At 46.8% G+C, this 72089-nt stretch overlaps 1 non-coding gene across 1 annotated transcript; it reads right to left on the bottom strand.

Annotated features, from left to right (window-relative positions):
* Positions 1–53495: 53495 nt before the first annotated feature.
* On the bottom strand, positions 53496–53599 carry LOC126947061 (small nucleolar RNA U13). Its single transcript, XR_007722908.1, has one exon. It is a non-coding gene; the product is annotated as a small nucleolar RNA U13 (small nucleolar RNA).
* Positions 53600–72089: the final 18490 nt, after the last annotated feature.

Below are 72089 nucleotides of genomic sequence, written 5' to 3'. Positions count from 1 at the left end.
ATGGACTCACGGTAATTCAGCAGGACTGGCTGTAAAAATTGAATAGTGTGTGACATTTTGAGCAGCCAGAAACCTGGCATGTCTTGTGGCTCATCTTTCCAATAATCTTCAAAGCATCCTTGGCACACTGTTCCAGCCTTTTCATCTGCCCATTTATCTGGGGCAATGGGGGAGGATGGCAACATTGGGATAAGGATCCTGTCAATAAATCCTCTACACTCAACTGAGGCACAGGCAGACACATTAGCAGAGATAAGTGAGTTGCCCTACCCACTCTAGAAATCACCCATTGAAGACCTAAGCACATGAGAACAGAGGTCTGAGATGGAACAATGAGCATCGAAAGCAATGCTCTGATTGGTCCTGCAAAATTCCCAGTCAGGATTTCACAGCCCTTCCTAAAGAGAAGAAGATACATTTGCTGAATAGACTGTGAGTGCTGGCGTGTCAACCACATTGCTATCATTCCAATATTTGCATCTATTCTCATGATTTCCTGTGAACAGTTCCCTTATCTATGTACTGTGGCCAAGGTAACAAGCTGGCCACTTCTCTGGAATAATTACAGCTTTGGTGAGACTACATTGTGACAGATACAGTTACCAATTATTGATACATTGAAAGTAGAGTTGACCTCTAGCTTGCATGCTCAGCTGTTATTGAAAACAACTGCAAATGCTTGGCTCAACCCTGGCACAGCTCTATGAAACAGAGAACAGCAACAAAAACTATGGGAATTATTTTAAAAGTCAAAAACTGGTTCTATGAAAATATGTTTTTAAAGACAGACCTCTGGCAAGAGTGATCAAGAATAAAAAAGAGAAGATGTGGGCCGGGTGCGGTGGCTCACGCCTGTAATCCCAGCACTTTGGGAGGCCAAGGCAGGTGGATGACGAGGTCAGGAGATCGAGACCATCCTGGCTAACACGGTGAAAGCCCGTCTCTACTAAAAACCCAAAAAATTAACCGGGCATGGTGGCGGACGCCTGTAGTCCCAGATACTTGGGAGACTGAGGCAGGAGAATGGCGTGAACCTGGGAGGCGGAGCTTGCAGTGAGTCGAGATGGCACCACTGCACTCCAGCCTGGGCGACAGAGCAAGACTCGGTCTCAAAAAAAAATGAGAGGATGTGAATAAATAAAATACAAAAAGAAAAGGAAGAAATAACCACAGGCACAAAAGTGATAATTTAAAAAAGAAAAAAGCATTATGAATAACTCTGCACTACTAAAATTGAAAAAAAAAAGAAATAAAGTTCTAGAAATATATAAAATGCAACAGTTTGATCAAGAAGATGACTAATTCCAGGCCAAGCACGAAAAGATTGAAATGGTAGTCAAAGACATCCTCTCCCCAAAAACTTTAGGCCTTTTAGTTTGTTTTTTAAAAAATATTATTTTACTTTAAGTTCCAGGATACATGTGCAGAGCGTGCAGGTTTGTTACATAGGTATACGTGTGCCATGGTGGTTTGCTGCACCTATCAACCCGTCATCCAGGGGTTAAGCCCCGCACGCATTAGGTATTTGTCCTGATGCTCTCCCTCCCTTTACCCTCCACCCCTCGACAGGCCCCAGTGTGTGTTGTTCTCCTCCCTGTGTCCATGTGTTCTCATGGTTCAACTCCCACTTATGAGTGAGAACATTCAGTGTTCGGTTTTCTGTTCCTGTGTTAATGTGCTGAGGATGATGACTTCCAACTTCATCCATGTCCCTGCAAAGGACATGATCTCATTCTTTTTTATGGCTGCATATATTCCATGGTGCATATGTGCCACATTTTCTTTATCCAGTCTATCATTGATGGCCCTTTTAGTTTTATAGGTGAGTTCTATGAAATTTTTAAGAAATGCTTAATTCCGACCAGGTGTGGTGGCTCACGCCTATAATCCCAGCACTTTGGGAGGCCAAGGCAGGCGGATCACTTGAGATCAGGAGTTCGAGACCAGCCTGGCCAACATAGTGAAACCCTGTCTCTACAAAAACTAGAAAATTAGCCGGGAGGCTGTAATTCCAGGAGGCTGAGGCAGGAGGATAGCTTGAGCCTGGGAGGCAGAGGTTGCAGTGAGCCGAGATCATGCCACTGCACTCCAGCAGGTGCAACAGGGTGAGACTCTATCTTAAAAAATATATAATTTTTTTAAAAAGAAAGAAATGTTTAATTCCTATTTTACACAGATTGTTTCAGAGTTTAGAAAAAGAGTGAAAACCATCCAGCTCATTTTGAAGCCAAGGCAATCTTAATTCCAAAACCAGTTAGTGACAATTTTAAAAAGTACTTATGGCCAGGCACAGTGAGTGGCGCACGCCTGTAATCCCAGCACTTTGGGAGGTCAAGGCGGGTGGATCATGAGATCAGGAGATCGAGGCCATCCTGGCTAACATGGTGAAACCCCATCTCTACTAACAATACAAAAAAATAGCTGGGCATGGTGGTGGGCACCTGTAGTCCCAGCTACTCGGGAGGCTGAGACAGGAGAATGGCGTGAACCTGGGAGGCGGAGCTTGCAGTCAGCCAAGATCGCACCACTGCACTCCAGCCTGGGCGACAGAGCGAGACTCCATCTCAAAAAAAGAAAAGTATATATATATATATATATATATATATATATGAAGGTTTTATCCCAGAAATTCAACAATGGTTCAACATCAGTAAACTTAGCAAACAAGGAACATAAAGAAATTTTCTTTACTTGATAAAGGTTATGTATCAAATCCTACAGAAGGCTGGGCATGGTGGCTCACACTGGTAATCCCAACACATTGAGAGTCCAAGGCAGGCAGATCACTTGAGATCAGGAGTTGGAGACCAGCCTGGCCAACATGGCAAAACTCTGTCTCTACTAAAAATACAAAAATTAGCTGGGTTTGATGGTGGGCACCTATAATCCCAGTTACTCAGGAGGCTGAGGCACAAGAATTACTCGAACCCAGGAGGCAGTGGTTGCAGTGAGCTGAGATTACGGCACTGCACTCCAGCCTGGGTGATGGAGTGAGGCTGTGCCTCAGAAACAACAACAAAAAACCCACAGCAAATATACTTAATGGAGAAACTTTAGATACATTCCCTTTAAGATTGTAAGTAAGACAAATGTGTTCTCAACCACTACTGTTTAACATGGCATGAAAGTCCTGGCCATTGTTAGAAAATGAAAATAATTAAGAGGTTGTATTAGTCAGGCTTCTCCAGAGAAAGAGAAGCAATAGGATGTATACGGACAGTGAAAAAGAGTGTAAGGGGAGGAGAGAGGGGAAGAGAGATGGAGGGAGGGAGATTTACTTTAAGGAATTAGCTCATGTGATTGTGTGGACTGACAAGTCAGAGATCTGCAGAGCAGACCAGCAGGCTGGAGACCCAAGGAAGAACTGATGTTGCAGCTTAAGTCCAAAGGCAGTCTAGAGGCAGAATTCTCTCCCTCCGAGAATGTTCATCTTTTTTCTTTTTCCTTTTCTTTTCTTTTCTTTTTTTTTTTTTTTTTTTGAGACAGAGTTTTGCTCTTCTTGCCCAGGCTAGAGTGCAATGGCACAATCTCAGCTCACTGCAACCTCCACCTCCCAGGTTCAAGCGATTCTCCTGCCTCAGCTTCCCGAGTAGCTGGGATTACAGGCATGCACCACCACGCCCAGCTAATTTTGTATTTTTGGTAGAGATGGGGTTTCTCCATGTTGGTCAGGCTGGTCTCGAACTCCTGTCCTCAAGTGATCCACCTGCCTCAGCCTCCCAAAGTGCTAGGATTACAGGCGTGAGCCACCGCACCCGGCCTGTTCATCTTTTTTCTTAAGGCCTTCAACTGATTGGACAAGGCCTACCCACATTATGGAGGGTAATCTGCTTTACTCAAAGTCTATTGAGTTAAATGTTAATCTCATCTAAAAAATACCTCCATGGCAACACCTAGACTATAGACTGTTGTGTGACAAAATAACTGGGCACAAGAGACTAGCCAAATTGACATATAAAATTAATCATCACAGAGATATACTTTTGGGAAGGAAAAAGATAAAATTGCTATTTGCAAGTGGTATGATCATCTATCTAGAAATAAAAATGTAATCCACAAACTCAACTCTAAACGGGGATGTACATAAAGTTTCTAACTAGAAAATCAACCTACAGAAATCAGTAGCTGCTTTTTACTATAGAAATAACTAGAAACTACAAAATGTAATAAAAAGAAAATCATTTACAATCGCCACAAAATTATAAAGTGTCTAAAATTAGTGTAAGACTACACAAGCCCTCTCTGAGGAATACAGTGAGGTACTACACAAGGATAGATAAACTGACCAATGGAAAAGAATCAAGAATCCAAAGCAGACACACATTCAGTTTACCTGGTTTATTACAGTATGACACTGATGTATAGTGGAAAAAAGATAATCTTTTAAATAAATGGCACTGGGTTAATTTTGTATCTAAATGGGGAGAAATAAATCTGGATCCCTATCTTACACCATACATGTAAATCAATTTCAGAAGAACTGTAGATCTAAATAGGAAAGATAAAATAATAAAGCTTTTAGAGGAAAACATTTTCATGAATTGGTGTGGGCAAGATTTTTTTTTTTTTTTTTTTTTTTTGAGACAGAGTCTCACTCTGTTGCCCAGGCTGGAGTGCAGTGTCATGATCTTGGCTCACTGCAACCTCCACCTCCTGGGTTCAAGCGATTCTCCTGCCTCAGCCTCCTGAGTAGCTGGGATTACAGGTGTATGCCACCACATCTGGCTAATTTTTGTATTTTTAGTAGAGATGAGATTTCACCATGTTGGTCAGGCTAGTCTCGAACTCCTGATCTTGTGATCTGCCCACCTCAGCCTCCCAAAGTGCTGGGATTACAGGCATGAGCCACCGTGCCCGGCCAGAGCCAAGATTTTAAAGATCCCCTGCATGGAGTTAAAACAAAACTGGTGCACCAAATGGAAAAAATTAAAACTGTATCCCAAGCTAACACCACCAATAAATCGGAGAGTCTCTAGACTGAAGAACTAAAAGTGAAAGTGAAAACTATAAAGTTAATAAAAGAAACTGTAGAAGAATATCTTTGTGGTCTCTATTGGCAGAAAAAGACTACTTAAATAAAACTTCAAAGGTACAAACAATTAGGTGAAAAGGGAAATGTATTTACTTCAAAATTAAGGATTTCTGTTTATTGAAGCACACCACAGACAAAGGGAATAGATGTATGCACAAAATGGAAGAAAATGTTTTCAATCTCTAAAACAAGAAATGAGCATGTCAAATATGTGAGAAACACCTGCAAATCAACATGAAGCAAAACAGCATCCCCAATAGAAAACTGGGCAAAGAATATGAACAGGCAGTTTAGAGAGAGACACCCACCTGCAAAGCTGCTCAAACTTATTTGCAGTCAGGGAGATGCAAATTAAAACAAAAATGAGATATCACTTTTTTATATTAGACTGCAAAAGTTAGCTGTATAATGCCAAGTGCTGGGGACCTATGGGGCTATAAAGAGCCCTCTGGCATTGCAGGTAAGAGTGTAGACTACTGCAGCCATTCTGGAGAAGAAGCTGGCATCTCTGACATTAATTAAGTAAACACGTAGTGAATGACCCAGCAATTTGCCTCCTGGGTATATATCCCATGAAAATTCAGAGGTCCATGAGGTATATGTAAAAAGATGCTCAGTGCAGTATTTTTTTGTGGTGGGTAGCAAACTGGGCATCCATCACTGAGGGGGTGATTAGATAAAACCTGGGGACTATGGAGTAATCTGAAGCATTTAGTAGCAATGAGTTAGACATACAAATAGCTACATGAGTGAATCTTAAAGCTATGCTTAGTGAAAAATCTAAAGCCCAGAATGAGATATATAACAGAATATACATAAACTTAAAATATGCCAATGAGAATGGATAAACAAATTGTGGTATATTCATACAACAGAATACTACACAGCAATTTTTTTAAATCCCCAAATATTGACACATGCAATAACATGGATGATCTCAGAAGCATTCTATTGAACAAAAGCCAAACACAATAAAGTGTGCTTTATATGACTCTATGTCTATAAAATTCCAGAACAGGCAAAACTAATCTACAGTGGGAAAAGCAGATTAGTGTTGCTTAGAGCTACGGTGGAGAGAAGGGATTGACTGCAAAAGAATACAAGGGATATCTTGTATTCTTGGTGATGGATCCAAGATCCATCATGGATGAAAATGACCTATATCTTGACTGGGGTGTGGTTAAATGGCTATGTATATTTCTCCAAACTCATCAAACTGTACACTTAAAATGGGTACATGTTATTGTATGTAAATTATACATCAATAATGTTGATTTTAAAAATAAAAAAATATGTACACAAAACAGTACACATTTTCTAATAGATTTTACATGGGAAGACTACTAATAAGAGACATTGTGTAGTCACTCTATGTATTAGTCAGCTTGGGCTGCTATAACAAAATACCACAGGCTGGGGGCTTAAGGAACTTACGTTTATTTCCCATAGTTCTGGAGACTGGGAAATCCAAGGTCAAAGTGCCAGCCAATTCAGTTCCCTGGGGAGGGCTCTATTCCTGGTTTGCAGACAGCCATCTTCTTGCTGTGTACTCACATGGCAGAGAGAGTGTGCTCTGGTCTTCCTCTTCCCATAAGAACATTAATCCCATCATGGGGAGCTCCCATCCTCAAGATGTCATCTACATTTAATCACCTCCCAAAGGTCCCACCTCATAATACCATCTCAGTGGAGATTGGGGCTTCAATATGTGAATTTTGAAGGGACAGAAACATTTAGTACATAATATTCCAGAACACAGCTAGTAAAGAAAAACTTTAACTTCACACCTGGCTAGCCATGAAGCCTGTGTTTATTTAACTCCTGCCCTCCCCTACTCCCCCACCCTGCCATCAGTTTCTGGCCCCAGCCTGGTGGATTTGAGGATTGTGATGCCTCAGGAGGATCAGAAACCTGCCCACCATCCCCTTGAAGCTTCCACATGAGTGTAGGCATTGCCTGGAGACAAGGGTAGAATAATAGGACTGGTTTTGCAGAGGTTGAGTGGGACCCACACCTTCCCTGAGTTCCCACCAGCAGGATCTCTTGCCTTTGACCCAAAAAGCTGCTCCTTTAATTGTTGTGCCACCTGGGGCTGTGACATCACTAATGGGACCTAGCCTTGGCTCACCCTGCATGCCGAGTTCAAGTTTATCAAGAGGTTCTGTAAGGTCAACCTGCATGCATAGCTCCTAAGCACCAAAGCCCTCTCCAGACTGCTAACCCCATCTGGGATGTTTCCGTTTCTGAACAAAGCCAAAGTCTTCTGACTCCAAGCCCAGCATCCTTTACTTTACCCAACAGATACCTCCCTGTATCGAGGAAGACAATTTCCAGGATACAGACTGACACTGAACAGCAGAACAGCTTCAAGCACAAGCCTTGAAGCTAGAGGTGAGATGAAATCTCAGCCGGCTAGCCTTGGGCAAGTTTCTTAATCTCTCTGAGTGTTAAGAGAAAAAATGAGATCATCCATTAATGGAGAAAAAAATGATGACTATGAGCAAACGAATCCCATTCAGGGAACCTGTTTAGAAGAAAGAAGCAAAACTGCATTGTCATTATGGAACCTTAAACCTAATCAGCTATTTGGGGGTCTGTATTAGGGTTCTCCAGAGAAACAGAACCAAAAAGATGTACATGCACACACACGGGCACATGTATATATGTATAAATACATGGATATATCTATACACATACACATATATATACACACACATATATATACACATATACATATATACACGCATATATATATACACACATATATATATACACACACACATAGAGCAAGAGAGAGAGAGAGATTATAAGGGACTGGCTTACATGATTATGGAGGCCAGCAAGTCCAAAATCTGCAGTGTGTGCTGATAGGCGGAGACCCAGGAGAGGTGAAGCTGCAGATGAAGTCCGAAGGCAGTGTATTCTGGAGAATTCCTCTTGCTCAGGGAGGCTGGTCTTTTTGCTCCTTTCTGGCCTTCAACTGATTGAACGAGGCCCACCCACATTATGGATCTGTTCATCAATTTCAATGTTAATCTGTTCATCAATTTCAATGTTAATTTTATCCCAAAACACCCTCCAAGTCGACACATAAAATTAGCCATCACAGCATCTGCATAAGAAAGAATGTGCTGGCAGAGGGGTCTGTTTAAGAAGAATGTGCATGGCATTTATAAAAGGGGACATCAGAGAGACCACCCGTGTCTTGGCCAGCACTGCTCAGGGAAGCCGCCCCCCTGACCTCTAAAACACTTGGGCTTGTCTGGGGAGGCAGATGGAAATAGATAACTCAGGCAGTGAACCTAAAGCTATTTCATTCTCCTGCCTTGACTAATCTCACACTCACTGAGCTGACTTCTGCCCTGTTTGGCTTTCCTTCTAGCTTTGCCTAGAAATAGAATTGCCAGATTTAGCAAATAAAATACAGCACTTATGCTAAAAAAGAAAAGTATTCATTGTTTATCTGAAATGCAAATTGAACTGGACAGCCTGTATTTTATCTGGCAACTCAACCCACAGGGAAGGTTTGCTGACAACTGAGTGGCAGAATTTGGTCCTCCTGATGTTTTCAGAGAAGTACCCAGTACCAACCGGCTGACCCCTATAGGTACACTCTGCACATATTGCAGTCACCTGTTTATTGTTCATCTCCCAGGCTGTGAGCCACTTGAGAGCAAAGACTGTGTCTTGTTCACCACTGAATCACAGTGGTGCCTGGTATCAACAGTACTTGTTACAATCGCTGCAGTTTTTTGTTTTTTGTTTTTGTTTGTTTTTTGTTTGTTTTATTGTTGTTGTTGTTGTTTGGTTGGTTGGGTTTTTTTTGAGGAGGAATCTCGCTCTGTCACCCAGGCTGGAGGGCAGTCATGATCTCGGCTCACCACAACCTCTGCCTCTCAGGTTCAAGCAATTCTCTTGCCTCACCCTTCCAAGTAGCTGGGATTACTGGCATGCACCACCACGCCCAGCTAATTTTTGTATTTTTAGTAGAAACAGGGTTTTGCCATGTTGACCAGGCTGGTCTTGAACTCCTGACCTCAGGTGATCCACCCACCTCGGCCTCCCAAAGTGCTGGGATTACAGGCATGAGCCACCGTGCCCAACCTCTGCATTTGATTTTTGAAGTAATTCCATCTGAACAACGTGATATTATGTCTGTGTCAGTTAAAACTCCAATTCCAGGGGCAGTCAGTCATTTGCCTTCACCAAAAATCCCCTCTCCAGCTACTCAGTTGGCTTTGTATCAGAAATACCACATCCAAATGCAAGATCACAAAGGCTCCATCAATACCTGAGGCTTTGCTAATTAGCAAAGTGAAAGTCAAAAATGGGTTTTCATTGATGAAATTGGTGACTTGTTAATTAGCATGACGAATGTTAGAAATAGACTCTTGCTGGTGAAATTAGAGGTATTCCGGATCTATGGGTTTACTGGAATACATTGGAGATACCACTCTCCACTCTGATAAAGAGGTTATCAGAATCTAGCAAGGTCTGTGCCCTGTACCTTAGAGATGGCACCTGAGGCTTGATTCCACCTTTAGTTTTAGAGGATTTCTGGTTCCCTGATGCTTCTGGAATGTTGCATCCACCTTCAGTGACCTTTCATGCAAGGGTAGGCTGAGAGCTGGGACTTCCTCAAGCCTAGAGAAAAGGTTGCATCAATTGTGTTTGTGCCGGATTGCTAAACGAGTGCTTGCTTAATAAATGTGGTAGAGTTTGGTCAGATATTTGCTTTTGTGTGAGCTGGTGGTAAGGTTTCTGGGGGCGGTTAGCTAATCCTCACTCACCTCAAGACTCTTTGGAGATGTATCAGTTATTAAGAGTTTTGTTTTGTTTTGTTTTGTTTTTTGTTTTTTGAGACATAGTTTCACTGTCTCTCAGGCTGGAGTGCTGTGGCATGATCTCGCTCACTGCAACCTCTGCCTCCTGGGTTCAGGTGATTCTCATGCCTCAGCCTCGCAAGTAGCTGGGATTTCGGGCCCGCACCACCACGCCTGGCTAATTTTTGTATTATTAATAGAGACAGGGTTTCACCATGTTAGCCAGGCTGGTCTCGAACTCCTAACCTCAAGTGATCTGCCGGCCTTAGCCTCCCAAAGTGCTGGGATTACAGGTGTGAGCCACCGCGCCCGGCCAGTTATTAAGAGATCATCTCTCAGCTCCAAACCCACCCTTCTTTATGATACTGGGGCTGGGACTTAAACCACCTTTCTGCTTTGCCAGCTGCTCCCTCTTGGGCTTTGCCTGTAGGAGGCACTAGAGAGAGACTCAAGGCTAGAGGAGAAGGGAGGTTTTTTTTTAGTTTTTCCTTTGGGCTTCTGCTGGCTTCCCAGTGGCTTCTTCCCTTAGCTTCCTGATCCTGTGAGTGGCATCCCTCACACCATGCTTCTTCACTGTGGCAGCAGCAGTCCCTTCCTGTAACAGCGGCTAAATCCGGTTTGCAATGCCCACAGAACCAGCCTCATCATCTCCTACCCCAGAGATGCCAGCCGGCCAGCTCATCCTCCTTAGAGGTCTGGATTCCACTCCGTGGGGCCCCTCCTCTGAGCTCAGAGACACCAGCACTAGCCAGCAGGTGCCCCTTCCTCAGGCTGCTGAGTTTCAGCCCCATGTGATCACTCCTCCAAGCTTCTAGGTTTTAATAATTCCAACTTTTCCCCCTTTGTTCCCCAGAGGTGGTAGTTGCTTCCAGAAATTGCTACCTTCGTGATACCATAGAGTTCTCTTTTTTACTTTTTGAGTTCTTCAATAACTAGTTAATAATTCCTTATACTTAGCTAACCATTCTCTATATTAAATTCTCTCTGTTAAAACAACCGCTGTGGTTTTTGTTTCCTGCCTCATACAGGAGGCTATATTACCTTCTAGAAAGAACTTTAGGGTTATGCATGACCAATTTGGCTTAGGTCAGCACTCAATAAATATTTATGGGATAAATAAATGAGTAAACGACTGACTTTCTTGCTGTAAATTAATAATGACTTCCTGAGTTTTTAATACCAATCTCGTGATTTTAATTAACATGAGTCAGTCCCCAGAGCGTTCTTGTTTCCTTTTTTTTTTTCCCCTTTTTGTGGAGGTGGTCCCGCTATGTTGCCCAGGCTGGGTTCAAGCCATCCTCCAGCCTCTGCCTCCCTAAGTGTTGGGATTACAGGTGTGAGCTACCACCCCTGCCCTCTTGTTTCTGAAAGAGAGTAACAATCAGGCCTAAAGAAAAAAAAGATATAAAAAGTTGAAAGGAATAATAAGTACCCAAACCCGGCCACAGCAAGAGTAAACGCACCCACTAAAGTCCTCCTCCAGCTGTTTTCAGAGTTAAATCAGCTCTGCCCTGGAGACTTCTCGCCTAACCTAAAAGTCCACTTCCACTTCCCTCTGACCCAGACATCTCACTCTTCAAACCACCTGGGCTTTCCTGGGGGACGTGAGGCACCTTTGTTTCTTCCCTCCACTCTATCCATGCACAGATAGTTAACAGCTACAGATATTTAACATCCCCAGAAGGCATCACTCATTCCAAGGGAGAGGCTAGCAGATAACAAAGAAACTGCAGAACAGCCCCAGGTTCAAAACCATGACTCCAGAGCCAGCTAAGGCCCCAGTCCAGCCTCTACACCTCTGCCTTGTTCCCAGAGAGCCGTTTCAGTCTTGGCTCTGTGCATTCTTTTACACTCTTGGACAAAACATTCCATCTTCCACCCCTGTGGCAACAGTTATTTGGGCATGGACACCAGGCCTTCTGCTGACTGCTGGGACTACAAAGTTACACTGTCTCTGCTCCCATGGAGCTCACAGCAAAAGTAAAGAGAGAAGAGGTGCATTGATCACACACTGAAAAAGCCAGAGGTCCCCATAATTTCTTGTTGTCTGTGTTACACCTGCATTCCCCTGGCTACTTCTGTACTGTTTTTGACCACCCCTGGCTTCAGTGTGCCTTTGTTTCCAAAACCTGTAACTTATTTGGAGGCCTGCCCATAGCTACTGGAGCAACTTTATTGAGGAGAGCTGAAAATGTCTGGAAATTGAGCTGAAAATGTCTGGAAATTTATGCTTCCCCAGGACAGAGCAGTCCTTAGCCAATGGCTGGTGGATGGAGGAGTATGAAAGCCCAGCTCCCTTGCCTACGCATGGGACCCCTCTGACCTATAACTCACACTCCAGGGCTCCCCCACTCCCAAGTCAGGTTGAGGCTACCCGCCGCGAGACTATCTGAGACGGAATGCTTGCACGGGTGCTTCCCCAACCTAGGCCACCCATTCATCTGTCTCAGGTCTGGAGCACCTGGGTGGAGGGTTACAAGCTGACTTCCACACGGACCCTCCTCTGTCAACTGAGGGAGGAACTGTCAAATTCCAGATGCGAATCCCCCCACTCCCTCTGGCTGGTGGATTTATACACCAACTCCCAGGCAGCTCCGAGAGCAGAAGGAGAGATTGCTGGTGTGCCCACGGCTCAAGGTCATGACAGATTCCCCTCCTCCTATTCAGTGCCCATGATCATCCACAAGCACGGGGGGCCTCCACCAGCAACTCCCCCAAGCCCTCAGTCCTGGACCTCTCTGCCTTCCCCTACAACTGTTTCACCCCCAGAGATGACTCCAGAACAAATCACATATTAGTTCAGCTTAAGGGACTAGGGGCCATTACAGTTCCCAGGAAAATTCAACAGGGAGCTTTCAGTGTGTGAATCCAAAGGAATCAGATAGGTGATTTACCTCCCACCTGCGAAGCAAATACCGCAGATAGTTCCTGTAACAGACAGTACTGTTGTTGGGACCATATCTCCAAGGCCCACCCAGAGGGAGGAAAGTTATCTGCGGACATTCCTGTACTTGCCAATTCTGAGTTCCAGTTTCCGCTTAGAAACTGGGGACCTTGGGAAAATCCCTATATTTATCTAAATTTCAGTCTCCATAGCTGAAAAATGGGAATAAGAACACCCACCTTGCAGGGCTGTTGTTGAAGAGTAAATCTGATGTCATATGGAGAAATACTTACACTATGAAGCATTGTCCAGATATTATTACACGGCAGAGAGGAGTGGACAGTGGGACAAACAATGGAGTGGAGTCAGAAAGGCACAAAGTCTGTTGAGGTGACAGTGAATCAGGGAATCAGGATGACTAAAGCATGGAATCTATGCGTGATGATTAATTTTACGTGTCAGCTTGACTGGACTAGGGGATGTTCAGATAGCTAATAAGATATTATTTATGGGTGTGTCTGTGAGAGTTTCTGGAAGAGATTACCATTTGAATCAGCAGGCTGAATAAAAATCACCCTTGCCAATGTGGGTGGGTGATAGAGTTTGGATGAGTGCACCTGCTCAAATCTCATATTGAAATGTAATCCAGAATGTTGGAGGTGGGACCTGGTGGGAGGTAACTGGATCATGAGGAAGGGTTTCTCATGAATGGTTTAGCACCATCCCCCTTGGTACTGTCCTCCTGACAGAAGATCTGGTCATTTAAAAGTGAGTGGTACCTCCTCTCCCCTCTCTTGCTCCTGCTCTAGCTATGTGACATGCCTGCTCCCCTTTTGCCTTCCACCATGATTGGAACTTTCCTGAGGCCTCCCTGGAAGCCAAGCAGATAGCAGCATCATGCTTCCTGTACAGCCTGCAGAACCGTGAGCCAATTAAACCTCTTTTCTTTATCAATTACCCAGTCACAGGTATTTCTTTATAGCAATACAAGAACACTCTAATACAGTGGGTATCATCCAATCCATTGAGAGCCCGAATAGAACAAAAAGGAGGAGGAAGAGAGGAGAAGCGAAATAACTCTCTCTGTCCTTGAGCTGGGACATCCCTCTCCTCCTGCCCTTGAACATCAGCACTTCTGGCTCCTGGGCCATTGGACTCAGACCAGGACTTATAGCATCAGCTTCTCTGGGTCTCCAGCTTGCGGATAGCAGATCGTGGATCTTCTCAGCCTCCACAGTTGTGTGGGCCAATTCCCACAGTAAATAAAACTCCATAAATGTATCTCCTATTGGTTCTGCTTTTCTGGAAAATCCTGATTAATACACCATGGAAGATGCTGCAAGTTAGACTCTCCAGAAGCAGATGATGGGATGGCTTTTGAGATGCAAGATGTTTATTAGAGATCAAATTCTGTGAGGAAAAAAAGAAATGGGAGAAGGCAAGATAGGGCTGACTGAGAAGCTGAACTGTAATGCAAACCCGCATAGCTTTGGCCAACCCAGTGGAGAGCTCTGGAGCAGGGATGGGCCACCAGAGGTTTCCTGCAATTGGCTGAAATGGCCAGACTCTTACACACTTTTATGCTTTCTGCTAAAGCACTCACCAGGTGTGGGCTGCCCTGAGGAGGCTGTGGCCTGGAGTGAGGTGGCTCTCTGCAGCTGAGACAGACTGGAAGAGCTGACAGCTGGGAGCTATGTGCTCTCTGCACACTCCATGAATGGACAACAAAACTTTCTTGGAATCTCGCTCTGTTGTCCAGGCTAGAGTGCAGTGGTGCGATCTCGGCTCACTGCAACCTCCACCTCCCGGGTTCAAGCAATTCTCCTGCCTCAGCCTCCTGAGTAACTAGGATTACAGGCATGAACCACCACGCCTGGCTAAGTTTTGTATTTTTTTTTTTTAGTAGAGACAGGGTTTCACCATGTTGGCCAGGCTGGTCTCTAACTCCTGACCTCAAGTGATCCGCCCGCCTCAGCCTCCCAAAGTGAACAAGAACTTTATTGAAGGCAGATTTGGTGACACATCTCTGTGTCTATCACAAGACAGATAAGGGATAAAACCAGAAAATTTGTCATTATAACCATTAATTAATTCAGTTATTCACTCAAAAAGACAGACACAGTCAGCCAGACAACAAACTATCATCAAAGACTTACTTTGTGCCAGGGATTAAACTCAGTGCTGTGGAAAGATGCAAAGACAATAAGACAGATACCTCCATGGTTTGGATTTCCCCAGAGCAGATCCTGCGATAAGAGGATGAGTGCTGGCTTGTGGTTTATTTGGGAGGTATAAGAAACACCAGAAGAGAAGTAGGGAAGTGAGACAAGGGAAGGAAATCAGGCACTAAATGGTGGGCTTTACTGGCTACCACTGTGGGCAGCTGGAGCTCATTTCCACAGGTGAACTGTGTGTAATGGCCAAGAGCACATGCCTCAGTGTTACCCACTCAAGGGCAAGGGAGCTGGGGTAGTTATACGCCAACTCCCATCAGTCATTGGTTGGGAGCTGCTCTCAGAAGGCATTAAGCCCCTGGCACTTTCATCCTGCCCCACGCTGCAGGGCACAGAAATGGTGAGTGCTGGAAGGCTCTGGGGCACTAGCAGTGGGTGCTGCACTCACATTAAGCACTTGACAGCCTTGAGGGGAGACTGATCATCAGAAAAATAGTCTGACAAATGTAATGAGGAGAGGCATGCTTGAAACACAAAGAAGGTCCCTAATCTGAGGGACCTTCTCAAAGGGGTGGCTGAACACCTGAGCTGAGTCTTTTTTTTTTTTGAGACGGAGTCTTGCTCCGTTGCCCAAGCTGGAGTGCAGTGGCGCCATCTTGGCTCACTGCAACCTCCACCTCCCCAGCTTCTCCTGCCTCAGCCTCCTGAGTAGCTGGGATTACAGGCACCTGCCACCACGTCTGGCTAATTTTTGTATTTTTAGTAGAGACAGGGTTTCACCATGTTGGCCAGGCTGGTCTCGAACTCCTGATCTCAGGTGATCCGCCCACCTCGGCCTCCCAAAGTGCTGGGTTTACAGACTTGAGCCACCGTGCCTGGCCATGATCTGAGTCTTAAAAGGTAAGAAAGAATTGTCTTAGAAGAAGGGACCAGGAAAGAGGCTCTAAGGATTTGATAGCTGGGGTGCTTCAGGAGTTTTCAAGTCATCCAGGGTGGCTGGACATATCATCCAGCATATGAAAGAGGAGGAATGGAAGGATAAGGGAAGGAAAGAAGGTGGTGCTAGATCACACAGAGCCCGAGCGTGGCTTTCTTCTTCCTATGGAAGGATTGGGGAGATTTGCTGGGATTGTAAAAACAGGTATGTCATGAACCTGATATACTCTCTAGAGAAATTACTTTAGGTGCAGAGTGGGGAATGGATTCGAGGTGACAACATGAGGACAGGGAGCCCCAGAGAGAAATTGCAAAGGCTGAACACAGGGAAGTGCCCATGGAGAGAGAGAGGGAGAAGGTGACAGAATCAAGAGAGATAAAGAATACACAAAGCCTAATGCTAACAAGAAGAGGAGCCCTAGGAAGGCATCCATGCTAGTCTTGGCTTCCCATGCAGTGTTTTAACCAAACCTCTCAACTTTCTACCACACCTGGAAGGACTATTTACCTGGGTCCAGGATATGGCAAGGAGATTCCCATAAGTTCTACTACAGCAAGAACACAGCCATAAACTGTCTGTGGGTAATTAAGGTGCAAGTACCAGACCTGTGTTATTACCCCGAGAACATTCCATGCCCAAAGTCAAAAGGCCTAATGTCTTGATTTAAATTCATTTTCAATGTGAAGATTCACCACCACTTATTTTTCAAGGTACTCAAAATGTTAGAAACTTCTAGTGGGTTAAGGATAGTCTTTTCAGTTGGTGCTCACTGTATCATTTTTAGCTCCTTTTTTTCCTCCATCGACCTTTTGATCCTCATGGCCTGTCTACACTACAGTGTTTGGGTTGCTGTTGCTCTTGTTTTTTTCCTAACAGACTCCAAAGCAACCCATATCTCATTTGGGTAGGGTAGGAAGCAAAGATGATCATGGTATTCTTATCTTTCCAGTGCTAGACTCTGATATATTGGTAAGATAAAGGCCTCCAAAATAAATACTACACTGGAAGTTGCATATACCCATTCTTACTTGGATGTCATTGACCGGAACTTAGTCATATGGCTATATCTACTGGCAAGGAAAGTTGAGAAATGTAATTTTTATTTTAGGTGGCCATTTAACGAGCTAGAAAACTCAGCCTTTCTTTTAAAGAGGAAAAGGGAGTGAAGGGGTATTGTGGAGCAACTACAAGTCTCTGCTGTTAGCTATTGCTTCCTAACAAACCACCCCAAAACTTAGTAGCATAAAACAACTACCTTTTTGCATCTCACAGTTCTGTGGTTCAGGAATTTGGGGCTGCAACACCTTGACTGGAGCTGGAAAACCCCAACTGGCCACACTTACATGTCTGATGGCTCAGATGGGGAGGTTCGCATGGCTGGCGCTAACTGGGATGGCTGGGCCTCTCTCTTTTCATGGGGTTAGCGGGTTCACTAATATATTTGGGAGCTTGGCTCTCCTCCTAAGGGGCTTCCGTCTCCAGCAGGTTAATCTGAGCTTCTTCACATGGTGGCTGGAAATCCCCCACGCAAAAGTGGAAGCTACCAGAACTCCCAAGCCCTGGACTTAAATGCCACCCATCTTCACCCAGACACAAATACATATGTCACTTTAGCCATATTCTGTTGATCAAAACAGCAGATTCAAAGGCTGGAGAAGTAACTCCACTTCATGACGGAAAGAGCTGCAAAGAAACATTGCAAAGGATGTGAACACTGGGAGACATGATTCATTGGGGGCTGTTTTTAAGAACCTACCACACCTGCAACTAGGGGTAACATATTACATTTGATCTGTCATTTTATACCACTTACCACTGTTTATGAGCCATTCCCACAGAGACTGAGCTTTTCCTCTTGAATTCCACAGTAAATACTGGTGCCTTGATTTGGTTATATGTGCATAGCATGAGGATCTGAAAGAAACCAGGAATTAGACACAAAATTAAGTCTTGTACTTTTTCCACAGAAACATCTCTCTCTGAATAGCAGCAGTCTGCTTCTAATGTAGAAGGCTGGTAAAAGCATTCTTCCCACCCTTACAGCAACAACAAAAAAGGAAAGACAATCTGCAAATCACAACTTACCTTGAACTTATCAGACAGCTGAAGTCACAGGGCAACCAACTAATCCAAACTCTAAGAAAAGACAGGTGCCTCCAAGGAGAGTTGGACAACATGGAAGATCAGATGGGTAATTTTAGCAGAGAGAATAAACCTATAAGAAAGAATCAAATGGAAATGCAAGAAATGAAAGACACTACTGTCCCTTGGATGGGCTCATCAAGAGACTGATACAGCTGAGGAAAGAATCAGCAAATTTGAAGATAAGTCAGTGGAAATTATTCAAACTGAAACACAAAGAGAAATGAATGGAGGGAAAAAACAGAACAGAGCATCAAAGATCTGTGGGAAATTATCAAACAGTCTGAAGTACATGTAACTGAAATCCCAAAAGGAGAAGAGCAAACAAGGCAGGAGAAATATTTGAGGGAATAATGGCTAAGAATTTTCCAAAAATAAATGGCAGACACCAAACCACAGATCCATGAAGCACAGAGAAGACCAAGCAGGGTAAAACAAAAACCGAAAGCAAAACCAAACAAACAAAAATCTAGGTATATCATATTTAAACTGCTGAAAACCAACAAACAAAGAGAACAATTATAAAGGCAGCCAGAGAAAAAAGGCATATTACATAAAGTAGAACAAAGATAAGAATCATGGCATACTTCTCATCAGAAACCATACAAGTCAAAAGACAATAAAGTAACACCTTCAAAATGTTAAGCAACAACAAAAGAACACGTCAACCCCAAATTCTATACCCAGCAAAAAATATATTTCAAAAGTAAAAGAGAAATACTCTCTCAAACAAAAACAGAGGATTAATTGCTGGCAGAACTGCTCTGTAAGAAATGTTATAAGTAGGAGGAATATGACTTGGATCTACACAAATAAATGAAAAGGGTTGGAAATTGAACAAATAAAGCTAAATAAAAATTCCTTTTAAAATGTTTAAATTGCTCTAAAAGATGACTGTCTAAAGTCATCACAGCAGCAATGCATTGTGTGTTTATAGGATATGTAAATGTACCGTGGGATGGGAGGGAGGAATTAGAATTACACTCATAATGTTTTTAAACTACATATGAAATAGTATACTATTATTTGAAGGTAGATATTGATCTTGGCTTCCTGTAACCTCCACCTCCCAGGTTCAAGCAATTCTTGTGCATCAGTCTCCCAAGTAGCTGGGACTACAGGTGCCCGCCACCACGCCTGGCTAATGTTTGTATTTCTAGTAGAGATGGCGTTCTCTACTAGAGAACCTCAAGTGATCCGCCCACCTCGGCCTCCCAAAATGCTGGGATTACAGGCACGAGCCACTACGCCTGACCAGAACAAAGCTTTTATAACACATGTTTTCTCCATAAGGCACATCATTGCCTTCTCCTGTTTAGGAATGCTAGACAGCACTGTAGCACTACACTTGGGGGTCATTTTAAACAGTGAAATCACCAACAAAAAGCACAAAATGTGAAAAACATGGCACTAGCCAGACGGCCAAAATAACACTTGTTTATAGTACGAGAGCTCAAACTACCAGGCAGAGAGGTCCCTTATTCAGCTCAGCCTGGAACATGGGCTTTAGGTAACTCAAGTTTTTTGCAGCTCTTTCCAAGAGTGACTGTGAATGGACTGCAAGTATTGATTTTGGGGTTACAAATCAATGTTAGTGAGCAGGTGAATTTGCAAATATGGAACCCACAAATAATGAGGATTGACTGTACTGGCACAAGACCTGGAAGGCCGGAGAGATAGAAGCCATGATTATTATTGCTTCTCTTGCAACAGCAGACAGACACAAGGCACAGGAAGTAAAGCTTTTGCAGCCACCTCCAGGCACTTCCCCGAGAATCGGCTACCTTGGTCCCACAGGCTGGCGTGCTCTTTCTTCACTGTACTTTCTGATGCTCTGGAAGTTTGGAGGAAATCTGAGAGACTTTTGCTCTTCCAGCTCTCCTAACTGGTTTGTAAGTACCTAACCCTCAGTGTTAAATCCCTCTCTATTTGAAATTCCAAGTGCCATCTGTTTTCCTAACCAAATCCTGACTAATACACATTCCCTTAGAAAACGCACAGCTTGGAGAAGATTGAAATAAATATTAAATGTCCAACTAAGTACAAGTTGTCACAGCACAGGATTCGCCCCATAAGGCTGGGTGTGACCTGATTCAAACTCAAGGGCTTTGCCAGTCACTTCAGCCTCTTCATCACAGAGGGGTATGCAGCAACAGAAGAGCTTTGTCTTCAAAAGTGCTGGCCCACTTCTTATTTATATTTTCTAGGGTAAACCCTTATCTGAGGCTGCTAAGACACTGAGACCAGGATTTGTGTGCACATGATTTATAAAGGAAGTGCTTCCTGCACAGACCAGTAAAGAAGTCAAGAAAACAAGACAGAGAAGAGAAGAAGCCAAGCCAGGGCACACAATCAGGGGAGTCCCAGCCTCAGCGTGATCCTGCAGATGGGCTCTGAGGTGTATATTACACTTATATGTTTGTCCTGACCCCAGCCAAGGGAGCTGGGCTTTCGTGCTCCCGCAGAGTAAGTCACTTGCTAAGGGCCATCCAAATTCCTAGGTGTAGGCAACATGACTCCGTGAGCCCGAAGGCAGGGCTCTGAAGCATTTCACATGGGCAGGCTGTTAGCAGCAAGCTCGTGGAGGAATCAGGGAAGAGGCACACAGAAATTGTCAAAAGGAACCAAAGAGGTCTGTGTGAAATACACACGTGTCTTCTCTACCCTTTCCTTCATGAAATAGAGAAAAGGCAGAACAGCAGGGTGATTAAGCCCCAAGACTCGAAAGCTGTGACAGAAACTAAGTTGACCCCTGGTATCCATTTTTCTTAATATAGAAGCCCTGATTGTTGGCTGAGTTCATGGCTGCCCAGAATAGAAATCATATTTCCCAGCCTCCCTAAAAGCCATGTGTTGCCAATGTGAGTTGAGAAATTCATTTGGGTATGACTCCCATGAGGTGTGTTCAAAGGAAGGGAGGCCCTTCTTTAATCCCGTTTCCTCCTGCTGCCTGAAGTATGGTCTTGAAGGCTGGAGCATAAGCAGCCATCTTGAACCATGAGGCAGAGATAGGGTTGCCAGGTTTAGCAAATAAAAATATTTAATTTTTTAATATTTTACTATTTAATACTTCATTTAATTTTAAGATTTCATGTTCGGGACCAGCCTGGACAACATGGTGAAACCCTGTCTCTACTAAAAATACATAAAATAAGCCAGGCATGGTAGTGTGCACCTGCAATCCCAGCTACTTAGGAGGCTGAGGCGGGAGGATCACCTAAGCCCAGGGGGTCAAGGCTGTGGTGAGGTGCAATTATGCCACTACACTCCAGCTCGAGTGATAGAGTGAGACCCTGTCTCAAACAAGAACAAAACAATTTCATTTGATTATTTAATATTGCATGGGACATATACTAAAAATATTATCTGTTATTTATCTGAAATTCACATTCAACTGGGTGTCCTGTATTTTATCTGGCAACCCAAGGCAGAGACCATGTGTTGAAGATGGTAAAGTAATAAGAAAGAAGAAGTTGGGTGGCAGATGGTTATGGAGCTGCTGTACTGGAATTAGACTATATACCTCAAAACATCATGGGTTTGGGGGCTTTTTTACAGATAGAGTCTCACTCTGTTAACCAGGCTGGAGTGCAGTGGCACAATCATAGTTCTCTGAAGCCTCCAACTCCTAGTGTCAAGCGATCCTCCCTCCTCAGCCTGCCAAGTAGCTAGGACTATAGGTACACACCACGCCTGGCTACTTTTTAAATTTTGTAGAGACAGGGTCTCATTATGTTGAGATCACTGGCCTCAAGTGATCCTCCCACCTTGGCCTCCCAAAGTGCTGGGATAATAGGCATGAGCCACTGCACCTGGCCCCGAATCTTTGTTTTTGTAAGAAAGGATGTCTATCTTGTTTATGCCTTACTCAGATTTTTTCTCCTGTCTCTGATAGCTGAACCCAATCTAATAAACACTAGCTCTGCCATGAATTTGTCTGGTGACCCTGGTGATGTGGTTTAGATGTTTTTTGTCCCCTCCAAGTCTCATGCTGCAATGTGACCTCCGATGTTGGAGGTGGGCCTGGTGGGAGGTGTTTGGGTCATGAGGAAGGATCCCTCATGAATGGCTTGGTGCTGTTCTTGCGGTAATGAGTGAGTTCTCACTCTATGAGTTCACACAAGATCTGGTTGTTTAAGAGAGCCTGGCACCTTCCCCCATCTCTCTTGCTCCCTCTCTTGCCATGTGATACACCAGCTCCCCCTTTGCTCTCCGCCATGATTGGAAACTTCCCGAGTCCTCGACAGGAGCAGACGCCTGTGCCATGCTTTTCATACAGCCTGCAGAAACGTACTCTTTTTTGTATAAATTAGCCAGCCTCAGGTATTCCTTTACAGCAATGCAAAATTGACTAACACACTCCAGGAAGTTATCTAACCTCCAAGTTAACATCCATTAAATGGGGGTGATCATAATCCACACCTCAGACAGCTGCTGTGAAAATTAAATGCTGCAAGCACTTCAAGTGGTCAGACATGGCTGGCAGGCCTTGGTAAGTGTTTGCTGTGATTGATTCAGTAAGAGTCCTCCCTCACTTGCAGGTGTGATCCCCAGCTCACCCCCACTCCCAGCGGCATTACTGGACAGCATCCTGGTTTGCATCTTTGCCCTTGAAGACCACATTCTATCTTCTCTGATGGTCAAACACCTCCTGACTTACTGAACTACCTCTTGGCATCAAGCACTGCCTCCTTAGGAAGTGGCTCCTGAATCTATTTCTTCTCAATTAGTCTTGTGGGGATTAAAGAAACACACACACACAAAGAAACTCTGACTGAATGTGCTACATGAAGTCTTCGACTGTCTTTCTGTCTTTGCTTAGAATTAGACATGAGAAAAACCACTAGTGCATTCTCACCTTCCCTCTAAATTTAGAAATCCGAAAACATTGTTCATTATGTCAGATATTTGATGCCTTCCTTGTGGGCCTGGAGGTTGAGAATTAAATCTCAACACTTCCTTGCATGAGAAGAGTGTATGGAACATTAGACAGCAATCCCCAGGGACATGAGTACTTATAGGACAAGATTTTTCCTGCAAAGGGGAACCAACCAAACCAGTGTACAATCGCAGGCTTTGCAGGCACTTGCTCCATCTCCCTCGCTGCCTGCAGGCGTCTGTTTCCAATATTTGTACCAGTTCTATGCATAAGCCCATTCAAAGTCACACAAATTCTGTCCAAAAAGCAAGGAGAGAACCCACCCAGGTCTGACAACTTGTAGCTTTCCTCCTGTCCACGTATTCTAATGGCCTGATTAGCAATTCTATTGTATTTAATTTGCACCCCGGGTAATTCACTGTCAGCCAGAAGAGCCATCAGCTTGAAAAATGGCACCAAAATTAAAAACCAATAGTCAAATTTCAGTTGGAATGAGCTCTCCTGGCATAATGATGAAGCTGGATTAACTAGAGTCCAGCCCGCTAAGTGCAAACATTTTAGTTACTAATATGCTGCTGGGGAGTTTGAGCCCTGGCCTTTTTGCAGTGTGAGAAACAAGCAGCCAAGTTAGAAAATTGAGAATGAAAAATGTGTTGGTCCAGTCAAACCGTCAAGTGAAGTGGCTGTTCACCATCTCCTAGCCATTTTTTTCTTTCTCTCTGTTTTTTGTTTTTGTTTTTGTTTTTGTTTTTGAGAGATGGAGGTCCCTCTATGTTGCCCAGGCTGGTCTTGAACTGCCTGGGCTCAAGCAATCTTCTTGCCTAGGCCTCCCAAAGTGCTGTCATTACAGGTGTGAGCCACTGCCCAGCCCACTGTGATGGTTTTAAACATGTCCACAAATTCTGCGGCAGTCCTCTCATCAAAGAGTGGAGGAGTCCAATCCCCTGCCCCTCCCCAAAAGCTGGCCTTCCTGACTCACATGGAACGAATAGAACACAGTGGAAGTGATGCTGCTTCCACTCTATCACTTGGAAGTGATTTCCAAGACTAGGTCGTAAAAGGTGATACAGCTTTTGTCTGGTTTTGGTTTTTTGTTTTTGTTTTGTTTTGTTTTGTTTTGTTTTTGAGAGAAGTTTTGCTCTTGTTGCCCAGGCTGGAGCGCAGTGGCATGATCTCGGCTCACTGCAACCTCCGCCTCCCAGGTTCAAGCGATTCTCCTGCCTCAACCTCCTGAGTAGCTGGGATTACAGGTGCCTGCCACCATGCCTGGCTAATTTTTGTATATTTAGTAGAAACGGGGTTTCATCATGTTGACCAGGCTGGTCTTGAACTTCTGACCTCAGGTGATCCACCCTCCTTGGCCTCCCAAAGTACTGGGATTACAGGCATGAGCCACTGCACCCAGCTGTCTGGTTCTCTTTCTTGGAAGCCATGAGTTGATATGTAAGAAACTCAACTGTCCTGAGCCACCATCTTGGAAAGGCCATGTAGCAAGACCACACAGAGAGAAGGACGCCCAAAGAGTCCCCATCTGGTTCCACTTTGGCAGTTTGAGTCTTCCCAGCTCACGAGGCAGACAAGTGAGTGAGATGACTCCAGCTCCAGCCACCAGGCCATTGCAACCCTAGCGACCCCTAGGGAGAACTGCCTGGCTGAGCCCAGTCAATGCCCAGATTAGTAAGCAACGTAAGTGACTGCTATGGTTTTAAACCACTATTTTGGAGTGGTTTGTTGTGATAAGACCACCCAGCATCCCTCAGTCTTCCTGCTTCTGCTTCTTGGTGGCAACTGGGGCCCACAGGGATCCCTGGTCAAGGGAACCCACCCCACACCCAGCCAAACCTCAGATCTACCCATTGTCCCCACTAGCCTGACCTGAAACTGAGCAAATGAGCCAGGAGTCACAGGAACAAATCCTTGCCCTACTCTTCCCTCCCTTCTGGAATTTTCCCCCACCCATGTGACAAAGACAAGTGTCTATCCCATTTGGGAGGCATGCCCTGGTTTGGGTAATACGGGAGAAACGCATGCTCTGATCCCCGTTAGAGAAGCTCATGACCAAGCTCCTCTCCCTAAATCCCCCATTCCCAGCAGCTAAGATCTCCAACCCCACTAACACTGAACATCATAAAGAAGCAGGGACAATGTCACCATGGTGGCAACCTCCAGGGTCCAGTAGTGACAGCGTCCTACAGATACTATGCTAAAAAGCCCCCTCCCCCATGCACCCCTCCACCCAAGTGTTCTTGACTGTGAGCCCTGTTACCTTCCCTCAGGTTTGTGAACACAGCCTTCCAGAAATCCCTTTCCTATCGAAGTCAGCTATTGTTGGTTTTGGCAGCTTGAAATCAAGAAACCTGACTCAAAGCACCCTTATCTTAGCTGTGCCCAGGACACAAGTATAAAATTGGCAAGAGGCAGTGAACTGCTCCAGGCCTCACTAGTGAAACCAGCAAAGTTACCGGGGTCCAAGACCACAGTGAACCCTAGTACATGTTCCCTTGAATTCGCTGGCTTTGGCATGGAAACTAACCATGGAAACTAATAAATGCAAATAACATTCATTATAGGGTTATACAACATTACACAGGATTATCCAATAGAAACGTCTGTATTCTATCTAGACAAAATCTCACTAGTAATAGACACACCGCACACATGCACATTCCTTCGGGTTAGAGGTAAAAGTCCACAGCACCTTAGCCTCTGGGCGGGTACCTAAGATAGACCATCACTGTCTCATAGGTCTATGTAGCAGATGCCATCATTATCATTGCCTCTTACAAATCCCCTTGCTCTTAACTTCTGAGTGCATTCAGGCTCAGCTTCCCAGTGGTCACCCCTGCATTTCTTCATCTGGGGGCTTCTACTGGTTGCCAAACTACTTTGCCTGCCCCCGTGTCAGGCTGGAAGTGTGGGAGTTAATGCCCCCGAGAACAGCCCCCCAAGAAATGACTGATACAAATTGGTAGATAAACACCCTAGCCTCCTTACCTCTCAGGTGGGATAACTCAGAAGCCTGTGTACACTGTCTCCCCCAAAGGAAACGGGTCGTATTCGCTGTCTTAGTCTGTGAGGGCCAGCATAACAAAGTACCACACAACTGGGGGGCTTTAACAACATAAATGTATTTTCCCACAGCTCTGGAGATTGGAAGTCCAAGATCAAGGTGTCAGCAGGGTTGGTTCTTTCTGAGGCCTCTCTTCTTGGCTTGTAGATGGCTGTCTTTTCCTTGCGTCTTCACATGGCCTTCTCTCTGTGTATGTCTGTGTCCCAATCTCTTCTTAAAAAGACGCCAGTCACATTGGATTAGGGCCCAACCTGACGACTTCATTTTAACTTAATTACCTCTTTAAGGACCCTGTTTCCAAATAAGATGACATTCTGAGGTCCTGGGGTTTAGGACTTCAAAACATGAATTTGGGAGAGGGACAGAATTCAGCCATAGCAGTTACCCACAGGAGTACCTGGCTTGATCGTGCACCCTTCGTTAACTGTCCTGCCTTACACCCGCATGCCTTTGCTGGTGTTTCCTTCTCCCAGGCTTGATTCTGGGAGAACCCAAATGAAGACAGTATGGACACTCCCTCCCTTGCACCAGCCCCTGCCTAGGGTGTCACTGTCACTGTGGATCTGATCTACTACCGAATTCTCATCAGAGCAAGTCTGGAGTTCCCATTCAGCCTATACTCTGTGGTGGGAACAAGTGCCATGAAGCTCTAGGAGCTCAGGGGTCTTACACTCTGCAGTGAAGAATTCCCTGTATGTGATTGGTGCTCTTGGCAGTTTTGCTCCTTACACCATTGCTGTAATTGGCTGCATGTAAATTAGCTAAGCCTAATTCATTGATCCTAGTTATGAGTAGTGCACATGCCGGTTCTGCACCACACACCCACCCAGCTGGCTGTAGGTTTGATATGGATATGCAGATTAAGCAACTCTAATTTGTTAGTGCTAATAAGATTCCGGACACAGACAACCCTCCTGTGTGGTGTTGTTAAGGTGCTGAGACCAGAACCCAATTTATGCACTCACATACTCCCATAGAGACCATCCCAGCACACTCAGGAGCCAGACCCATTGGGTTGAGAAACAGTGACAGAGTCAAGACATCCGGGGGCCTGGTGGCATTTCCTACAACTTTATATTGGTTGGTTGGGTGTCACATCACCCCAGCCTGCCAGTGTGATCCTGCTGTTATGACCAAGAGACCTTGTTCCACAGCACCACCACCACCTCACAACTGTGCCACGTGATACAGTTTACAGAATGTCTCCTCGTGCCTCAGCTCCTTTGCGACAAGTCTGCAAACTGATGGAACAGAAATTGTCATCATCACATCATCATCCTTGATATATTTCTGTTTTACCCCTGAGGGCTCAGAAACTCTTTGCCCCACTGCTCAGGGCTACGATACTGGAACTAGAGTTGTAGCCTCTGGTCTCTACACCTGCTGGGGCTCAGGACACACCACCCCAAAACATGACTGTAGGAAACCAGAAAATGCCACCCCAGAATATACCTCTTTGGCATATTGATTATTTCAAGCTGGTTATTTTGAGAAACTGCAGACACAGCAGTAGCTCTGAAAAACTCCCATTTTGTAAAGGACATTTTCATTAGTAAACGTATCTGTAGCAGGAAGAGAGCTGCTCAACTTTTATCACCTAAGAGACTTTTATCTGCGTAACAAGGCAACCTTTATTCTCCGGACATTTCTTCTTCTCACCCGCCCAAAATTTGTCTCCAGCACCCCCCAGAAGCCCAGAACCCCTATTCTTTTCTGTAGCTCATGATACGATGCAAGCTTCCATCATCTGGCCCTTCTTTGGGTTTCATGGCTTTATGGGACTCCCATGCGAATGTGTGTAATTAAAATGGTTTTTCTCCTGCTAATCTGTTTCATGTCAATTTAATTCATAACCCAACTAAAGAATCTAGATAGGTGCAGGGAAGCATTTTTCCCTCCCCAACAATGCTTTGCACCCTGCTTCAATAAACACGCGGCTGGCAATGCTGAGGCAGGCCCAGTCTCTGCTCCCTCTGCTCCATGCCCTGGGGAGTAGCCTGGGCAAGGTGGGTGGGGTGGGGCCCCAGACTCTCCAATTCTGCAGCCTCACTCACACACCGGCCTGATTCCATCTCTCCCCAATCCCAGTGTGGTTTTCAGTTGGGGCTTTTCCCAGATCCTGACCTTGGCCTCTCCTAGAGGCCCAGCTGTTTCCAATTGCAGGAGCTGAGGTGGGGGTGGGCAGTAAAGGTACTATTCCCACCAAGTCTCAATGTAGCAAGGAAATGGCAGGCCCTGACAGAGCTGTGCTCAGAGCACTTTGGTGCCTCAGATGGATTTATTCAAAGTTCATAATTACCCTGAAATCTCCTAAAATGAAAACATGATTGAAGAATTAAACCTGGTAAACAAATTAGTCAGAAAGAAAACCTCCGCATAGCAAATGACAAAATCCAAAAAATCCAATCCAGCAAATGAATGGGCTTGTGCTGTAGTTGGCGGCCGGCGCTGCACACAAGCCTGGGCCCTGGCAAAGACAGGACTGGGGAGCAGCCGGCCCCCTGCTGCAGGGGAGCCTGGACCTTGGGGATGGTGTGGTCAGTCAGGTGGCCAGGACCTGGGGAGGGATGTGGCTGGAGCCTCTAGTCCACCGCAGCTGCGTGGGAAGTTGTGACTGCAGCTGGGCTCCACCGAAGCCCACGTTCAGGGGCTGCGAGCCTCCCTCCGGCTGGGGCTGGAAGGAAGACAGCTGTGGAAGGCCTGAGGGATGCTTTCTCATGCTGAGAGGGGCTGCTTTCATTTCTGTGCCCTCCTCCCCACCTCACCGCATTTCTCAGAACCACCGGGAACTGGGGTGAGGGGAGGGTTTGCACACAAGAGATCTTTTCTTCTCTTTTTGTTTTGTTTTGTTTGGAGATTTGTTTTTGTCTCTCTGAATCTGATCTATTTTTCAGGAACTGCTAACCCCCAATTTGAGGCTTTCTCTCTCCCAATAAGGAAGGGTGTCCTGGTTACTGCTGCTGTGTGACAAGCTACCCCCAAACTAAGTGGCAGAAAACAACTATTTGATTAGACTCACAGATTCTGAGGGTCAGGAATTCAGCCAGGGGACAGCAGGGACTGCTTATCTCTGCTCCGTGATGTCTGGGGTCTCAGCTGAGAAGACTCCATGGCTAGGGGTGGGGCTGGAATATGTGGAGGTCTCTTCACTCACAGGCCTGGGGCGCAATGCTGTCTGCCGATGGGATCCCAGCTAGATTGCAGATCCGAACACCTAAAGGTAAACTATCCGGGCAGCGGTAGGCACCTGTAGTCTCAGTTACTCAGGAGGCTGAGGCAGGAGAGCAGCTTGAACCCGGGAGGCAGAGGTTGCAGTGAGCCAAGATCGTGCCACTGCACTTCAGCCTTCACAACAGAACAAGACTCCATCAAAAAAAAAAAAAAAAAAAGAAAGAAAAAGAATGAAAGAAAGAAAGAAAGAAAGAAAGAAAGAAAGAAAGAAAGAAAGAAAGAAAGAAAGAAAGACCTACAGGTGACCTCTCCATGTGACCTGGGTTTCCTCCCAGCGTAGTGGTACCAGGGCAGTCAGATGGCTCATATGGTAGCTCAGAGCTCCAAAGGTAAATGTTTCTTCAAAAAAGGCAGTCACAGCTGGGCACGGTGGCTCACGCCTGTAATCCCAGCACTTTGGGAGGCCGAGGCAGGCAGATCACAAGGTCAGGAGATTGAGACCATCCTGGCTAACATGGTGAAACCCCATCTCTACTAAAAATACAAAAAAAAAAAAAAAAAAAAAAAAATTAGCTGGGTGTGGTGGTGGGCACCTGTAGTCCCAGCTACTCGGGAGGCTGAGGTAGGAGAATGGCGTGAACCCAGGAGGCAGAGTTTGCAGTGAGCTGAGATCACACCGCTGCATTCCTGCCTGGGTGACGGAGCGAGACTCCGTCTCAAAAAAAAAAAAAAAAAAAAAAAAAAAAAAAAAAAGGCTGTCGCTGTATCATAGTTTCTGATCCACCATTGGAAGTCACGCGGCATCCCTTCGCTATGTTCTTTGGGTTACAAGTGAGTCACAAGCCCACCCAGATTCAAGGGGCAGGGCAGAGATGCCACATTTTGGTGGGAGGAGTGTTAAGGAATTTGTGGACAGGTTTTAAAACCACCACAAAGGATTCCTACTGGTGCAACCCTTCTCAGCAAGATCCTATCACATTGAAGTGACAACTGATCCTTTTTCTTGGGTTCTGACCCCTGTTCTGCCTCATGGGACCTTCAGTGGGTTGAATGGTGGCCCCGCAAAACCTATGCCCGTGTCTTAATCCCCAGAACCTGTGCATGTGACCATATTTGGAAAAAGGGTTTTTGCAGATGCAATTAAGGATCTTGAGATGAGATGATCCTCGATTATTCAGGTGGGCCCTAAATCCAATGACAGGGGTCCTTGTAAGAGACACATAGAGGAAAAACACATAGAGAGAAGGTGGCAAGAAGACGAAGGCAGATATTGGAGTGATGCAGCCAAAGCCACGAAACACCTGGAACCCCCAGAAGCTGGTCAAGGCAGGGAAGGATCCTCCCCGAGAGCCTCCAGAGAAGGTGTGACCCCACCGGCACCTTAGTTTCAGACTGCTGGCCTCCAGAACAGCGAGAGAATCCATGCTTGTTGTCAGCCACCCAGTCTGGCCCAGTCTGGAGTACTCTGTTCCAGCAGCCTCAGGAAACGAATGCACCATCCGTGGAAACCCAAGTGGCCTTCCTTCACTGAGTCTCAGTGAAATGGGGATAAATTAAATGGAGATAAAAATAGTATCTGCCTCCTCCGGCGGTTGGGAGGATTAGGGAGATAAGCTGTGGAAAGTGCTTAGCCCAGTACCTGGCAGTGTTCTAGCATGGTTGTTATTAACAGAGTCCGGAGAAACAGATGGAGGGCCATTAAAACGAAACAAAAACAGATTAGAAAGACAATGGAATGAAACACAAAAGCGGATGATGTGCTGTACCTACTCTCTCTAAGGGCTCTGTGCCCCCTGCCTCAAACTCAGGTGTGCCCAGGACCACAGGAGCCACTCCTTCACAATGACGTGGCCCATCCCGCCGGTTCTCCTTTGCTGCCTGTCCACAAGGATGCTTCTCTGCTCCCCTGGCCTGACAGTCCTGGGTGGCGTGGTCGCTGCTGCTGGGCACTCTTGGCCCCTGAGGTGTCTGCAATATCTTCACTCCTCACCTAGACTGTCATCATCTCCAGGGCAGGAGCTCTGCTTCTCCCTTTAAGCTATTAATACCATTGCCGGCCGCGTGCGGTGGCTCACCCCTGTAATCCCAGCACTTTGGAAGGCTGAGGCGGGCAGATCACCAGAGGATGGGAGTTCGAGATCTGCCTGACCAACAATGGAGAAACCCCGTCTCTACTAAAAATACAAAAAAATTAGCCAGGTGTGGTGGTGCATGCCTGTAATCCCAGCTACTTGGGAGGCTGAGGCAGGAGAATAGCTTGAACCCAGGAGGCAGAGGTTGTGGTGAGCTGAGATCACGCCACTGCACTCCAGGCTGGGTAACAAGAGTGAAACTCTGTCTCAAAAAATAAAAATACCGTTGCCTTATAGAACAAACACGATTGTCAAAGCTGGGTGATATGATCATGGGAGATCAGTACATTATTCTGGCTACTTTTATATATGTTCGAACTTTTCCATAATAAAGCATTTAAAAAAAATGCCAACTGTCTCAGGGCAGGTTCCTCATGAAGTAGACTCATGAGATGGAGTTTAAGGAGCAGGGGGTTTATTTAGGGAGATCCCGTGGCACCATGGCCTGGGGAAGGGAGGGGAAGAGAGTGGGATTGGACAGAGGGAGCAGACAGTTGTGAGGCAGGCTCAGTGACAGCCTCTGCTAACCGCCAGACCCTGGGGAGCCCTGCAGCTAGAATGGCCCTGCAGAGTTGGACTCCTTTCCTACGGCAGCGGAACAAATGACCACTTACTTACGGGCTTACAACACATTTATTCTCTTACGGTTCTGGAGGTCAGAAGCTTAAAATCAAGGTGTCAGTTGGGCTGATTCCTTCGGGAGGCTCTGGGGAGAATCCGTTTCCTTGCCCTTTCCAACTTTTAGAAGCCACCTGCATCCCTTGGCTCGCAGCCCCTTCTTGCACCTCCCAAGCTGGCCATTACATTCACTCTGACCTCTGCTTTTGTTGTCATGTCTCCTTTTCTGACTCTGATCCTCCTGCCTCTCCCTTACAAGGACCCTTGTGATGACATGAGGCCAACCAGGATAATGCCAGACAATCTCCCCATCTCCAGATCCTTAACTTAGTCACACCTGCAAAGTCCCTTTTGCCCTGTAAGGTAATGAACATATTCACAGGTTCTGGAAACTAGGACATGGGCATCTTGGCGGGAAGGAGGAGAAATTATTCAGCCCATCATAGAGTTGTCCAGATATGTCCAGAGGTGACTAGGCCTTTATTCCCCCATACTAAAAGGTCATTGGAAGAGTGTGACTTTGAGCAAGGCACTCTCTGTAGCTGAGGCAGACCCTAAAGTTGCCAACAGCTGGAGGGGGCCCCTGAAAGCACCTCCACAAAGTGGGACAGCAAGTCCTTCCTTGAAGGGGGTCTGGGCAACATCTCACAGACCCTACTGCGGCACTCCAGCCTCAAATCCTAGCACAGTAATGGATACCACGTAGGCTCTTAACCTTGGGCTTTAGGTGCATAAGTTGCCACCAAGATGCTCGCCCTCAACAGACTCCCCAGGAATAGATCATAATGACAATGGCACCCCCTGACTGGGCACATGCCACCTGCCAGGACCTGCACTAAGCCCTGTACTTGCACTACTTCACTGAGCGCCCACCCCCAACCCTGTTACTTTTCTGATTTATTTGTACAGAGAAGGAAATCAAGGCCCAGGAAGATGAAGTCCTTTGCCTGAGGTCACACAGCCACAGTAAAGGCAGGACTCAAACCCATGTCCTTCTTGCTGTCTAACACTATGACATAATCCAACCAAAGTGATGCAGCTATGCACGGCATAAGCCAGAAACTCAAACACCAAAAGGGCCCCTTCCACTGTCACTAGGCCTTGCCTTGTCAATCTGGGTATGTCCTCACGTGACTCTGCCAAAATCTCTCCAGGTGGAGGGTGGTCCTCATCCTGTCCCCGCCTCACCAGCTGGCATAGAGAGCTGCACCAGTGTCTTTAAGAGATTCTCATGTATTTCTTCTAGGGGGAATGAGAAAAGGCACAGCCACTGTGGAAAACGGCGTGGCAGTGCCTCAAAAAGTTAAACATAGAATTACGATATGATCCAGCAATGCCACTTCTGGGCATATATCCCGAAGAACTGAAAGCAGGGATTCCAACAGATATTTGTACACTCTTGTTCATAGCAGCGTTATTCATAACAGCCAAAAGGTGGAAGCAACCCAAAAGTCCATAAACAAAACGTGGTATATTCATACAATGGCCTATTAACTTAAAAAAGGAAGAAAATTCTGATACATACTACAACATGGATGAACCTTCAAGACAGTATGCTAAGTGAAAGAAGCCATGGGCTGGGCACCATGGCTCACGCCTGTAATCCCAGCACTTTGGGAGGCTGAAGCAGGCAGATCACCTGAGGTCAGGAGCTGGAGACCAGCCTGGCCAACATGGTGAAACCCTGTCTTTACCAAAAAAATACAAAAATTACCCAGGTGTGGTGATGCATGCCTGAAGTCCCAGCTACTCAGGAGGCAGAGGCATGAGAATCACTTGAACCTGGGAGGGAGGCACAGGTTGCAGTGAGCCAGGATTGCACCACTGCACTCCAGCCTGGGCACCACAGAGAGAGACTCCGTCTCAAAAGAATGAAATAAAGAAGCCAGACACGAAAGGACAAATATTTGTATGATTCCACTTATATGAAATACCTAAGTAGTCAAGTAGACATGGAAAGTAGACTGGAGGCTACCAGAGCCTGGGGGAAGGGGGCAGCAGGGAGCTTCTGTTCAAAGGTCCTGAGTTTCTGTTTGGGAAGATGACAAAGTCCTGGAAATGGATGACGCTAATGGTTGTAGAACAATGTGAATGTTTATGTTATATATATTTAACCACGATTTAAAAATAGAGTTTTTTTTTTTTATTGACACAGAGTCTTGCTCTGTTGCCTAGGCTGAAGTGCAGTGGAGCAATCTTGGCTCACTGCAATCTCCGCCACCCAGGTTCAAGCGATTCTTGTGCCTCAGCCTCCCGAGTAGCTGGGAACACAGGCACGCACCACCACACCCAGCTAATTTTTTAGTATTTTTAGTAGAGATGGGGTTTCACCATGTTGCCCAGGTTGGTCTCGAACTCCTGACCTCAGGTGATCTGCCCGCCTCAGCCTCCCAAAGTGCTAGGATTACAGGTGTGAGCCACCACGCCTGGCCTAAAAGAGAGAGATTTTTGACTCTTCTCCTACACCTAACACCAGAACCAGTGTCCCAGCCAGCCCTTTCCTCATCCCTTTCTCCCTTTTCCTCTGAGCCTATGCCATGTGGACTGCAGCAAGATGGAGCTCCCAGCGCCTAAAGGTGGGACTCAATTGGTCTCCCTTTGCCTCCACTCATATCAGCGTCCTCCTTGGCCACAGGTAGGCCCAAGGCCCCTCTGGCACAGTGACGTAGACATAGCGGGTCCTTGAAAAAATTGTGACAGACATGGTAGGTGCCTAAGCATACGCCCTAGGTACTCACTTTCATATCTCCAGCTGTTTGCATGGGGGTGGCCCAGGCTGCAGGGCAGGCTGGGAGGGCCAAGGAATCACCAACCCCAGGCAACAGCCCTTAACTCATGACGGATGGGACAGGAGGATGAATGCCCCAGCCCCTTCACTCCTCAAGTGAGACAACTCTGGGGCAAATTCCTTGCTGATTCCCAAGGGATCCCGGCAGGATTAAGGCTGTTTCCCACCTGCCATTTGCTCACCCTCTACAGCTCTGCTTCCCTTCCTTATCTCTGTCCCCTGTGCCCCTGCTGGTGTCTCTGGAGATCACCCCTCAAATAAACTCCTTGCACTCAGGTATGCTTCTGGGGGAACCCACACTAGGAAGAAATACATCACAGAGAACATATTAAACTTGATCTGGTGAAATATCAGAAAGCAGATACACGGTTGTTGACATGTGAAGCCTAGTGTATTAGTCGGTTTTCACACTGCTATAAAGGACTACCTGAGACTGGGTTAAACTTATGAAGAAAAGAGGTTTAATTGACTCATAGTTCTGCAGGCTTAACAGGAAGCATGACTGGGAGGCCCCAGGAAACTTACAACCATGCTGGAAGGTGAAGGGGAAGCAAGTACATCTTACCATGGAAGAGCAGGAGAGAGAGAAAAGGGGGAAGTGCCACACACTTTCAAACAACCAGATCTCATGAGAACTCACCCACTATCATGAGAACAGCAAGGGAGAAGTCTGCCCCCATGATTCAATCACCTCTCACCAAGCCCCTTCCCTGACATGTGGGGATTACAATTTGACATGGGATTTGCATGGGGACACAGAGCCAAGCCATATCAACTGGGCAGAGAATGCATCCTAAACTGCCGTGGAAAAGGAGACGGGCATTTCTTCTCTTTCACTCTTTCTGTCTCTCACTCTTCTTTATCTCTTCAGTTTCATCTCTGCCACTCCCTCCAGCACATTCCACAATACAATGTCCACTCATTCTCTGAATTACTTACAGTTCTCTGCTCTTTCAAGTCTCCATTCCTTTCCACAGGTTGTTTTCTCTGCTGAAATGACCTTTTTCCCTTTGTCCACCTGGAAAACTCCTATTCAGCCTTCAAAACCCAGGTCAGATATCCCTTCAGGAAGCCTGCCTTGACTCTTCCCATCCCAGGAAGTAATTTACTCCCTTCACCTGTCACCTCTGTGCTTCTTCACTTAGTGTTGCAATTGAATTTGTTTCCTGTCTCCAACAGGACATCCTCCCCTCAAAACAACACAGTAAGTTCTTTGAATGAAGAGCCTGCTATACTTCTAGCATCTGGAACACACAATGCTTAGCACGTATTAGAAATTCAGTGTTGAAATTTAATAATACTTATTTCCTTTTTATTCTGCATGAGAAATTTGAAAAGTGTGTATTCGAAAGGTAACCCTTTTACACGCCTGTAATCCCAGCACTTTGGGAGGCTGAGGAGGGTGGATCACTTGAGGTCAGGAGTTCGAGACCAGCCTGGCCAACATGGTGAAACACTGTCTCTACTAAAAATAAAAAAATAAAAAAAATTAGCCTGGCGTGGTGGCCGATGCCTGTAATTCCAGTTACTCAGGAGGCTGACACACGAGGATCGCTTGAACCCAGGAGGCGGAGGTTGCAGTGAGTCGAGATCACCCCACCGCACTCCAGCCTGGGCGACAGAGTAAGATTCTGTCAAAAAAAAAAAAAAAAAAAGAAAGAAAGAGAGAGAGAGGGAGGGAGGAAGGGAGGGAGGGAGGAAGGGAGGGAGGGAGGGAGGAAGGAAGGAAGGAAGGAAGGAAATCTTTTTAAGACCTAAGTTGGATCACGTCACCCCTTGGCTCAACACCCTGCAGTGGCTCCCCATTTTACTCAAAGTAAAAGCCAGAGTCCTGACAATGGTCATCAAGATGGTACAATCATCTGTCCCAGCCCTCACCTCTGTGCCTGCATTTCCCATTTTCCTTCTCCCTCTGCCCCAGCCAAGATCTCCTTGTTATTTCTGAGGCATTTCAGACAATCCTGCCTTAGGGCCTTTGCACCAGCAGTTCCCCTGCCTGAACCACTATTTCTCGAGATAATTAGCCTGGTCTAATTGCTCACCTCCTTTAAGACTTTGCTCCAATGGCACCTTCTTCATCTTCTTTTTTTTTTTTTTTTTGAGACTGAGTCTCGCTCTGTTGAAGAGCAGCGGCGCGATCTCAGCTCACTGCAAGCTCCGCCTCCTGAGTTCACGCCATTCTCCTTCCTCAGCCTCCCGAGTAGCTGGGATTATAGGTGCCCACCACCACGCCCAGCTAATTTTTTTTTTTTTTTTTTTTTTTTTTTGTATTTTTAGTAGAGACGGGGTTTCACCGCATTAGCCAGGATGGTCTCTATCTCCTGACCTCATGATCCACCCGCCTCGGCCTCCCAAGGTGCTGGGATTACAGGCGTGAGCCACCACACCTGGCCCTTTATCTTCTTTTTATTTTATTTTATTTTTTGAGACAGAGTCTCGCTCTGTTGTCCAGGCTGGAGTGCAGTGGCACAATCTCGGCTCACTGAAACCTCCACCTCCCCAGTTCAAGCAATTATCCTGCCTCAGTCTCCCGAGTAGCTAGGACTACAGGCATAAATGCCACCATGCATTGTATTGTATTTTTAGTAGAGACGGGGTTTCGTCATGTTGGCCAGGCTGGTCTCGAACTCCTGACCTCAAGTGATCCACCCTCCTCAGCCTCCCAAAGTGCTGGGATTACAGGCTTGAGCCACCGCACCCAGCTGATGTTACCTTCTTGATAAGACCTCCCTGACCACCCTATCAATACAGCCACCACCCCCAGCTCACTTGCCCAATCCCCCGCTTCCCCTTCCATCCTTTTACTTTTGTCCATAGCACATCTCTCCTTTTTAGCAGATGAGAAAATTTACTCACTGATTACGTTTCCTGTTTCCACTCTATGAGAGGTGAAATCTTGTATCCATCTTGTTCATTGCTATATCCTCAGTGCCTGGGCCAGCTCCTAGCACAAGGTAGGCACTCATTAAATATTTGTTCAACGAATGAACCTAGGTTATCCATCCCTCTTGGATTAGAAAAAACAGTTTCTCCAAGGCCTGTCATTCTGGAGATGAAAGTAGAAAAGCAGCCAGAGCCCCCCATTTGTCTGCCCCCGTCCCCAGGGAATCTCAGAGCAAGGGTGTCCCTCCTCCCTAGAGTTTCTCCCCTGAAACGGTCCTCCATCTCCCAGACAACTGTGTTCTTACAAGGAAATTCTCCCTCACAGACACACAGTTGCCCTGCACATTGTCAACTCCCTGAGCAGGGCCCGGAGAACTATGATGTTAAGACAGAGGGACGACAGCCCCAGGGACAGGCCAGCCAAGACCCCCATGGCCTGTATTGATGGCAAGGAGATGTCCTGTCCTGGAATATGCCCAGTAATAAACACACCTCCCTTCTAGTTTGGGGGCTTAGCTTCCTTAGCAGCCTGAACAGGAACCCATCAATGGCAGAGGGTACATTCTGAGCAATTAAGGAAAATTCCACAGGTTCTCCACAATAAGCACTTACATGGGAATGCCTACCCTTTTCAAAGGAAAAAGAAAGAATGCTCTTAATGATCCCTCCCTTTACTGGATGAAGTTCTAGGAGACCGGGCAGGACCTGTATCTAATTAGATACCCGGAGAGCGTGATTCACCGCCCATCATTTACAAGCATATCAAGATTTCAGGTTTTGCAACTGAGGCTCAAAATGAAACCATTTGGGTTTCGCAGGCCTGCTGCAGCGTGCTGGCTTCGGCTTCGAACTGGTGATTTAGTAAACAACCTGGAGGGGGGAAACGCAGCTACCCTTCACCAGGCAAGGTTTGCCTGGCCCAGCTTGGGGAGCAGAGGCGGCAGCTGGAGAGCAGGGAAGGGTTTCTGAGCAGAGAGGACTACAGGGGTGGTGGGGGTGATGTGGGTGGCGGTGAAGGGATGGCTGGCCGATCAAAGGGCCCCCTCAGGCCAAACCCATGGAAAAGGCTTTGATCTCCTAATCACATCTATTTATCTTGTGTCCATCCTGAGACAAAAGAACCGCCCTGAAGGGCCGGCCTTTGAGGGCAAACCTGGCTCCTGAGGACTGCTCCAAGCTCCAAGCCAAACGCTTGCTTCTCTGTGGGTTATTGAGACCTTGGGCAACCAAGAAGGCAAATCTGGGACCCCTGAGGCCCAGGTGGACTCTGGCCGGCTGGCAACGGGGAGAGAGGGATCGAATGCACTGGAACCAGGCCTGGAAAACCAAACATGATGGCCAGACTTGAAGTGACAGCCAGATGCAGAGAAGACAGCAGCACCATCAACGGGGCTTACTTGTCATCCAAGTTCTCTGACTGTGGGTATTGGAGACTAGGGACTGAGAGGAAAAGAGAAGCAGAGTTCCGTAATCTTTCATTCACGTCTCATAATATCAGCAGCAAGAATAGTAATAGCATTTACTTCATGCCTGGCACTGTTCTTAACACTTCCCCTTTGTTAACCCAGCGCTATGCTATCATCATGCCCATTTTACAGATGAAGAGACCGAGACACAGAGCGATTACGTGACTCATGCGCGGTTACACAGCTGACATGCTGGAGCAGGAGACTTCACCTTCCGTTTCCTCCTTTCCTGCCTCCTGACCTCTGAAATGGAGGGGCAGAAACAGGACATAATGGACCCAGGCTCTTCCTCTAAAGCTCTCTGGGTCTCTGCTTGCTCATTTCTTTTCTCAAATGTGGTAACGAACCTCCTCCCCAAAGCCCCCCACAGGGGTGTTTTGAAGCTTGAGAGGTATAGTGAATGTGAAAGTGTTAATAACAACCAAACCAAAGTGCTAAGCAAAGTGAGAGTCTCTTGTTTTTTCTTTCCTCTTCGGACTCCTCTTGGTTTCCTGCAAGATCAAAGTTATGAGAGGAGTGCGGTGGGAGTAGTTTAAGGAGCAGAACTGGCTGGCAAGAGGGGGTTGAGGTGTGGGAAAAAGCCGCTGGGGTCTTTTCCTGGCTGGAAAGGGGCTGGGAAGTGACTCTCCTTTTAGGACCTAGCAGGGGAACCATTCGTCTTATAACTCCAGGAGGCGCCATTCACATAGGATAGAGTGCTAATAGTGACCCCCTGGAATCATTCCACATGCCCATCGGGCTAGGTGCTAGAAACTTCTAGAAAGGACACTTCTGCCTAGGGAACAGCCCCAGCCCTGACCGCGGCCCCTGGGCGTGGAGAGCAGGAGCTGAAAGGCCTGAGGTGTTGGGGCTGGGGGCCATGGTAGGGAAGGTGCAGAGGCCAAGGGAAGGATGGGAAGGCCACGGCTGGCAAAGTGGGGTGGAGGCAGACGTTAGAGAAAAGCTCAAAGAAGCTCCCTCCCCCACCCGCGCCCCGCCCCCACCCCCACCCGGGCTGTGGGAGGGAGACCCTGACCACATCAGGGGTGTGTGGCGAGGAAATGAGGCCTCCTCAGGAACGAGCTGCAAATGAGAACCGTATGGAGTTTCGGGATCCCCCAAGGAACACAGGGAAAGGATACAGTTGCGTCCATGGGAAAGTTATTATCATCTCCGCTGAAGTTAAACATTCGGGAGGGTCTGCTTTCCATCTCCTCCGCCTGGGAGCCTGTGAAGGGGGAGGCGCGTCGGCGGCTTGTCAGGAGGGCCTGGCCGGTCACATTTTCCGAGGGGAGTCAGGGACAGGGAGAGGCTGTTAGAGGCAGCCAGGGCCCTGAGGAGGTCCTCTGAGCCTCCAGCCTGTGCTCCTGCCCTTCGTCTGGCTCGCTCTTTCTGCAGTGCTCAGAAATCCATTGCTCCTCTCTCCTGCTCTGGGATTGCGCTCTGCAGGGGTGTGGAGGCTGCGCTCTGCAGGGCTGTAGGGGCTGCACTCTGCAGGGGTGTTGGGGCTGGACTTCACCTCTGCAAGTTCCTGGGCAGACAGAGAGGGGGAAGAAGGAGAGGCCCTGGCCCCTGAAGAGAAAAACTGGAAATGTAGAACTCAGGGAGATCTAAAGGAAGAATTCAGGCTTCTGGAAAATTCTTCCTCTCCTCAAAATGTACTAGAAATGGAAGTGAGTCAGGCAGAGCGGTGGGAGGACCCGTCTTCCAGGTGCTGGGCTCACCGGTGCTTACTAGTGACCTTTGAGATAATAAATCTACCCCAGAAAATGGTCTTCCTGCTGCAGCTGCCCTTAGAGGTCAGGGAGAAGGTAGACTTTCAGGTTTCACGGAGAACAAGTGTTCCAGGCCGAGGACACCGCAGCCTCCAAGCCTTCAAAGCCTGAGCACCTTCTCAGGCCCCTCAGAGGCCTCCGCCTCAGGGATGGGTCCCTTCCTCCCCCTCCTCTGCCCAGGGATTTGTGATTCCCTGAGCACAGAGGACAGAAGACTGCCTGCCTGACTCACAGCTCCTCCCTACCCTCTGGCCCGTATCTTCACTGAAGTTTTCTGGAGTTTTCTCTCATGAGTAAGAATGAGGAAAGACAGGAGATTTATAAAGGCTCTTTTATGGCACTCACTTCCCCTAATTTTCTGGACAGACAGACGTCCACTTGGGTGCCAGTGAGGATCAGTCCAAGCCAACAATACCCAGCCTCAGAGGGTCACCCAGGGCACTCCCCCAGGGACAGGTAGGGGACCTCAGTTGTGGTGGAGCAGATGGGCTGTGAGACCCAGGCCCTGGCCCCAGTTCTGCTCCTTCCTCCCCACTGTCAAGCCATGTAACCTCTCAGACCAGTTTTCTCACCTGTCAAACTGAGGAGAGCAACACTCATGGCCAGAACGGTTTTCAGGATTAGCTGACAAAACACATCGAGCCGTGGAAGGTGCTTGCCAAATGAGGTTTCCTTTTCCATCTGCATCCCTGACTCTGGACCAGCCCCGAGGAGACATGGGCACTGAGGACTGGCATGGAAATGAATTAGCACTTGAGTTCAGGTGCTAATAACAGAGACCTAACTACAGAGGCTTACACAAATCTGAGGGTTTTTTTTTTTTTTTTTTGAGATGGAGTCTCACTCTGTCACCCAGGCTGGAGTGCAGTGGCGCAATCTCAGCTCACTGCAACCTCCACCTCCCAGGTTCAAGAGATTCTCCTGCCTCAGCCTCTCGAGTAGTTGGGACTACAGGCATGCACTATCATGCCTAGCTAATTTTTAAAATTATTATTATTTTTAGTAGAGACGGGGTTTCACCATGTTGACCAGGCTGGTCTCGAACTCTTGACCTCAAGCAATCCGCCCGCCTCAGCCTCCCAGAGTGCTGGGAATACAGGCATGAGCCACCACACCCAGCCAAATCTTAGGTTTAATGTCTGATAAAATGAAGTCCAGAGGTGGGCAGTTTGGGGTTGGTATAGTAGTCACCAGGGACCCAGTCTCCTTGGATATTTCTGTTTTGCTTTCATTAGAATGAGGCTTCCATCTCCAAGATCACAAGATGGCTGCTAGAGCTCCCGCCATCATCATTCCAGGCAGACAGGTTTAGGAAGAAGAATAGCAAAGGGCAAAAGGAATCCTCCCAGCTGAAGGAGCCTCTTTGAAGATTTGCCCTTATATATCGTCAGTCACCTCTAAGCTTCAAGTGAAGCTGGGGGTATAGTCTTTTAGCTAAATGCAGTGCTGCCCCTAATAAAACCCAAGGGGGATGCAGAGAATGCAGAGCTAACATTCACAGGTATAGTGGGATAGTTGTTAAAATATTAAAATACTTTTACTGATGATAAATGGCCCCTTCCCCAAGCCTCTCCTTCAATATTTCTCTTTGTGGCTAGGGCCCCTCCTCTATCTCCCCATGACCCAGCAACAGAAGGATTAGTGCCGGGCCCAGCAGAAGGTTCGGCACTAAGTAGGCATCTGCTCTGATGGGCCGCTGCCTATACTATACAGTGGTGAAATATTTTGAAACATCACCCTTGGAAGAATGGGTTCCCAGCAAGTGAATAGCTCAAATGAGGGTTTCTAGCAGCTGCTCAGGAAAAAAAGGGAAAAGAAATGAGTGATAGCTCAAAGGATACAACACTTCTACTGAACAAGGCCTAGTCTGCTCTCTAGGACAAGAGCAACCCTTAGAACTGGGTCCCATGCTCCAGAGGCCCCTGCTCTGGCCACCCCGGTGGGCAAGTAGTCTACAGGAACAAAGGGACACCCACCTGGAGCCCGTTTTCCTCTTCTGGACATGCTCTGGGATCCTAGGACCCATAATTCCCTACCTGACACCCCTAAGCCCACTATCAGGGGATTCCCAGGCTTCCCCATGTCCCGAGGGGGCATGTCACTGTCTGTTCACACCCTATTTTAGTCCTGTTCTGCTGCTATAACACAAAATACCTGAGACAAGGTAACTGATAAGGAATGGAAATTTATTTTCTCACAGTTCTGGAGGCTGGGAAGTCAAAGATCAAGGCACCCACAGATTCAGTGTCTGATGAGGGCTACTCTCTGCTTCCCAGATGGCATCTCTTGCTTTGGCCTCCCATAACAGAAAGGACAAACAGCTCCCTCACACCTCTTTGATAAGGTCACAGTCCCATTCATGAAGGCTCTGCCCTCATGACTTAATCACCTCCTAAAGGCCCCACATCTTAACACCATCCCATTGATGAGTAAGTTTCAACATATGAATTTGAGAGGGACACATTCAAACCACAGCCCACCCTTAGGTCAGAGTGGTAGCCAAGACATGACTGTTCAGAGGGGAAGTATTTGGGGTAGATGGGGGGAATCGGACAGAGCAGAGACATTTGGGCTAGTGGGGTAGATGCATGTATGCACCCAAGGCCTCTCCCAGTGGGATACAGAGCCTCAGAGGCAGGACAAGAAAAGAGAACAGACAGGGCCCAGGAGCCGGCTCTCCCCAGACTGCTGTGCTCCCGGGCAGAACCATGGGGGAATCCAAGAAGTCTAAATTCAAACCTAGCCTTTCCCATCACTGTGAAGTTATATTCATCAACAGATTGGACACGATGGTTTGGAAGCTTGATTTTAGTCTTTAAATATTTACAGCTTTCTTTTGGGGAGGGAATCCAGAATTTTCCTGTGTCTCCCTGCAAACACTCAATGATCTCTGGTTCCTTGTGGGTAAATGCTTTTTCATGTACATATATCCAACTGCCATTTTCAATGAAAAATTTCTTTTTGCTAACTTTTAAAAGTGTATTATAGACCGGGCACGGTGTCTCATGCCTGTAATCCCAGCACTTTGGGAGGCTGAGGCAGGTGGATTACCCGAGGTCAGGAGTTCAGGACCAGCCTGGCCAGCATGGTGAAACCCCGTCTCTACTAAAAACTACTAAAATTTGCCAGGTGTGGTGGCAGGTGCTTGTAATCCCAGCTACTCAGGAGGCTGAGAGAGGGGAATCACTTGAACCCGGGAGGCGGACGTTGCAGTGAGCTGAGATCATGCCATTGCACTCCAGCCTGGGTGACAAGAGTGAAACTCCATCTAAAAAAAAAAAGATATTTACAGATATGGTATGTGGGCTTCTGGGTGTACTCTTGGACCAGATCCCAACAAAGTTAAGGACGACCCTGTCTGAGATGATCATCCATTAGTAAGTCTGGTCTTCATATCTTTGGGGAGGGAGTCATCAGAGTGGGGAGCACACCTGGATGGAGTGAGCCAGAAGTGAGCCCAAACAGCACCATCAAGGCAGCCATGGCTTAAAGCCCCCCACCCATATTTTCCTATCTATTGCAAGAGACCTGGGTGTTCCTCATAGCTTCAGGAAGCAGGACTGCAGCTTTGAAAGTCTGGCTTCGTGTTTGAGAAACATCTCTGCAAGCAACCTATAGGGAGCATCTTCTAGGTGCCAGGCTATGGGGATTCAGGCAACATTAGCAGCCACCATTGCCACTCCGAGAAGAAGCGGTAGAATAACCAACCATCAATGTTCACTATCAAGTCTACATTTGCAATGCAATTGGAAGAGTGCTGTGTGTGAGGCTACTGTGGGTTGACCAGACAGATAGCACCACAGGCAGGAGGTCCCTGTGAAGAGAGATGTCGGATGTAAATACCTCAGGCCCATCTCCAAGGGAAGCCTCCTTCACTGGCGAAACAGAAATCAAGAGCCTCAGGAATGGTCTCAGACCTGCGCCTTTCCCCACAGGAACTGCTGCAAGTAGCGATCTCCCTCGGTCTTTCTATGCAGTGACTGACAGACTCAGGGCACAACACAGTGGCTATGAGAAGGACCTGACTTGCTCCTTGGGCTTGTCCCCATTCTGCAACTCAGTCCTCCCTCCCCTGGGGGTCCCAGGTGCGGCACACCCCACCCTATCCCCCTGCATCCTTTTCTTTTTTTTAATCTGAGACAGAATCTCACTCTATCACCCAGGCTGGAGTGCAGTGGCGCAATCTCGGTTCACTGCAACCTCCACCTCCTGGGTTCAAGTGATTCTCCTGCCTCAGCCTCCTAAGTAGCTAAGACTACAGGTGCATACCACCACGCCTGGCTAATTTTTGTATTTCCAGTAGAGATGGTTTTTCGCCGTGTTGGCCAGGCTGGTCTTGAACTCCTGACCTCAAGTAATCTACCCGCCTTGGCCTCCCAAAGTGCTGGGATTACAGGCGTGAGCGGCCGCGCCTGGCCCCACCTGCATCCTTTAACACTGACCCCTTTCTCTTTTCCTGGAGCCAATTCCACTGTGCTTGCTTTGTGGAAACAGGTCACAGCTGAGACCAGCCACACATACCCTGTAATCTGCAGTCCCTGGCTCCCAGGGACTAAGAGTCATTCCCCTAAAACTCTATGGCACACTCAGCACACTGGCACAGCTGAGCTTCTTTGCGGGAGGGAGTCCCGAATTTTCCTGTGTCTCCCTGCAAACACTCAATGATCTCTGGTTTCTTGTGGGTAAATGCTTTTTACTGTACATATATCCAACTGCCATTCTCAATGAAAAATTTCTTTTTGCTAACTTTTAAAAGTGTATTATAGACCGGGCACAGTGTCTCATGCCTGTAATCCCAGCACTTTGGGAGGCGGAGGCGGGAGGATCACTTGAGGTCAGGAGTTCGAGACCAGCCTGGCCAACATGGTGAAACCCCGTCTCTACTAAAAATATGAAAAGTAGCCGGGCGTAGTGGTGTGTGCCTGTAGTCCCAGATACTCGGGAGGCTAAGGCAGGAGAATCACTTGAACCCAGGAGGCAGAAGTTGCAGTGAGCTGAGATCATGCCACTGCACTCCAGCCTGGGCGAGACAGTGAGATTCTGTCTCAAAAAAAGAAGGAAGGAAGGAAGGAAGGAAGGAAGGAAGGAAGGGAAAAACATTTCATTGCTTTAAAAAAGTAAGTAAGTTTAGGAAAGCTAAGGGATAAATTGGGGGAGAGAGAGAGTGCAAGAGCAGGGAGTGGGAGGGATGAGAGAGAGGGAGAGGAGAGAGAGAAATATCACTTCCTAAGAGATGCTTCACTAATACCCCAAACAAAATCCAGACCCTCTATTATCCTGTCTCTTGGCATCCAATGTTTTTTCTTCAGAGCATTTTCTCGATTTGTAATTATATATTTACTTATAAGGTAATTTGTTTTCTGTCTAAGGTTAAGAACTGTGCCTGTTTTATTTAAATCAAGCGTATACCCATTGTCTAGCACAGTTTAGGCACCCAGGAAATATGTGCTAAGTTAAGCAATGAATTATATAAGGGGGTGGGTCAAAAAGCAAGGTTTTAAGAATTTGCAGAGGGGTGAGACTGGCTTCCACAGGCTCTCCAATCAAATGCAATTATCGACTGGGATTCTACCCTAACAGAGAAGATCTAAGAGGAGGCTGATGTTGCTCTGAGCCCCAACTATTCACCCAAACTCCTCTTGCCCTTCTCCCTAGCTGTCCCGGTTATAATAGCCGTGTAACAAATTTTCCCAAGACTTTGTGGCAAAAGGATAAAAATAATTATGGCCACCAATTCACAGAGGGAATGGCAGGGGCAGCTTGCCTCTGTTCTGTGAGATCTGGAGCCTCAGATGGAAGACATGGAGGCTGGGAGCTGAAGGATTATGTTGATTATTAGCTGGAGCCTCAGTTTCTCTCCTGGTGACACCCTACCTTTCCATGTGCATTGTCCATTGTGCTCATCTGGACTTGCTCACGGCATGGTGGCTGAGTTCTAAGGGAGAGCATCCCAAAAGCAAGAAAGAGCCAGGTGGAAGCTGAATCACCTTTTACGACCCAGCCTCAGGAGTCACAGAGCAACACTTCTGCCCTACTCTATTCATCCTGGCAATAGCAAAGTCCCACCCGGGATGAAGGACGGGGATTCAGACTCCACCTGTTGATATGTGATATAGATGGGATATTTGTCCCCACCCAAATCTCTTGTTGAATTGTAATCCTCAGTGTGCTGGAGGTGGGGCCTGGTGGGAGGTTTTTGGATCATGGGGGCAGATCCCTCATGGCTTGGTGCTGTCTTCATGATAGTGAGTTCTGGTTGTTTAAAAGTGTGTGGCATCTAACCCCTGCTCTCTCTCTCTGTCTCTCTCTCTCTCTTGCTCCTGCTCTGGTTATGTGATGTGATGCACCTGCTTCCCCTTTGCCTTCTGCCATAATTGGAAGCTTCTTGAGTCCCCCCCAGAAGCAGATGCTGCTATACTTCCTGTACAGCCTACAGAACCACAAGCCAATTAAACCTCTTTTCTTTGTAAATCATCCAGTCTCGGGTATTTCTTTATAACAATTCAATAATGGTCTGACACAATGGAAGAGTGTCATGGTTCTAAACGAACATGTAGGGCTGGAAATATTGTTTGGTCATTTTGGAAAAATAAGATCTGCCACACGCCCAACACCAGCATGCCAGTCCTGGGCCTCATGCCCTCAGATGCCCCCTCCCTGCCCTTCCCCTTCTCCGTTTTGTCTACGTGTTTCCTGGCGTCTAGCTGCATTCAACAGTCAAAGGCACTAGAAGGAGACTGGAGGACAGGAGGAAGGGAAAAGCCAGGGTATTTCTTCTCTTTGCTTTCGGCCCCAGCCGCTGGAGCTTCTCTGTGGCCCCAGATCCCAGTGGACAGGCTCACAGCATCTCTAGCTTCTGCCTGCTGACCCCAGCTGCTGGGCTCCAGTGACCTGGCTCTTCGCGAAATCCTTCCAGCGTTAGGGTAATTGAAGCTTCCTGCAGTTACTTATCTCTGGGTTGTCTCACGGTCTCCTGTTTGCCTTTTCAGCTTTTCTATCATATGTGTAAATAATTTTGTGCATTAAATCCCATCTGTTCAAAATACCTAGAGTAGTTTCTGTTTTCTGGACTGGACTTTGACCAATATAATTAGCAAGGACCAACAAGTACTTGCAGGAGAGCGGAGGAGATCATAGAATTTGTATCAGAAACGCTGGGATCAAGCCTTGGCCCCATCTGTCACTCAGATTGATTCACTTGAAAAAATGTGTCTTTCTCCTTGGTTCAAAAACAGCAAAATTAAGAGTCTTTGGGGCCCATATGTTCATAGCCAGAATTGTCAATTTCCTCTTCAGACATTTAGAGTAGTTATCTGATAGCTCTTCACGTTCTTGAGTGTACTTTGGACCCACAGCCAAGAATCACAGAGTCAAGAATGTTGGCCTGACAATGTATGTGATGACATGTGATAACCCATCTCCAGGATGGCCACTGATCCCCACCTCCTGTTATTCATGCCTTTGTGTATTCCTTCCCTGACCAATAGGATGTTGTGGGAATGGTGAGTATGACTTCTGAGGGTGAATTTTCAAAGACTTTTTGGCTTTGGCCCTGTTCTCTCATGGATCAATCTATCTGGGAGAAGCCAGCTGCCATATTGTGAAGATGCTCAAGTAGCCCCATGGAGATGCCCATGTGGCAAGGAACTGAGGCCTCCTGCCAAGAGCTGTGCAAGTGAACCATCTTGGAGGTGAATCCTTTGGCTACAGTCAAGCCTTCAGATGATAGCAACCCCAGCCAACATTGTACTGTAATTATCATGAGAGACCCTGAGCTAGCACCACCTAGGTAAATTGCTCCTGAATTCTTAACCCACAGAAACTGTGAGGTAATAAATGTTTGTTTTGTTTTAAGCCATTACATTCCTTTTTTTTTTTTTTTTTTGAGACAGAGTCTCACTCTGTTGCCCAGGCTGGAGTGCAGTGGCACAATCTCAGCTCACTGCAAGCTCAGCCTCCCAGGTTCACGCCATTCTCCTGCCTCAGCCTCCCAAGTAGCTGGGACCTGCCAACACACCCGGCTAATTTTTTTCTGTATTTTTAGTAGAGACAGGGTTTCACCATGTTAGCCAGGATGGTTTTGATCTCCTGACCTCATGATCCGCCTGCCTCGGCCTCCCAAAGTGCTGGGATTACAGGCGTGAGCCACCACGCCCGGCCTAGCCATTAAATTTTGATGTAATATGTCGTAGAGCAATAAACAAAAAGTGCAGTACAGTAACATTACAATCAGCTCTAAGGACAGAAACATTGCTGTTGACCCCTGGAAGGTGGGCATCCCCACATCCAATAGTGTATTCCAGACAGACGATGGAGCCAAACATTAGAAACCTCAAAAAGTACTAGAGAAAAATACAAAATAATTTTTTACACTATTGGGGAGAGAAAAGCCTTCCTAGGCAAGTCATGAACTCCAGAAGTCATGGAAAAGACTGACAGATTTAACTATATAAAAGCAAAATCTTAAGCTGGGTGTAGTGGCATGTGCCTGTAATCCCAGCTACTTGGGGAGGCTGAGGCAGGAGAATTGCTTGAGCCCAGGAGTTTGAGGCAAGCCTGAGCAACATAGCAAGACCTTGTCTCAAAAAAAAAAAAAAAAAAAAGTAAAACTTTGTGTATGAAAAAGAAGCATAAACAATGTCTACAGTAAATGACAGACTGGAAGAAACTGCCTGGAGAAGACAAAGGTAAATGCCACCATGTACAAGGAACAGGTTTTATTGGGGAAGTTTTCAAGTAAACACTCAGTATGAAGCACAGTAATGAAGTATGAAGTAATGAAGTAATGAAGTATGAAGTAATGAAGCAGTATGAAGCACAGCCCATTGTGATCCAGGGGAGCGGCCCACGCCTCCCCATCCTGGTTCACAATCTTTTAATTGTGTAAGCTTGGAGTGGCTTTGCATACAGGGAATAAACAGTCAGGACATGGGAGCAAACATGCTGGAAAAAGGAGAGCCCTCAGTCCAGAACAATTTGGGTTTGTCACAGCCACTCCAACTAGGGGGAAGGAGGGGCTCTCATCTCAAGCAGGCAACATGAGAAAGGTTCTGGAGTCATCACTGGACCATTCTGCTTGTCACTCTACAAAATGTTTGCAACATGCATCACAGACAAAATGTTACTATCACCAATAAGCTTAGAGTTTCTATAAATTAATTAGAAAAATAGTCTAATAAGAAATAAGCAAAATATAGGAACACAAATCACAGATGAAGAAGTATAAAAGACCCGTAAACATACAAAAAGATGCTTGATTTTGCCTAATGATAAGGAGAACACAAAATTAAAACCACAATGAAATACTATTTTTAACTTGTTTGATTGGCAGAAAAATGTAAACAATTTACAATAACCAGCATTGGTGGGAGAGTAAGTTGGTTCGGCATTTTTTAAAAAGCAAGCAATTTGACAGTATCTCTCACAATTATAAGTACATAAGTCCTTTGAGCACCATACTCCCTAGAGAAATCAATATTTCAAAAAAACACAGAAGCTCAGAGACATGAACCCATTCATTCCAAAAATATTTATTACATGCTATTCCAGGGGCTGGGGATGTAACAGTGAAAACAGTCCCTGCTGGCATCCTAGTTGGGTAGGCAGTTAAAAACCTATGGGCAAATGAGGTGCCATTACACTCACCAAGGATGCCACAAGTAAAAAGACTGATTATGTCAAGTGTTGATAAAAATATGGAGTAACTGGAACTCTCATACTTCACTTGTACGTAAAACAATTTGTCAGTTTCTTATGAAGTTAAATATACACTTATTACATAACCCAGTGATATGGTTAAGCTTTGTGTCCCCACCCAAATCTCATCATGAATTGTAATCCCCATTATCCCCATAATCCCCACATGTCAAGGGAGAGACCAGGCAGAGTAATTGAATCATGGGGGCAGTTTCCCCCATGCTGTTCTCATGATAGTGAGTGAGTTCTCAAGAGATCTGATGGTTTTATAAGGGGATCTTCCCCCTTCAGTTGGCACTTCTCCTTCCTGCCACCTTGGGAAGAAGGTGCCTTGCTTCCCCTTCACCTTCTGCCATGATTATAAGTTTCCTGAGGCCTCCCCAGCCATGCTGAACTGTGAGTCAATTAAACCTCTTTACTTTATAAATTACCCAGTCTTGGGAAGTTCCTTACAGCAGTATGAAAATGTACTAATATACCCAGTAATAGCACTCTTAGATATTTACCCAAAAGAAATAAAAACGTATGTCCACAAAATCTTGTACATAAATGTCCATAGCAGTTTTATTCATAGTAGCCCCAAACAATAAACAATCAAAATGTCCAGCAACAGGAGAATGAATAGACAAATTGTGACATATCATACAGTGGTATACAATTCGGTGAGAAAAAGAAATTATAGACATACACAACAACATGGATGAACCTCAAAATATTATGCTAAATAGTGTGTAGTCACATAAAAGTCTATCCTCTATTATTCCATTCATATGAAATACCAGAAAAGACAAAAATTGATTGATAGTGGCAAAGCAAATCAGCGCTCGCCAGCGGCTGGGGTATTAGGAGGGAACTGGCTGCACAGAGGGCACATCTCTGGGGTGATTAAAATGTTCTATAGGTCGGGCACGGTGGCTCATGCCTGTAATCCAAGCACTTTGGGAGGCCAAGGAGGGGGGATCGCCTGAGGTCAGGAGTTCGAGACCAGCCTGGCAAACATAGTGAAACCCCCGTCTCTACTAAAAATACAAAAATTAGCTGGGTGTGGTGGCAGGCGTCTGTAATCCCAGCTACTCAGGAGGCTGAGGCAGGAGAATCGCTTGAACCTGGGAGGCGGAAGTTGCAGTGAGCCGGGATCACGTCATCGCACTCCAGCTTGGGCGACAAGAGTGAGACTTCGTCTCAAAAAAAAAAAAAAAAAGTTCTATACTTTGATTATGGCGGTGGTTTCATGGGCTATGTTTGTCAAAGCTCATCAAACTGTATACTTAAAATAGGTACATATTATTATATGTATGTAAATTATACATCCACAAAGGATGCCAGACATGGTGGCTCATGCTTGTAATCCAGGAACTTTGGAAGGCTGAGGCACTAGGATCGCTTGAGCCCAGGAGTTTGAGACCAGCCTCGGCAATACAGTGAGACCCTGTCTCCACAAAAAAAAAAAAAAAAAGTTTTAAATTAGCCAGGAGTGGTGGCGTGTGCCTGTGGTCCCAGCTACTCAGGTGGCTGAAGTGGGAGGATTGCTTAAGCCCAGGAGGTCAAGACTGCAGTGAGCCATGATCACTCCACTACACTCCAGCCTGGGCAAGATAGTGAGACCTTGTCTCAAAAAATAAATAAATAAATTACATAAATAAAAAGTAATAAGAAAAATGTATATATGTAAATTATACATCCATAAAGGTGATTAAAAGAAAAGGTGTGGGTGGATTTTTGCCCCTATGTGGCACAGTCCAACCCATGAAACTCTCTAAAGACAACAGCATGGGTTCTTACCTCAGGACCTGCAAATATGGCACCAAGTATCATACTAGAATGTGTGAGAGACACTGAGCTCCAGTCACACAGATGGGGACACAAGGGGACGCCTGTCAGTAAATACACACACTTGCACTCTCTTTTTCTCTGGAAGTGCAGGATAGTGTTTTGATCAGAGGCAGCAGATGTGAACTGAAATAGTGCCTCTTTATGTTGGGGATGCATAGACCTAAAGCTGAATCCAAGTTTTTAAAAATATACCTAATTATGTGTCATCCCATGGCTCATGTGTCTAACCAAAGTTGCTGCTGTCTTGGTTACCTATTATTGCATGGTGCCCCAATCCTAGTGGCTTAGTACCACAACTTATTATTATCTCTCACAGTTCTATGAGTTGACTGGGCTCAGCTAGGGGATTTTCATTCCTGGTTTCTCATGTGGTTGCAGTCAGGTGTCAGCTGGGGCTGGAGTCATCTGAAGGTTTAACCAAACTGGATGTCCAAGATGGCTCACTCACAAGACTGGTGGTTAAAGTTGGCTGCCAGCTGGGAACTTAACTGTGGCTGTTGACTACGATGCCTTATATGTGGTGTCTGCATGTAGACTGGGCTTCTTACAGCATAGTGGCTGGGTTCCAAGAGGGAGTATCCCCAAGAGCAAGCATTCTTGACAGGTCAGGTGGAAGTTGCAAGGCTTTCTGTGACCTCGCCTATCAAATCACAAAATCTCTCTTCCACATCGTTCTATCAGTCAAAACAGTCACAGAACTCACTCAGATTCAAAGGAATGGAGAAATGGTCTCCTGTGCTCGATGGAGGAGTGGCAGATTATACAGCAGAAAAGTGTGTGGGATATTGTTGCAGCCACCTTTTGAAAATGCAATCAGTCCCAGCTCTATAATGAAACATCTTTTTCCCTTAGTCTTCAATGTTGAATTTTTAATTGCTCTCCAACAACTTTAGGAAAAAAGATTTGGGAAAGGCAGGATTACATTGGTGGTCAGTCAGCTATATCTGCATTGTTATATATACACTGGGCCTTGCTATATTTACACTAGTGTTAGTATACAGTGGAGAAGTTGGTGTCCCCAAATAGCTGTTTACTTTTCCTCTGCAGCCCCTAAAGTGCTTAGTCATTTCTTTTGTACTCTAAGACTTCCTCTGTTATTAGCCCTCACTATTTCCTTGGGATCTGCCTAATCCAAAATATTTCTCTGGGCCATACCTGACTCTACCTTCTCAGCTCCCAGCATTTCAATCTCCACTCACCATTTTTTTTTTCACATCAGATGGATAATGTGCTGACATCATAACAAGGTTTGAGGGAAGTTCATCTCACACAATAGCATGAAAATGTAATCAATATGCTTATGAACCATAAAAGGGTCTACACCACTTGCTGTTACCCAGGCATTTACAATGTCTTGTAGAGCTGGGCTGCAATGGCTCATTTCACCAATAGGTGGTAATGTAAAATTTGACTTGGGCCTGTATATTAGGGAGAGTGGGGCGGGATGAGGTTGAGGAGAAAGGAGGGTGGCAGAAGTATCTAACATACTCCTGTGTCTCAGCAGGACATTTTCAAGTTTGAAATTATAATTGTTCTAAAATATCCTTTTTGTTGGGTTTTAGAGTTTGGCAATACTGGCTTCCTTGCAAACAAAGGACGTCAGTGATAGCTGTACTGAATGTACTAGAGAGAATCTTGATAATATAAGATTTCATCCAATATTTCAAATCGTTTTGGAGTCGGTCAACAAACCGTAAAGGATAACCTTGCCAAGGGCACTCTATGAGGCCCTCAAAATGGGTCATGATAAGGCATAAATGAAGTCCCTACTTTCAAGCTGCCAACATGGTAACTTTCAAGAACCTACAAGACTGATCATGTACAATCAGCTTAAATATGGCAACTGCAGGGCTAAGGTGTGGGGCAGTTGATGACCATAATTGCCCTAGCAGTGGGGAGAAGGGGAGGGAATAATGAGGAGGGGGCAGAGTCAGAAAGCCAAAGGGAAACTGGTTGTTGATGCTCATGAGATACAGTTGGGCAAAATGGCAGAGGAAAATGGTGGGGATGGGGTGGAGGGGGAAACAAAGAGTGCAAAGAGTGTTGTAGGAAAAGACAGGCTTGGCTTGAATGGAGAGTGCAGACCCTGATTTTGAATTATAAGATGTTAGTACCGACAGGAATCCCAGAGACCATCCAGCCCAAAACTAGGGCCACCGTCAGTGAGAGGTACACCCACAACAGAATGCACTGCCCTGACTTCCACATGAGGGTTCTCTCCAAGTGTTCAGCCAAGATGATGTAACACAGGCAAAGAAAACAGTTATTAGTCAAAATTTCCAAGAAGCGATAACCTCTTTTCTTTTTTCATCGAATCCAATTCAGTTTGTCAATTCCTGGAGTGACCTTGGGGAGGTTGCTCCTCCTCTCTGAGCCTCATTTCTTTATCTTATCAAGGGCTCATTGTATGCTTTGCACATTCTTGGTGCTTTACATGTGTTAACTCATTTAGTCCCCCACTAGAGTCCTATGATGCAACGACAATTATTGCCATCCCCACCTTACAGATGAGGAAACTGAGGCAGAGGTTAGTAACTTGCCCAAGGTCATACTGCTAGTAAGCGATGGAGTCAGTTTCAAACTGGGACTATGTGGCTTCAAGTCTGTGCTCCCAACCACTAGGTAATCCTGCTTCTCAACTGGCAAGGTTGGACTAGATGCCCTCCAAGGTCCCTTCTGGCACAGAAGTGTTAAGGGTCTACCCATTTACTTCCCCTGGAATTAGTCAGGGAGAACCCAGAGTTAAATTCTCTTATGTAGGTACAACAAGAATGACAGGATGTACCCAGTGCCAAAGATACAGGCCAGCCACAGTCCTCTCATTTACTGAAATTTCGAGGTCAATTTCTTCAAGTCCCTAAGAAAATCCTCTCTGAATGGCGGTGTATCCTTCTGCTTTCTGGCACATTTTGCAACTCCAGACATCACGGAAGCAGCCAACAGGCACCATCAGAATCCTGAAAAGAGAGAAAAGTATGTGGGGGGACGGGGGGTGGCGATGATAGAACTTGCCGTTTTTAATCCATCCATCTCTGTTGCTGTTTCTCTCAGTGGCTGTTCTTTTGCATAAAGGGTCTACTTTTCCAAATGTGATTTTTAAACTGCAGCAGAGAGAAAACAAAATAAACACAGAATGGTCGGCTGAGGGCCCGCACTTTCTATTCCCTGGTTACAAAGTAAAATTAGCTAGCTGGTGGCCAGGGCCCGGAGATTTATTTTGGTCTGAAGTCAACCCACAGATTAACAATATTGGCAAGAACTACATAGGAGGGGAAAATATTTTGGACAAGGCTGCATATGTTTGCAGATACATCATCTCCCTCTGTGCAACAGCCAAGGTTACAGAGAATAAGAGTCAGGAGCAGGCTGCCTTGTCTCCCTCCTGTGAGCCATCATTCCCCTCTGCATGATGCCAGCTCATGCAGTTGCACCGTGCTCCAAAGGACCCAGGGAAGGTAGACAGGGAAGCACACACTCCAGATCTGGTAGAAGAGGGGTTTGTTCATCTTTTCTTTCCCCCTTTCTTTCAAGGCCCACATTCCATTCCAAGGGTAATTCTCAAGCAACAGCTATTTCCAGATTCTCAAGGACTAGCAGAGGGTAGTGTCAGAAAAAATTATCCCAAATTGGAAATAGGCAAAAGAGATTATTGGGTGTTCTTGCAGTGCAAAGCTGGGCTTGCACTCTTGATTGCCCCTGTAGGGACAGAGGTTAACTTTCACATTTTTGTCCGATACAAATGCAAATAATTTCCAATCCAGCCATCTCATCCTAACATTCTTCTATTAAATTGCCTATAAATACTAGTTCCTCCCATTCTCATGGGTATAAGTTTTAACATCTTACAGGTTTCTTCATTAATTAATGAGCTAAATCAAATCTTTGACATGTGGTCATTTTACATTTGCATGAGAGTCAAGTTTTTTAAACTTTTTGAAAATTCTATTTTAACAAAAGAATGTTTGTGTCTGTTGACAAGACATTTTCTCCTGCCTTCTTGTTATCCCAACTCAAGCCGATAGGCCAATATCCCAAACTCCTCCTGGTGAACTCCAGATACAGACAGCCACAGGCATCCCTGACCCCTTCCTGGATATGTGACTGCAGAGGAAACCCTAGTCTCTTTGCCCACTCATCTCTGCCTTTCACTGGAGTGCGCTGAGCCTTCAAGGAAGAACTATGGGTAGAGAGAAGTTTCCAGGACACACAGGAGTCACAAACCCTCTTCTCTCTTCTAGATGTTCATGGGATTGGGGAAAGAACGTCATCAATTCTTTGAGGAAATTTTTGCATCCTCAAATTGAGAGTAGTCATTTCCACATTGGATATCTCACAGGGGGGTTTCTAAAGTGCTTCTCAAAGTTTAATGTGTGTATGAGTCACTGAGGGATCTTCTTAAAATGCAGATTTGGATTCAGCAGGTCTAGAGTGGGCCTTTCTAACAGCCCCCTGGGTGATGGTGAAGCTGCTGCTGCTGATCTGCAGACCCTACTTTGAGTAGCAAGGCTCTGAGGCTGATGTGAGAGCCTGCCCTTCAAAACCACAGGGGACAGCATAAATATACTGAGACACCCTCGGGAATTATAATGTACACTTAGGACTCCACTCTCACAAGGCATGGGGCCCAAAAGTCTGAAGAAATACCAGGAACCACCATCTCCTAAGCCTATTGTGTGCCTGGCAGGGTGCCCTAAGCCCATTACATACATGCCTGATCTCACTTCATCTTCACCACCAGCCCATGAGGAAAGAAAAGATCGGAAGTGTGATTTTACCAAAAAGGAAACTGAGGCCCAGAGAGGTGGAGTAAACAGCCCAGCACTAGTCACACAGCAACGCCGACTTTTGGAGCCAGTTCTAGCTGAACTCTAACCACATTACCACACAGCTTCCTCCCTCCACCACAACCTTGCAGGCCTAGGCTCCTTGGTCAAATCTGTAGGGGATTTTGAAAGGGAAAAGGGAGAACTTACCTCCTTTCCATGTGGTCTCCATTCTCCTCGTGATTCCCGGATAATTCCTTTGCTGTCTTTCACTGCAGCTGCCAGAGAGAGGGAGGGAGGAACTTTCTACTAATTTCAGAGTAGACAAATGCTCTTAGAGAATCTACCATTTGCCTAGCTTTGTTACCGGAAAGGGTTCTTGATCTAGACCCCAAGAGAGGGTTCTTGGATCTCACTCAAGAAAGAATTCGAGGTGAGTCCATAGAGCTAAGTGAAAGCAAGTTTATTAAGAAAGTAGAAGAATAGGCCGGGCGTGGTGGCTCAAGCCTGTAATCCCAGGACTTTGGGAGGCCAAGACGGGCGGATCACGAGGTCAGGAGATCGAGACCATCCTGGCTAACACAGTGAAACCCCGTCTCTACTAAAAAATACAAAAAACTAGCCGGGCGAGGTGGCGGTCCCCTGTAGTCCCAGCTACTCGGGAGGCTGAGGCAGGAGAATGGCGTAAACCCGGGAGGCGGAGCTTGCAGTGAGCTGAGATCCCGCCACTGCACTCCAACCCGGGCAACAGAGCGAGACTCCGTCTCAAAAAAAAAAAAAAAGAAAGAAAGTAGAAGAATAAAAGAATGGCTACTCCATAGGCAGAACAGCCCCAGGGCTGCTGGTTGCCCATTTTTATGGTTATTTCTTGATGATATGCTAAACAAGGGGTGGATTATTCATGCCTTCTCTTTTTAGACCATATAGAATAACTTCCTGACGTTGCTATGGCATTTGTAAACTGTCATGGTGCTGGTGGGAGTGTAGCAGTGAGGATGACCAGAGGTCACTCTCGTTGCCATCTTGGTTTTGGTGGGTTTTAGCTGGCTTCTTTGCTGCGACCTGTTTTATCAGCAAGTCCTCATGACCTGTATCTTGTGCTGACCTCCTCTCTCATCCTGTGACTTAGAATGCCTAACCGTCTAGGAATGCAGCCTAGTAGGTTTCAGCCTTATTTCACCCAGCCCCTATTCAACATGGAGTTGCTCTGGTTCAAACGCCTCTGACAGCTTGATCCTTGGTCTTGGAGGGGGATGTGGAAAAATTCAAAGAACCAAAATAGATTCCTGCCCTCAAGGATATTCTACTCCTTTCGAGTATAATATGCATTACTGCAATGCAAATTCAGATTGGTCCTGCCAGGACTTCTGTGTAGGGAATACCTCTCTCCTCTCTGCAGGGCCCCTGTTTATCAGCAGAACTTTTGGTCTGTAAAGATAACCCCTTCAGAACTTTCTTTTACTGGACTGGGGGTGGGGGGAGGACAAAGCAGATGGTGGATGGGGGCGGGGCTGAGGGGATGAAGGGAGGGGAATGAATGGCAATTAGCGTCTGTTTCAGTTGATGGTGTGTGCTCCCAGGGACCCAGGGACTGGGTGCTCCTTTGCCAAATGTAAATATCAAACCAATAAATGCTAATGTAGCATGAAAAAGTGCTGATTTGGGAGAAAGTTCCAATCATTTAGAGAGCTTGTCGCAGAAAGCACTTAGGTGTTCCAGAGGCAAAGGGAGCTGGGGAAGGAAATAAGAGCCTGGGACTCAGCTCCTCTCTGGGTCCTGGTACTACCCTGGCCACCTATTCCTGGAAGAGGGAACCGACAAAGAGGGGCGTGGTAGGGGGAGGGTAGGTCCTTGCAGTGCAGTGGGGACAATAAACAAGACAAAACCAGAAAGGTGAGGTCAAATTCATGAACATCTGGCACCAGAAGAGGGAGATAGCAGAGAGGCCTGTTATCAAGTTCTCTGTGAACTTGACACTTGCCTTGATGGGCCTTTGCCCAAGATCCTTGTCGTCCTGACGGTCTGCCTTCAGGGACCTGTTTCTGATTGATGGCTCTGATCTTAGTGTCCCTCCCCTCCACTTTCAGCCCATCATACTACTCACACTCCTAACATACTTCTCTCAGGATCCCCCACCCAAAAACCCAGAGATGCTTGCAACTTCACCTGAAGCCTGCCACACCTGCCCACCTCACAGAGGAGCTCTGCAAATACTTGTGAACTGGATTCAGTAGAAATAGCTCTTAAGGGAGCTGTGAGACTAGAAAGCAGGAAAGTGTGTTGGAGAGAAGACTTGGCTAGGGGTTAGGACCACTGGGTTCCAGGCCCAGCTCTGCCATCTCCTTGGCCTGAGAGAAGATACTCGACCTCTCCGAGCCTTGAGGCCTCAGTGGCTTCATCTGTAGAATGGGGATAATTCCCACTGGGACAATTAAATGAAACAAAGATATATGTTTCATGTGCTTGGTAACCTGCAAATCTAGAGAGTCATTACTGCGTGTTTCTGAGCAGAGTCGGTTGCCTAGGAGACAAGCCGCAGTGGGGACCTCACCCCAGACAAGCTGCAGCCAGACTCCCTGTGTGAATGACATCATGGCCCAAACTCTGCCGGGCCCCAGGCTTTCTGGAGTCTCTTTCTGGTCCCAGGACACTGAGTAAACACCTTAAGCCTCCTTAAACACAGCTGCTTCTAAATATTCAGAGGGAAAACCACTCACCCACCCATCCCACCTCCTGCCCTCTAATCTAATCTGGATATCTAGTCTGGTCAGATTTACATCTAAATATCTCTCCCCAGTGCCTCTTTCCTTCCCTTACATCATCGCTTTCTCAGGGCTGTGGCTTTGGTTCAGCTCTCTGCTTCATTTTCTTCACCCCAGCCCCATTTTCCTTCTTGTGGCTGCCTCAGTTATCCCACTGTCCTTTGATTCAGCTTTAACCCTGTGTTCTGGCGTCATCTGTCCCTGCCCTCCCAGCCCATCCTTGCTGTTCAGCAGCCCCAGAACCTGTTCCTTATCTTCCCACCCCAGGGCCTTTGCACATGCTACTTAACCAGAACAGCAACTTTGACCAGTCCTTCTTGGCCCAGCTGGAACACTGGGTTCCTTGGCTACCCTTGGCAGGATGTGAGCTCCTTCCTATATGCTCTCTCCTTTCTCGCAGGGCCCACACAGCCCTCTGCCTTGTGGAACAGTTATTTGGGTTTCTGTGAATGTGGACTCTGTTAGGATGCACTCAGAAGCCCAAGGCTGAGCTCTAGAAGGAAAGTCTCTGGCAAGGAGGGGCAGCGGGGCCTGAGACTTGGCAGGCCTGAATTTTCTCTTTTCCCCAAGGTTCTCCCAATCAGAGGTGCATGGATCTTCTTTAAAACCGGAGATCACTGCCAACATAGGCAGAGTCACGAAAAGACCTTGCAGAATAATGTAAAGAACAGAATACTTAAGGCAGCTCTCAGTCTTTGGAACCTCACAGAATGCACTGGGCCAGGCATCAGGCTGGGCTTTGGAGATCCAGCAGGACTAAGACAGATGCAGATTCTGCCATCATGGAGAAGCCCTGCTCTAGCGGATGCCAGCCATCATGCCTAGAGGACACTTACACAGCCCTGCAAAGGGCCTAGGTGAAGAGAACTGAGGCTCCCAGCCAACAGCCACATGAGTGGACCACCTCGGAAGCTAAGCCTTCAGAGAACTGCCAACTTCTGAAGCCAACCTCTTGAGAGATCCTAAGCCACCCTGCCCAGCCAAGCTCTGGATTCGGAGTCACAGGAACAAGGGCAGTTGTTTTTTTGTTTGTTTGTTTGTTTGTTTGCTTTTTAAAAAAAGACTTTCATTATTTTAAGCCACTAAATTTTGGGGTGATTTGTTACCCAGCCACATCTAATACTGTGCCACAGATCATTGGACTCAGATTGGATAAGGGGTGAGGAAGTCATCATGATATCCTGATGGCAGCTACCATCCCCTGAATGCCCACTCTGTGCCAGCCACTCTGCTATAACTTGACACACTGAACATAACCTGCTCCTTAGAGAGATCCTGGCCGAGCACGGTGGCTCACGCCTATAATCCCAGCACTTTGGGAGGCCAAAGCAGGCGGATCATGAGGTCAGGAGATCGAGACCATCCTGACTAACATGGTGAAACCCTGTCTCTACTGAAAATACAAAAAATTAGCTGAGCATGGTGGTGGGCGCCTGTAGTCCCGGTTATTCAGGAGGCTGAGGCAGGAGAATGGCGTGAACCCAGGAGGTGGAGCTTACAGTGAGCCAAGATCGCGCCACGGCACTCCAGCCTAGGCGACAGAGTGAGACTCTGTCTCAAAAAAAAAAAAAAAAGAAATCCCGAGACAGGGCTTATCCTTCCCAATTTAGAGATAGGGCACACAAGTGTCAAGCCACTTGTTCAAGGCCACACAGTCTGAGCTCTCTCTGGCACCATCCTCTGGGACACTGTCCTATGTGCCTGTGTGAAGAACCACCTTTCCTAGATTCATCTGTTCCTCCTTGTGTGTCCCCGTCAGCTTGGGCTTGGGCCAGTGTCTTGGTCTGTTTAGGTTGCCATAAAAAATTACCATAAATTGGGTGGCTTATAAACAACAGAAATTTATTGCCCACAGTTCTGGAGGCTGGAAAGTCCAAGATCGAGGCACCAGCAGATTCAGCGTCTAGTGAGGGCCCTCTGTGTCATAGATGGCGCCTTCTATGTGTGAGGACACGGTGGAAGGGACAAATAAGCTCCCTTGGGCCTCTTTTATAAGGGCACTAATCCCATGAGGACAGAGCCCTCATGAACTCATCATTTCCCAAAAGCGCCATTTCTTAATACTATTGCACTGAGGATTAGTATTAGCATATGAATTTTAGGGGGACACAAACGTTTATACCATTGCAGCCAGCAAGCTATGATTAGGACAGAACAAGCATTGTCTAACAAAGATAGCTCTGTAGGATGCCCTGGGCCCAAATTCCTCCCACCCCCACTGCTCCCACCCATCAAAGACAAAAGCTTTAGGAAATTGTCACGAATGGCAGACTGTATTTCCCAAGAATGGCTGCAACAATATCATCCACCTCATGTGCTCTTCTACAATGTGACATTGACATTCTCCATTGACATTGAGAAATGAGGTCTGTGTCCCCTTCCCTTGAATCCAGGCAGGCTTGTGACTGGTTCAATCAACACAGTGGAAGTTCCCAAGGCTGGGTCCTAAGAGCCCATGCAGCTTCCACCGTGTTTTCTGGAACAATCACACTTGAAGCCCTGAGTTGCCGTGTAAGAAGTCCCACTATACTAAGGCTGCCATGCTGTGAGGAAGCCCAAGCTACATGGTGAGGTCATCTGATAACTCTTCAATCCACAGTTCAAGTATTTGAGTCTTCCTAGTCCAGGCACCAGACATGTAAATGCTGGAACCTTCAGATGACCCCAGTTCCTAAGCATCACATCATCTCTGATCTTTGAGTCTTTCCAGCTAAGGCCTCAGACATTGCAATGCACAGTCAAGCCATCCCCTATTGTGCCCTGCACCAATTCCTGACCCAGAAAGTCCATGAGCATAATGAAATGTTTGTTTGAAGTCACTAAATTTTGGAGTAACTTGTTATGTAGCAACAGTAACCGGAACAACATACCAAAAGAAGTGGGTGGAATGTTGGGTCAGTCAGTGGGTCCCCCCAACCTACATGTTCAGATTTGCCACCACTGCTTCTCAGCTCTAAAACCCAGAAACCTCCATTCCCCTTATATTACTATCCCTCACTTACCACTAAGAACTGAAACCACATTATTCCCTCTCCCTGGGATTCTCGCCCCCTGATATTAACTCCTTGCACAGTCACCTCCCACATTAAATAAGGCCGACCTATATAACCAATAAGATAGTGTAGAAATGATAAACTGAGACTTCAAGGTTAGGTAATAAAAGATATTGTGGGCTCAGTCTGGCTCTCTTTTGAGTCACTTGCTCTCAGGGAAGCCAGCTACGATGCCATAAGTGCACTCAAGCAGTCCCATTGGACAGGACCACATGGCAAGAAACTGAGCCCTCCTGCCAACAGCCAACCCCATTGTACTGTCTATGTGAGCGAGCAACCTTGAAAGTGGGTCCTTCAGTCCCAGGAAAGCTTTCAGATAACTGTTGGAAGTGCCGGCCAACACCCTAGCTGCAACCTCATGAGACACCTCAAGCCAGGACCACCCAGCTAAGCCACTCTCAAATTCCTAACTCTCAGAAACTGTGAGATAATAAATGTTTATTGTTTTAAGTCATGAAGTTTTGGGGTAATTTGTTATTCCCTGTCCCTATGTTAAACAATACTGGGACCAGGCATACGCTCATGTCCCCATGTTAAAATAATACTGAAAACAAGCAAAAATACCTTAGCTACTTGCCCTAAGAAATACTTGCTTCTGGAAGATAAGATGGAACCCACTAAAATAACTTGTTGTCAAGACCAGCAGCTAGCTAGCCAATCAAGGGTTACTACAGGACTTTGGCCTTGCTGTATTCACCAGCCGAAAGCTATTTCTCCATAAACTCTCCCCAGTCCAAATTTCTTGCCTTGAAAGACCCAATTTGGAAATCACCCAGTCTGGGCTCTAAAACATTATAAATACATGTCGCCAGTTTCCCCACTTTGAGACGCTAGTAACATTCTGTCAAGGGGGCTCTCTCTTACTGAAGCAGGTCTAATAAACTTAAACTAGCACTGCTTGATTTTTTCTGATGGCCTTTTTTGGGGAGTTGATAGTCAACATTATATACCCTGCAAACTGGGGCTTCCACTCTTGGGTGTTTTGTTTGTTTGTTTGTTTGTTTTGAGATGGAGTCTCGCTCTGTTGCCCAGGCTGGAGTGTAGTGGCATGATCTGGGCTCACTGCAAGCTCCGCCTCCCGGGTTCACGCCATTCTCCTGCCTCAGCCTCTGGAGTAGCTGGGATTACAGTTGCCCACCACCATGCCTGGCTAATTTTTTTGTATTTTTAGTAGAGACGGGGTTTCACCATGTAAGCCAGGATGGTCTCGATCTCCTGACCTCATGATCTGCCCGCCTTGGCCTCCCAAAGTGCTAGGATTACAGGCGTGAGCCAGCACACACAGCCTGTTTGTTTTTATAGACAGGGTCTTGCTCTGTCCCCCAGGCTGGAGTACAGTGGCTCGATCATAGCTCACTACAGCCTCAACCTCCTGGGCTAAGCAGTCCTCCTGCCTCAGCCTCCCAAGCAACTGGGTCTAAAGGTGTGCGACACCACACTCAGCTACTTCTTAAAAATTTTTGGTAGAGATGAGGTCTTGAACTCCTGGCCTTAAGCAATCCTCCTGCCTCAGTCTCCCAAAGAGCTGGGATTACAGAAGTGAGCCACCGTGCCCGGCCTTCTTATGGGTTTTATTTGTTCATCTGTCTTTGTGCTGTCCCACTTGTCCACTCGCCACATGTGGTACTTCAATTAAAGTTAAAGAAAATATAAAATTCAGTTCCTCAATCACACCAGCCACATCTCAAGTGCTCAGTAACCACATGTAACTGGTGGCTCCCCTATTGGACAGCACAGATAGAAAGCCTTTCCGTGCTCACAGAGAGTTCTGTCGGACAGCGCTGCTCTGGGGGAAAGTGGGTCATTTGCTTCAGAGGATGGCTGCCCCCGAGGAAGCTCTCAGAAGCAGACAAGTTGGGGGGCGGCTGCAAACTGGGGGCTGGCCGCTTCCTAGAGCAAAATGGACTGCCAATCTGGCCTCTCATGGGCTCGACACGTGTCTGCAGGCATGACTCCACCAGGCAGGCCCTTCCTCCTCTGGCTTGCAGGAAACCATCAAGCTTTAGACTCATGGTGCACACAGGCACGCTTATTTCTGGGAGTGCACGTGATTTCCGCAGAGCAGCCCTGGCTCAGCTGGGAAGGAAGATAGATGGTCTGCAATCAACACACTGCCTCCCTCACCAACCCAAGGGCCTGCAGCTGCGCTTGTTTTCTGATTTCAGGTCTGACAAGTGGCCTGCTGGCCATCAGAACCTCCTAGCCAAGTCTCCTGGGTCCCTGTCATCCCCTAGGTTGGAGACCTGGGGAGAAGTTGGGGAGGAAACCATGGCTCTCTATGTGGCACCCTTAGATCCAGGACTGGGCCAAAGTGTGAATTAGAAATTAATCAAATCATCGGACATTTTTCCTTTTCTTTTCTTTCTTTTTTTTTTTTTTTTTTTTTCTTTTTTGGCTTTGAGAACTTTGATTTCTTCCATGGTAACTCTTCCTGGTTGGAGAATGTCATTTAAAATAATTCTGTCTTTAAAACTGTGGGATGAGGGGAAGGAAAATGTCACCTCCAACCAGGTCCTCACCATGCAAATCAAGGACATTTCAAAATGCTGGCAATCTGCTAGAGGACTTCAAAGGTGTCCAGGTCCAATTACACTTCATTTGGGGTGTGAATTGAGGAACTCTGGGGGAGGTGGCCCGGGTGGAACGTGTCACGGTCGATACTGTGGTAATGAACCTAGGCCTTTGTTCCTGGGAGCCCAGCTGCTGACAAGTGGGCTGTTTCCTGAAGGGCGGAGGTGTTTCTGTGTCCCCCACCAGGTGCGGGAAACAGGGTAGAGACTGTCGCTGCCATTTAAAAAAAAAAAAATCATTTTAGGGTGAGCTTTTCTTTCTCTTTGCTTTTAAAGACCAAAGGTTGATCACAACTTAAAATTAAACGGGATGGAGGGAGCCTGCAGCCTAGGTCAACATCTAAATCTTTTCAAGTCCTAGAGTTAGCCACACTCTGGGTCTCACACAATTTGTTTGAATAGGGGTCTGGGGAATTACTCTTCTCTAACTTATGACTTAGGTGCCGCCACAATTTCTGTGGCAGAATATGTTTGGATGGACGTGGGAAGAGGCCTGAAGAAAAAGGTCCTTAGCATTCATTCTGGAATGCTTTAAAAATAACATTCTTTTTAAAACGATTTTGGTTTTGCTGGCTAGTTAGAATGGAACTGACCGGCCGTTACGGGTTTGGGAAACTCAGCCCTGTGTGGGCAAGGCTGATGGCTTAAGGGCATTCAAGAATGATTCATGCAAGTTCTTTTAGTCCAAAACGCCCCTCAAAAAGACACAACATACTCAGAAACCTCAGATAAGGCTGGGTAGGAGCAGGTCTGCCGGGTAGATTCCAGCAGGGTGCGTTAAGAGCAATCAATCTACCACAAGTGCGAATCCGGATCAAAAGCCGGCCTCTCCCACTTGCTGGGATGCCTGTGCAATTCGTTATTTTATGTCCTTGGTTTCTTTTTTCAAATGCAGATACCCCAGAAAGGTAACACATTCAATTACTCACACCTTAGTGCAAATGCATTCATCAGAGACTTCTTTTTTTTTTTTTGAGACTGAGTTTCGCTCTTTCACCCAGGCTGGAGTGCAGTGGCGCGACCTCGGCTCACTCCAACCTCTGCCTCCTGGGTTCAAGCGATTCTCCTGCCTCAGTCTCCTGAGTAGCTGGGATTACCAGGCATGCGCTACTACACCCGGCTAATTTTTGTATTTTTAATAGAGATGGGGTTTCATCATGTTGGCCAGGCTGGTCTCAAACTCCTGACATTGTGATCTGCCTGCCTCAGCCTCCCAAAGTGCTGGGATTACAGGCGTGAGCCAGCACGCCTGGCCAAGAAACATTTTAAATGGCAGCGGAACCTGGGTGAAGCTGCCTGTGATCAGGGAAGAAAAAAGTACAGATGCTGGAGCCACCCCCTGCAGATGCTGTTTCCTAGGGTGAAGCCCTAGCATCAATATTATTTTTTAAAGCTCCCCAGCTGGTGTCAATATGCAGCCAAGTTGAGAACCCCAGGAGAGAGAATCGAGGCTGAAAGAGGATGGATGGGTGGACCAGAAGAAACAAAAGAAAAAACAGTTCCTCTTTTTTTTTTTTTTTTTTTTTTAGAGATGGGGGAGTCTTGCTCTGTTGGCCAGGCTGGTCTCAAACATCTGGCCTCAAGAGATCCTCCCTCCTTGGTCTCCCAAAGTGCTGGGATTACAGGCGTGAGCCACCATGCTCGGCCCACATAATTCCTCCAATGAAACACCCAGGTTTGAGTCCGGGCACTCCATTTGCTGGCAGCTTGATCCTGGTAGAGTTACTTATGCCCCTCTGGACTGCATTTTCTTCATCTCTTAAATAGGTTTAATACACTTAATGAACAGTGACTCTCAAACTTGAATGGGCATCAGAATCAACCGGAGGGCTTGTTAAAACACAGATCCCCAGGCCTCAGCCCATCTCCAAAGAGTATGACTCAGCCAGTCTGGTGTGAGCCCCCAACATCTGTGTTTCTAACAAGCTCCCCAGTGATGCTGCCGGGCCAGGACCATGCTTCCGGAACCACTGATGTTAGGGGCAATTGAGCTGGTTATTATTAGCTCAATTTAATCCACAGATGAGGCCTGAAACCAATGGCAACATCCCGTTCTCTCTTAAAAGGGGTCAAGAGCCAAACAGGGCTTGAACTTGCATACAAATATTCACAAGGTTTTAGCATTTTGCTGTGATGCAGCCCACATTCAAATCTGAGGTTGAAGCCACCAACGGACCATTATGGTGAAGACTGCTCTGGAAGCAGAATTGTGCCTGGTCCGCAAAGACCCACCCACCCTAGAAAAAAGCACCCCTGCCCCATGTCATTCCAAAGAGGCCTGGCCTGGTCTTTCTGGAGGCTGTTGTGTGCTGGGACCTGGTCACTAAAAGCAGCTGTAACAGATTAATGCTGCTGTGTCCCCTGAGGGGGTGAGCCCTGCCTTCTGAAGCACAATATACACTGTGAAACCACGAGTTGGGGGGAGCCGGAGGGGGCACATTTCCTCTTTAAAAATGCTCAAAGTCTTTCAGCTGATGCTTAGAACAGGGCTGGCCTAGGCAAGGGTTTTAAGTAGGAAAGGTCACTACTTGTCTTTTTTTTTTTTTTTCCTTGAGACGGAGTTTTGCTCTGTCGCCCAAACTGGAGTGCAATGGTGTGATCTCAGCTCACTGCAACCTCCACCTCCCGAGTTCAAGCAATTCTCCTGCCTCAGCCTCCCAAGTAGCTGGGATCACAGGCGTGCACCACCACACCTGGCTAATTTTTGTATTTTTAGTAGAGACGGCAGGTTTCACCATGCTGGCCAGGCTGGTCTTGAACTCCTGACCTCAAGTGATCTGCCTGCCTTGGCCTCCCAAAGTGCTGGGATTACAGGCGTGAGTCACTGTGCTCAGCCACTATTTGTCATGTATGCTCTATTCCCATCCCAGCCACCCACACCCTGCTTCTGTCCCATAGCCTGGCCTCCTTGTGTCTCCAGCTTGGGATCACTGCCTGTCTCTGTCCCAGACTATCCCTACCTCCTCCCAAAAAATGTTATCAGGTGGAGAACAGTGGTTCATGCCTGTAATCCCAATACTTTGGGAGGCCGAGGTGGGAGGATCACTTGAGCTCAGGAGCTTGAGACCAGCTTGGGTCTCTACAAAAAAACATTTTTTAAAATTAGCCAGGCATGGTGGAACGCGCCTGTAGTCCCAGTTATTCTGCCCATATGGGTTGCATCCTCCATGTGAGAGCCTCTCACCCTAAGTCTCATAGTCACCAGTACCCTGGCTTCCAGGACAAACCTGGACTATTTCCCCCCAGGCTTGCCCTAGAGACTTAAAGGAAGCTGGACTTTTATGAAAAACTCATTGTGGGTGGGGGGCAAAAATTAACTAGGCATGAAGAACCTGGGAGATACCAGATTATTCTGGCTCATTAGGGCTTTACACTTATCTGGCCACAGCTGGGACATACTCCCTTCTCCCTGGACCATGCAGTCTGGGCCCACCTCACCCACAGTGTGGGTCACCTATTATAATGCCCCCCAAAATAGTGTCAATTCAACAGTAACTGCTTCTCCAGGGTCTAGGCTTTGGGGCCCCAACTTATCACAACTTGAAGTTACTGTTTTAAAAATTTATCTTATTTATTTGTTAATTGTGTAATCTGTTAACATATTATAGCTCCACAGGACAATCACTGGCGGTCTTGTTTACTGTTAAAGCACCAGCCCTAGCCCAGTAGTTCGAATATTTTGATTGCATGTATGGGTGGATAGCTGAGTGTGTAGATGGATGGATGCAAGGATGGAGGGATGGATGGATGGAGGGATAGATGGATGGATGGATGGGTGGATGGGTGGGTGGATGGACTGGCCCCCACATAGTACCAAGGTACTTCTCCTGTAAATACCACAAACCTAGACCAGCAGTTCTCAAACCTTTAGGTCTTGGGACTCCTTGACTTTTTAATTTATTATCGAGGACTCCAAAATGCTTTTGGTTATATTGGTCTTATCAGTATTTCCCACATTAAAAATGAAAACAGGAACATTTTTAATATTTATGTATTAATTGATCTAAAAATAACAATCATTAATATATTACATGTGTGGTGGGCAGCCTCTAAGATGGTGCCCAGTAATTCCCACTTTCTGTCACCCACACCCTTGAGTAATTCCCTCCCCTTGAACGCTAGCTGGACTTACAGACTCACTCCTAATAGATCTATTGTCCTATAGGGATGTGGCTTCCAAAATTAGATTACAAAAAAGACTGTGCCTTCTGTCTTGGGTGCCCTCTTTTCTCTCCCTAGGAGGAGCCAGCTGCCTTGTCACGAGGCAGCCCCATGGAGAGGGCCTCGTGGCAAGAAACCCAGGCCTGTCAGCAGCCACGAGTGAGCCTGGAGGTGGATCTTTCCCCGGCTGAGCTTTGAGATGATCCTACCCCTGGAACACACCCTGATTAGTCTCCTAAGAGACCCTGAGCCAGAACCACCCAGCTAAGCTGCTCCCAGATTCCTGACCCACAGAAACTGTGTGAGATAATAAATGTCTGTTGTTTTCAGCCACTAAGTTTTGGGGGTAACTTGTTACACAGCAATGGATAAAATGCATGGTAACATCTATAGTAACATCAATAGCACAATTCTATTTAAAAATAACCATATTTTCCAAAACAAATAAACAAAAAAGTTTAGGGAGAAAAGTGGCATCGTTCTTACATTTTTGCAAACCTCTCTAATATCTGGCTTAATCGAAGACAGCTGCTTCCTCATAGTGGCTTGGGCATCCAATGCGTTGTGATACGTTGTTTTGGTTGAAGAAAATCCAGCCTAATGGAGCTTTGCAGTTAGAAAAGAACAGTCTGAAAAGGGCTCAGGGAACCACAGGGATCCTCAGACCACACTTTGGGAACCGCTGACCTAGACAATCATAGACCCCAAAACATTCTAATTCTAGGGTCCTCACTTCCCAATCTTGGTTTCCTGTTTGGGACCTTTGCCATTTCTCCAGGTGCCCAAGTGACTTAGTGGTGACGGAGGCCACCCAGGAGGTCTGGTCCCCTGCCAAAAAGGATAAGGTCCTCTGAGGCCTAAAAGCAGAAGACACTGATGAACTAACCCTCAGTCTTGGCTGTGTCATGCCCAAGATGTGACACAGAGGGGAAAGGATGCCTCCGACATCCAAGGTGAAGGTTGAGGCATCTGGAGCCGGGGAGGGCAGGGGAGCTTGTTCGCTGCGCATTGACAGCTTCCGGGACACTGGGGTTTGCCAGATCCACGGGGATTTCCCCCTCTCCTCCCCTTTCCTGCGCGTGTCCCACTACCCCCACCCCCCGGTGAAGTTTAGGGCCTGTTTTCAGCCGGAGCCGGTCTAATTTTCGCTGCCTAGTTGGTCAGAGAAACGCACGCAGCTGTAGCAAAGCATAAAAATAGCTTCCTCCGTGACCAATTTCTTCCCACTTCCCTTTCTCTCTCTCCATGCTCGCCTCCCCGTCCCCACCTTCTGTGGAAGCAGGAAGGTCCCTGGAGGGTGCCAGCACTATTGAGACATGCCATGCGCCCCGGCTTCCCTCCCAAACAACACATGTTCCTGGTTCTATTTTGCCCTGGCCCCCCGCAGGCTCGCACAGGCTTCCCAGGGAACCAGGCGTTGTCAGATGGGTCCCCGAGGGCCCAGTGTCCGTCCACCTCGCTGGGCAGACTTCCTCTCCAGCGCATAGGCCCCCCAAGACATCTGCACGCCGAGTGCTCGCCCGAGGCACTCGGATCTGGGGTCCCAGCCTCGCCCAGAGCCAGCCAAAGGCCTGCCCGCGAGAGATCCGGATCTTCTGGCACTTTAGAGGTTAAATGGGAAGCCTCCAGCTGGAAGGAAAAAAACGCCCCGGTGCTATGCGCGGAGGCTCCAGGCGGTGTCCCCAGCGTCCCGGGCTTCCTCTGCGCCGGGCGGCTGCGCGTCCCGGAGGCGTCCGTGGCAGAAGATGGAATCCGAAAGTGGGCATTCGTCTTTCTAGTTTGGAAGCGGGAGCAGACAGTCAAACCTGCAGCAGCTCAGCTCCCCAACGGGAAGGTCTAGCCAGCCTTGGGCGGGGGAGCGTTTCTAGAAATGTCTACACCCGGAGCCACCGGCGGGAACCAGGAACGCTATGGCCTGGACCTGCCCGGCCTCTCTTCCCTGAGCCTTTGGGACCATGCGGGAGAGAGGAGAGGCCACCTATCGCATTTCAGGAGTGGCTTGTAGGGTCCAAGGGCCGTTTGCCTCCCTCTACTGCAGTTTGGAAACAGAATAAACCGCCCCAGCAAAACCCGGTGAACTTGTCCAAACCACACAAGAGTTCAAACCACACAAACTCCAACTGGGCACTGACACAAGGCTGGCTTTATCTGTCCCCAGAGGGCTTTGCTCTGCCTCGCAATTGATTAGGGCTCCTGAAAACCACTGAAACAGTTTATCACACCCACCCAGCCTCAAGCCCCCTATGGGCTGGAGTGGAGCCTGGATTGTTCCGGCAACCAACCCCAGCCCAGCTTCCACCCAGCTTGGAGGCCCCTAGGGCCACCTGCCTGGTTCCTCACTCCAGAGAGGGTCCCCATTTTGTGGCAGGAAATCGAATGACAGAGAGCAAGAGGGTGAGATGGGAAGATGAAGGATTTGGATCTATGAGGGGAGAGAAGCATTCTGTCCACTGAACAGGGTCGGGGGCCGGGGGGCTTTCCAAGATCCCCCTTTACTT

Source organism: Macaca thibetana, chromosome X (assembly GCF_024542745.1).
Source record: "Macaca thibetana thibetana isolate TM-01 chromosome X, ASM2454274v1, whole genome shotgun sequence".
NCBI lineage: Eukaryota > Metazoa > Chordata > Mammalia > Primates > Cercopithecidae > Macaca > Macaca thibetana.
This window is presented reverse-complemented; position numbering and strand designations above follow the sequence as displayed.